The following is a 68,507-nucleotide window of genomic DNA, read 5'->3' as shown; positions in this document are numbered from 1 at the left end:
AAATTCTTCCAAAAAAAAGAAGAAACGGGAATACTTATTCTATAATACCAGTATTCCTCTGATGCCACAAGAAAAATATAGACCAATATCCCTTATTAATAAAGATTCGAAAATCCTTAATGAAACACTAGCAAACTAAACCCAACAGCATGGTAAAAGGATTTTACACCATGACCAAGTGAGATCTATCCCATGAATGAAGGATAGTTCAATATAAGAAGATCTATAAATGTACTATTCCACATTAATAGAAAAAAAGGGGGGAAACCACAATCATCTCAATTGAGGCAGAAAAAGTATTTGACAAAATGGAATACCCATTCAAGACAAAAGCACTCAGAAAACTCGGAATAGAAGGACACTTCCCCCAAAATGATAAAGATCCTTTATAGAAAACTCAAAACTAACATCATACCATACCCAGTGGAGAGCAACTGAAAATTTTCTAAGATCAATGACATGACAAGGATGCCCACTTTCACCACTGCTATTCAACATGGTACTGAAAGTTCTAGTTAGAGCAGTTAGGCAAATAGAGAAATAAAAGATCTAAATTGGAAAGGAACACTTAAAACTATTTCTACTTAGGTGACATGGTCCTATATACAGAGAATCCTTAAGAATCCATAAAAACCTACCATAGCTAATAAACTAATTCAACAAAGTTTCAGAGTATAAGATCAACATGCCAAAATCAGCTATATTTCTATACTTGAGCAATGAGCAATTTGAAGAGGAATTAAGAAAACAATTTCATTTACAATAGTATTCAAAGGAATAGAGTACCTAAAATAAATTTGACCAAAGAGGTGAAAGATATGTCCAATGAAGACTACAAAACATTGCTGAAAAAAATTAAAGAAGATCCAAATAAATGGAAAGACATTCCTTCCTTGTTTGTGGTTAGAATACATAATATTGTTAAGATAGCAATATTGGTCAAAGCAGTCTTCAGATTTGACACAATCCCAAAAGATATAAAAACATTAAGTCCACACAAAAACTTGTACACAAATGTTCATAGCAGCATTATTTATAATACAAGAAAGTGGGGAAAAGGGAAATGAATAAACAAAATGTAGTATATTCATGCAATAGGGTATTATTTGGCAATCAAAAAATGAAGTACTAAAAAAAAAAAAAAATGAAGTACTGTTTTAAGCTACAACATGGTGAATTTCAAAATAATTATGCTTAGTAAAAAAGCCAGACCCCTGCCCAAAAAATAATATTTACTATTTGATCCTTTTGTATGACATTCTGGAAAATATTAAACTATGGGCACAAAAATCAGATCAGAGATTGTCAGACACTGGTGGAAGGGGAGAGGATATTGAACTTTACCAGATGATAGAAAATGTTTATAATCTCTCTCCATTGTGGTGGAGAACGCCAACCAACTGCATGCTTTGTCAAGCTTATAGAACTGAACATCTAAAAAGAGTCAGAGTGACTATATGTAAAGTAAACCTCAGTAACTTGAATTGAAAAAAATAGACCATATTTAGGACCAGTTCTGAGTTGAAGAGGCTGGTAGAACACTTAGAGAAGAATACTTGTCAGAAACCACAGGAAACATTTAAAAACAATTAAGACAGCAATTGTTAATATTGAGTTATTTTCTTTCCCATCTATGAAAATTTTCTGATTTTAACGTGAGCAAATTACTTAAAAAATTTAATGATAATGGCTAAAGTAATAGTTAATATATAATTTCCAGAGGAGTAAAATTAAACCAAGGATTTTAAAGGGCAAAAAGCCTAAAAGAATCCATAAGACTCCAAGAAAGTAGAAAAAAGAGGATCATAGAAAAAGCAGGAAAATAGGACAAATTAAATGGCATATATAACTGCAAATACATAACAAATCATACTAAATATAAATAACCAAGCCACTTGTTAAAAGACAATATTTGATTGATTTGCAAGAGATAACTAAAATATAATGGCACAGAAAGTAAAAAATAATTCCAGATATATGGAGTTAATAAGATTTACTATTGAAAAATAACAGCATCAAAATGTGGAAAGTAAAAGGACAGAAAAAGATATGTCAGGCAAATGCTGAACAAAGTAATTTGATGTAGCTATATTATTGCTAGAAAAAATATAGCCTTTAAGGCAAAAAGCATTATTAAGGATAATGAGGATCACTACAGAAAGATGAAAGGTATAATTGTCTCAGAAGGTATCAAAGTTATATGATTTTATGCTTCCTAACAACACAGCCTCAAAACCAACAAAGCAAAAATCGGCAAATTACAAAGAGAAATGGACAAATCTACCATTATAGTAAGAGTTCTTAACATTCCTCTCCCAGTAATTGATAGTAAGAGTTCTTAACATTCCTCTACCTAATTGATAGATCAAGCAGGTAAAAAAAAATCAGTAAGAGTTCTTAGCATTCCTCTCCCAGTAACTGATAGATCAAGCAGGTAAAAAAAATCAGTAAAGATATAGAAGACTTGAAAAATGACATTAACATTTTGATCTAACATAGGATTCTGTGCCAATATTTAGAGAAATCAAATTCTTCTCCAGCATTTTCTAAATGAAACATTTATAAAAATCAATATTATACTAGCCCATAAAATAAATCTCAAAAAATTTAGTGGCACCTGGGTGGCTCAGTCAGTTGGGCTTCTGCCTTCAACTCGAGTCATGGTCCTGGGGTCCTGGGATCAAGCCCCCGCATCTGACTCACTGCTCAGCCTCCCTGGAGTCGGCTTCTCCTTCTGCCCCTCCCCCTTCTTGTACCCTCTCTCTCTCATTCTCTCTCTTGAATAAATAAAATCTTTTAAAAAAATTTACAAGTTGATTCTAAAGTGTATTGAAAAGAGCAAAAGTGCCAGGAATAGCCAAGATAATTCTGAAGCCAGAAACAATGTAGGGAAACTTGCCCTACTAGACACCATGATCCATTAGAAATCTGTAGTAATTAAGACAGCGTGATATAGGTACAGGGACAAACAAATAGGTTTGCCAGATAAAATACAGGAAGCCCAGTTAAATTGGAATTTCAGATAAACAATGGATATGTATTTTATATGCTAAATCTGGCAAAACTTTATAAGCCATAGGAACCCCAGAGAGAGTTTAGAAGCAGAACCATACACATATGGGAACTCAACCTATTACAGAGGTAGCAGATCAGGTCAGCGGGAAGAGAGAAGTTATTCAATATGTGGTATTGGGACAATTGTTTATTTATATGTAAAAAATACAATAAAATTGCTTCTATATCTCACACCAATAAAAATTCAGTCCCAGGTGGATTAAAGACCAAATGTAAAAAAAAATCTTGAAACACATAAAAGTAAAAATATAAGAGTTAACTTTCTGAAACTTTCTAAAACAAGACACAAAAAGAACAAACCATAAATCAAATGACTGATAATTAAATTACAATGGAATATAAAACTTGTGTATCAAAACATGCATTTTATTTTTTTCAAAACATGCATTTTAAAATGCATGAAAAGGCAAGCCTCAAACTAGAAAAATATATTTGCAACAAATATGATGAACAAATGATTAGTATCCAGAATTCATGAAGAATATGTAATCTATTATAGGAATCAATAAGAAAAAGACACCACACAGTCTATGAAAGGTTCTAGAAGATTCAAATATCTTGACAATTTTCAGTTTTAAGTGGTCTCTGCTCTCCATCCTGTAGGTCTGGTCAGGAATGGACTTCTAGAAGCCCCTTAGACTGAAAAGGGATGGAATGTGAAGTAGTGAGAAGCTTCTTTTTCTGAGTAGCTGCAATGAGTAATAGAAATGCCTTCATATGGGTCAGAGGCAACATGATGCCCCACTTTTCTTTTGTAATCAAGAAACGGTTTTTCAGAGTCCTTGTGAAAACAGAATCAGCCAAATGCTTTTGATCTAAAGGCCCACAGAAGCAGATACATAACATTACACAACAAGGTCTTGGTATTTTCAGATTTTACTTTATATGCTCATTTATCTTTTGAATTGTTTAAGGTACATGTGGTGAACAATACACTTTTATAATGCACACAATGTAAACATTAAAATGGTCTTATTTTATATTTTGAAGCTCTCCTACTTGTCTTTGTCCTGGAATATTCTGCTCCCTACTCCTTTCTGAAAGTGTTTTGTGACGTGTCTGACTTTAGCACATTTATCCGTTTGGTCCCTACATTTTTAAAAGGAGGAAAATGGTGTTCCATGTCCATGCACATTGGGAAATTTAACTTTTTATTTACAAACACACAATAACAAATAATCTTATATAAGGGTCATTTCTGTATGGTAGTACTTCGCAATCTAGAGAGATCAGGAAATAAAGACAGGGAAACAATAATCTGTAATTTTACTTTACACATGTCTGTATTGTCAACATTAACAATATAATATTTTATTATTAAAATAATGGCGTTAAAAGGAAATGAAAGTAAAAATTCTTAACTTTTCAATGGCTTTGCTTGCATCCTCCCTCAGCTTTCTCTTTTTTCAACTAGAATTTTAAAGCTCAACCAAAACCACTTATTTTCTACCTTTTAGCAATCTTTCCATGTCTTTTATAGGCAAGCCCTTACCAGGTTTTGCTTGACTTACTTCCAACACCCTGGCACTTTCCACTTGTTTCTGTATGTACGTGTTCTGCATTAAGAAAGCTCCATATATGGTAATGTGGATTCCATTAAGTAGAAGAATGAAGGAGTAAATCCCATTACTTAGCCATGTGACTGCAGGCATTTTTCAAAGAGAACACCCTCCACCCTCCACCTCAAGCAATCCCGGCCCCTAATCAGAAGGTATTAAGTGATTCTTTTTAAATTGTTCTGTAAGGAACAGATTGGAGGGAGGCAGAGTAACGTAAGGCTGAGTGTCAGGAAAGTCAGAATTTTAGATAATAAAATGTGAATGGGTTAAAGTGATCCTGATGACAGAATCCATCTTTTTAATACCTATGGCTGAGGAAAATATGGCACACAGATATACAGTGACTTGTCCAAGATCATAGAACCACTCTGCAGGAGGGAAAGGGCTAGCATCTAGCTATCAGATAGGAATACAAATATTTCTACTGTACCACACAATAAGGCAATAAGAGGAGAAAATAATATTTAATTTGCCTTATTCTTATTATGTCAAGAACACAGAATCTGACTGACATCAGAAACAGATAGCCTCTAATGACAATTTTTCCACAGAATGGATGAACAACCCTACACAGGCTGTTGCATTTCATCATTCTAAAATACACATTTGTTTCACTTTTTAATCACTGGTGACTTAGCATTACTACCGCAAGCATTTTCTCTTTTTTGGTAATATCTAAACTAGCATGTGTCTTAAAAGTGATGGCATCTTATATTCAATGAAATACAGTTCTTCACCTGTTGGAGCCTCAGTTTCTTCATCTGGAACATAGAGCTGAAAAAAGCAAACTGTCATGAGGATTAAGGGAGGTAAAACTGCATAGAGCAACAATCCTAGCTCCAAGCACAGAGCAGGTACCCAGAGTTCCTTGGGTTCCCCAGGGTGCGGGGAGGGGGGTGGTAGGGGTATGGACCATGGAACCCATCATCTCATCCTTCTACTTTCTCCCAGTGATTTAGCTCCTTAAATCTGCACCTTCCTTCCCAATCCAGCTGAGAATGCATGGCCCATCACTTCAACTGTTTCACTTCAGTGTTCTTCCACTCTTTTGTCCCTTGGTCCTTGCACCTCAACCATGGGGTAAACCCCTGCAATATATAACTCTGAAGACTGTCCTACAGGAAAATTTCCTGCAGAATGAATTGCTGGGTCAACATGCATAAACCCCTTCTTAACTTACTGGATGACTGCGGAGAAAGAGAAGCCCTCACCCATTGTTGGTGGGAGTGGAAATAAGTACTGAACATTTTAAATCTGCATTTGACAATGCCATATGCTTTGGTTGAAAATTTTTACTCTGGAATTTATCCTATGGAAAAATCTTACACAAGTTCTAAAAATATACACACAATCACCATGATTGTACCATTGTTTCAAATAGGAAATTCTTGAAACAAGTTTTGCTGTAAGATAAATTCCTCAGGTCAGAATGGCTGGATCAAGGCTTCTCAGATACAAAGTATTTAATTTGGAGCACCTGGGTGGCTCAGTCAATCAAACATCAGACTCTTGATTTCAGCTCAGGTCATGATCTCAGGGTTATGAGATGGAACTCCCAGTTGAGATCCGCTTTCAGTGGAGAGTCCCCTCAGGATTCTCTCTCTCTCTCTCTCTGCCCCTCTCTCCCACATGCACTCTCTCTCATTCTCTCTCAAATAAATAAATCTTTAAAAAATATTTAATTAAAAAGAAGAAAGTAAGAATTACTTGAAAAAATAATAATTACCATTAATTCTTCTGTCACTAGTCAGAAATAACCATCTCTTTATTTTCTATTACTAGTATGTATAATATTCATGGAAATAGTTACTGAGGGAGAGTGCCTACTATGACACTGTTTGACAGCTAACATATAATTTTCAAGATCAATATCATCACTACATTTAAAGATATGCAAACTGAGATTCAGAGGCATGAAAAAACTTGCAGATGTGAGTAACAGAATGGGATGGGATCCCAGGTGTACTTCAGAATAAAACACAGCACATTAACCTATGTTTTGATATTCCATCGAACTACTTCAATAACCCTGTGAAGAAAGGATTACTTTCCTCCTTTTCAGCATGAGGAAACTGAAGCACAGAGGAGTTAAGTATCTTACCTGGGGGTCACTCCTTAGTGAAGTGCAGAACTCAGATAAGAACACAAAGTATGTATAACCACAATGCCTTTTCTCTTTTCAACTCATCACACTGCTTTGTGTTCTTTAAGTATAAAAGCATTCATGAGCTCTTTTTTGACTATGAAAATAATTTATGTTCATTTAGGATATTAATAAAAGCACAGGCAACTATATAAAGATACAAATAACCTCCAATCTCACTCTTATTGAAAAACAGTGTTCATGGTTTGCTGCATCCCCTTGCAGTCAAAAACACCCACATATATGTACATACATGTCAGCTATACATACATTTTATTTGACTGGAGTCACATGGATGAATATATGCCATTGGGTACTAATTTTTTTGCCTTCATATTATATCATATGATGTGAGGATAAGATCTCTATTTCCTCTGTAGGAATTTACCAATGATCCAATACCAATTCTTATTGATTATGAATTCTCAAGCAATTGGCAACACATTTATCAAATACTCAATGTTTCTATGCACTTGGTTCTACTGATTATTTTTCTATTCTGTATCAATATATACGTCAATTCTTGCACCAAGATTTTACTGTTTTAATATTGCATCTTTGTAAAATCTTGTCATCCAAGATAATATTCTACATCCCTTCCTAGGCATAAGCCCTTTATCCTTCCTCAGAAAGGAACATAAAGAAAACATTTATTGAGCACTTAGTACCAGATATTTCACTAAATGTTTTACGTGTGCTTTTTCATTTAATTTTCATCACAATTTAATTGTAGGTTATTGCTGTTATAACAGCCATTTGGAAGATTTTTTTAACAGGGCTCAGACAAGTTACATAATTTGCCAAAGGTCATGCAACCAGCAAATGGTAACACCCAAGACTCAAACCCCTAACCATAGTCATACTGCATGTGACTCCATATTAGTGGTGAGGTCAGCACAGGGGAAATGATTCATCCAAGGTCCTGAGGTTCATTATCTTGCTTGGTTTGCCTGTACTCTCCTCTTTCTAGGGCTTAGGGAAAACTGCTTCTTTGGATGTTCAAATAGAAAGTGAAGTAACAGGGACAGGAAGTCACATGGAATAAAAGGAAATAGTGCAATAGCTGTCTTCCATTTCCCCAAATTCCTCAGCTCATTTCACAGCACAGAAATGGCACTCAACTTCATACATTATGTAAATATCTAAACATTTCATTTATTTTTGCTACATTTCCAAATCATCTCTCTGACAGTTCCGCTCTTTGCTTTATGTCAGTCTCTTCTATGAAACGTCAAGGTGGTCAGGACAAACATTTTTTTTAAGTTGCATACTATATGCCAAGCACTTCTTTAAGTTTTCTCGTTTTCTCCACGCAACTCTATGGGAAAAGTATCAATTTTTTTCCATTTTATAGTAGAGGAATTCAGGTTCACAGACAGTAAAGAAATTTTCCAGAGTCATACATAAATCTTCTAAGAGGCAGGAATGGAGGTTCCAGCTCTTGCCATCTCTCCACAATAGACACAGAGCAGCATCCCTTCTGGAAGATGGGCTTCTAAGGCTGGAGAAAAGGCCGGATCACACTCTCCTGCCATTGTTGCCCCTTTGGGTACCCATTCAACAATCCCTCAGGGTGATTAAGATGACGAAGGAGATGAAATCTCGCCCCTTGTGCCAAGGGACCTGGATATGGGACCGAATCAGGTGGCTGATCCCTGAAACAGTGAGTGGAGCTTGTACAGAAGCTCCAGCTTTTGGGATCCCTGCATGGCTCAGCGGTTTAGTGCCTTCCTTTGGCCCAGGGTGTGATCCTGGGTCCCACGTCAGGCTCCCTGCATGGAATGAAGCCTGCTTCTCCCTCTACTTGTGTCTCTGCCTCTCTATCTCTGTGTCTCTCATGAATAAATAAATAAAAATTTTTAAAAAAAGAAGAAGCAGCTCTGGCTTTTAAACAACTAGGAAAGTGACCTGGGTGATGAAAATAAACATTCATCAAATTCAATATATATCATAGTAATTTCATATCTCATTTCATTTAATCCTGAAAACAAACTTTCAAGAGAGAGATTACTATCCTTTTCATAACCTAGAGCTCAAACTAATAGATTCAGGTTAGTAATATTGTGAATAACAGACCAGGGACTCTAAACCTGGATTTGTTCTAAAACCTGACCTTTAATCTCTGCTTCCTGTGGCCTCATGGGCTTTGAATGCTTTCTGTGTCTAACTTCCCAGTAGATTGGCAATTACTCCACCTCAGTGTATTCTTCAACCATTTATAATTAATCTATTATTTTTAATAATAAAAATCAATAAGATTTTAAAATACTTGCAAGAAAATAAAACAAAATACAAAATGAGAAGGAAAATTATTCACATATATATAGATATTGAGTTAATAATCATGATACATCCGAAGGTGACCATATGGTTTGACATGCTCCCAATTTATGTCTGTTGTTTAACAGTGCAACCTTAATTCTCAAGACTGCCCAATTCAAACCATCAATTATATGGTCATCCTCAACATAAATAATTCTTTTTGACTAGTAAGAAATGGGTAAAGGGTAACTTGTAATTTTCATAAAGTGCATAAAGTGCAACAAATCAGTGAAAAGATAACCCAATCACAATAATGAAAGAAATACAAATAAAAATCCTAAGATTTCATAAGAAAAAAGAAAAGGTGCAGATTAGCATGTTGTTCCTTTTCTTTTTGCTGAATAATAGATATGTATAGCTGCATATTTATTTATGCATCTATAGATTTTGTGCATGTATGTGCACAAAAGTACTTATAAATGCTAGTACCATTATACTAGAATAAAAACATTTGTACAATATATTAACACTATTAAGAACACTTATCTTAGGCGGGCAAACAGCAGTTTCATCTCTATACATTTCTCTATGATTTGATGTCCTTAAGGTACACTTATATCAATTTTGTAATTCAAAAAAGTAACTGAAATACAATTCTCAAAGCATGAGAAACGTTTTGTTATGATCTAGCTCATACAAATGTTATAGAACTACTCACTTAGAACAGCATTCACTATTAAGCATAAAAAGTAGATTATACACTATGTATAATATGATCCTATTTATTCACACTTATGTGTAGGAGTAAGTACATATTATAAAGCAAATGTGTCTAAAATATATGACCCAAAATACGAAATATGCACAAACATGCACATCACACACAAACACACAGATACTCCCTCAGGGACACTCACACTGGCAGCTTACTCTTCATCTGAGACAGGGGTGGAACTTCCTGTCCAGAGCTCAGAGATCTAAACAGTATCTGATACTGCAGGAGGGCCCGCCTGTGCGATTCAAGCCTCCAGCAAGCTCTGTTTGGTGGGTCAGACCAGAGGCCCCTCCCTCCCCAAATCCTTGTATAGCCTCCTTCCAGATATCGAGAGATGTAGTTCTAACTCTGACCAGCAGGTGGCGATTATATCAATATACTACCTTTGCTGCAATAGAAAAGGCTTGATTTCTATAAGAAACACTAGTAAACGTTGTACCTTTTAATAACATTATGAAACAGGATATACACTATTAAACAAAATGTTTGAAAATTTTTATAAAGATATTAAATATTGAAATAGTATATTCTTTTTATCTCCTGATGACGATTCCCAAATCTGTACCTCTTTTGTTCATTCATTCATTCAGAAACTATTTATTCAGAGAAACATTTTTACCTGAGCTGTGTTACGTTTCTATACAAAATTTCCTCATAGATATAGTGGTCTAGTGGACTATCTTAAATTTCATGTTTAGCTACTCCCTCTGCTTTTTGTCTATCTACTTGTCCCATCTTGCCAAGCTGATTTTTCGATTCATGGGTTTGTAGAACTTTGTGCTTACCTTTATTAAAAGTGTTTCAATTGAATATAGCTGACCAAGACCAACAAAACCTTACTGAAGAGTCAGTTAATTGCAACTAAGTTGGACAAATATTTGTTGAGATCTAATCGTGATCTGAGCATAGTGAATTCTCATAAAAGAAAGAAAGAAAGAAGAAAGAAAGAAGAAAGAAAGAAAGAAAGAAAGAAAGAAAGAAAGAAAGAAAGAAAGAAAGAAAGAAAGAAAGGGTTTCTATGTAGCCCTTTTTGACATAACACAGTGGTAGATTCTGGGAGAGATTTGGGCTTACCTCACCCCTGGAAGGGTGACCTATGTAATTTAGAATTCCTGTTATTCTTCTTGCCCAATGTCCTCTCCTAGAAGATAACTGTTTTTTTCTGCTTCAAGTTAGAGTTCCCTTCCCAAGGGCACAGGAAATTCTAGAGGGGAGTGGAGGGAGGTAAAAATAAATAGCATTATACATGCATTTCTTATGTTCATGTGCTTTCCTGTCTTCTTATTTTACTTTCTAAATATTAACATCAGAGAATCATTCTTCCTTTGTTCCTTAAAAGGCAAGACACTCATGGGGGGAAAAAAGCCTTCCTTGGAGTGGCTTCTGGAGAGTCCAACTAAGTTGGGAGATCTTTCAGGATCTGTACAAACCAAATTCAGTATCTCTGTGACAAGTTTGGGTAAATTCCTTTACCTCTTTTGATCTTACTTATCTGATTCCACTTGCCCTGCTTACCAATCATCCAGGATTGTGAAGGTTAAAAATGAGCTCTATATTATAATCAAGTGTTCCCAAATGTTCCCAAATATATGATATCTTGAAGCTAATTGCTGCAAAAGGTACAAGTTTTAGACTCATTACTATGAATGCCATTCCAGCTTTGGGAGAAGAATGTGGAAAAACTTTAAATCCCCATGAATTAAAGTTTTTGATTACCATTTTACTGCAAAATAGAACAGTTAAGCATTCAGAGTTCACTCAAGTCCTCGTCAAACTGAAGTAGTCCTTTGCTTTAAGAGATATAATCTAGCTGTCGTCTCATCGTATCTATGGTATCCTCCTCTTCGATACTCGAGGCTCACTTTTTCTGTATTCAAGTGATAATGGAATAATGAGGTACACCTCTGTCTCTTCTCACCAATGCCAGAATTTGAACTGCAGACCAGTTTTGTTCTTCAAAATAGACCTCCATTCACATAAAGCCATATGCCTGTGCAATGAAATTATCACTGATCAAGACGTTGGCAACTGAATTCGAAATCAGTTTATAATCCTCAAAAAAAAATACCAATGTAATTCTTTTATTTTATTTTTTTTTAAATATTTTATTTATTTATTCATGAGAGACAGAGAGAGAGAGAGAGGCAGAGGCACAGGCAGAGGGAGAAGCAGGCTCCATGCAGGGAACCTGATGTGGGACTTGATTCCAGGACTCCAGGATCACCCCCTGGGCCGAAGGCAGGCGCCAAACCGCTGAGCCACCCAGGGATCCCCCCCAATGTTATTATTTTATAGTCACAGCCAATACACTCAGGTTTTGCTTTTTTTCTTAACAACTCAAAGCCAAAAAAATATTTTCTATATCCTGAACATTTCCAAATAAATATACCCTGCATTACTCTATATCCTTATGTGTTATTCTGTATATATAAAACATAAGATTTATAGTCTCATTTTTTATATTTTTCTAATAGGGAGTTCTTGACAATGACATCTAACTTACTTTCTTTTACAAGTGACAATATGGAGCCCAGAGAAGTTCAATGACTTGCCCAAAATAAGATAGTTGGTGAATGAAAGAGAAAGGAGTAGGACCTACATATCAGAAAAAGCATATGCATTTCAATATTGTTACACATTAACACAATAAGAAAACACCCTGGTTTACAAATGTGGGATTTACAGCCGAGGCTCTGTTGTATATTGGAAGAAACATGGAGCTGGCAATGAAAAGGACACTTGTTCTCATCTTTACCCATTTAGTGAATGTATGGCCCAAAACAAGGTACTTCATTTTTCTGTGCCTTAGTCTCCTAATCTGTGAAATGGAGGTGACAGTTATTCACATCAGAGTTATGAGTGATGAATAAATTAGGTAAAATACATATGGGAAAAATCACAGTGCCAAACACCCTGCAGTTGCTCAGAGTTCTCTGGATTCCTTACTAGGCAAAAATAGAGCATCCACCTGAAATCCTGCTATGGACTAGGGTAGGGCCTGTCTAAAAGAAGCCCTCCCACTTAAAGAGAAACTCCATATTCTCCATGTGTGGAATCAGCATTTGTACCATCCTGTGAGGGCTCCTTAAATTGTGTGCTCTAGGTGCCTCACTTACCTCACATCCTGGCCTTGGATGAGAAGAACATTAATAGCAATAATGGCTAAAATTACAGCTCTTATGTGCTAGTTATTATGCTAAGACTGTTCCATGTGATATCTACTTAATTCTTCCCTACCACTATGTAGAATAGGTAATACTATTATGCTCCGTTTAGAGATAAAACAAAGGCTTAGATTAAATAACTTGTGCAAGATCACATGATTATTGGGAAACTTATGGTGATGCATTGTGTGTATTCAAAATCCACGTTAACAATTTACAGACAGCATTATTTTGTTATGAAAATGAAGTTGAAAAAAAAAAAAGAAAATGAAGTTGAAAGGAGATAAGTGACTTGAATATAACTGCAACTCAATGACCTGAATCTCAATGCAAATATCTCTCAAACAGACTGGCTGTTATGCTTTGTTCTCCTGTAGCATCTAGTCTTTCCAGGACTCAATGGGAAACTTCTAAAATTAACGTGGAAAGTGAAACAACAGGAAATGGTTTGATTGTTTTCTTATGTGTCATCTATATCACACGTTATGATAACTAATGCAACAATATTTTGTATTGATGATTGTAGGGCTGAAATGTGCACCTTATGCTAAGCAAGGAGTCACATGAATTAGCTGGTTCCTGAGATGGTGTTGGGTTCAGGCAGAAGTATTGGTGTTGCAATTTGGGAAGGTGAAATAAGAAGAATGAATGTAACATTTATATAATTTCTACTATATGGGATAAACATTATATTTCATCTCCTGTATTCTTAATATCACCATTCAATGTAACTAGAATTATTGCCGTTAAACATATGAAGTCGGGATCCCTGGGTGGCGCAGCGGTTTGGCGCCTGCCTTTGGCCCAGGGCGCGATCCTGGAGACCCGGGATCGAATCCCACGTCAGGCTCCCGGTGCATGGAGCCTGCTTCTCCCTCTGCCTGTGTCTCTGCCTCTCTCTCTCTCTCTCTCTCTCTCTCTCTCTCTCTCTGTGACTATCATAAATAAAATTAAAAAAATTTTTTAAAAAAATAGTAAACATATGAAGTCTATAAGATTCATAGATTAAGTGATTTGCCCCAAGTCTCTAGGCTTATAAGTAACAGAGGCACTAAAAACCTATTTGTCCCTTAGGGCCAAGATCTTTCCAAATTAACCTGCAGCCTCCTAGGCTTTGAATCTAATTATTCAGGGCACTGGAATTTACCTACAGATGATCAGGACAGTGAAGCATGCCCACCAGTGCATTTTCAAACACTTGTTGTATTGCCTTATAAATCAAAAATGTATAAATAATAATGGAGATAAATGGAGATTTATAAATACTTATTAAGAGGCAGAAATCTCACAGAGGAACACTAGCAATAAAATGTGAAAGAATTCAGGATCCCTGGGTGGCTCAGCAGTTTAGGGCCTACCTTTGGCCCAGGGTGTGATCCTGGAGTTCCAGGATTGAGCCCCGCATGGGGCTCCCTGCATGGAGCCTGCTTCTCCCTCTGCCTCTGTCTCTGCCTCTGTGTGTGTGTCTCTCTCTCATGAATAAATAAATAAAATCTTTTTTTAAAAAGTGAAAGAATTCAACTACAATTAATTATAGAAATGAAAATAAAACAGAATATTTCAGAATATTATGGATATAATTTCAGAACATTATGAATAACCCCTTTTCAGCAAAGGAATATAAAATTACATGTATATATAATCTGTTGATATATTTAAGTTAATAAGTAATTAGCAAGGAAAAACATCTGGAAGGACACATAGCCTACTGACAGTAGTGGCTTTATGGATTAAAGCATTGTGAAATAAATATAGAAGTTAAATTTTGCCTTCAAATAATGTATTGCTATACTATTTCATTTTATTTCAATAAGCACATATTGATCTCATAATGTGAAAAATAATTGTATTGATACTTTCAACACATAGGAAACAGCTAGTTTTAAACTGAATTTAAAAAACTGATCATGAAAAATATATGGGTATTTTTTTAAGATTTTATTTATTTATTCATGAGAGACACAGAGAGAGAGGCAGAGACATAGGCAGAGGGAGAAGCAAGGCTCCCTGCAGGGAGCCTGATGTGGGACTCCATCCCAGGATCCCAGAATCACGTCTGAGCCAAAGGCAGACGCTCAACCACTGAGCCACCCAGGTGCCCCAAAATATATGTATTGGTATCGAAAGGTGCTCACAATATACTTTACAATGGGAAAAATCTAGTTATAAACTATAGAGTAATATCTTTTATTTCAAAATAAACCAATATGTGTAAAAGATGTTAAAATATATAACTCCAAATATTTACACACACACACATCTCCTTTTTTGTTTTAATTACAGTTAGTTAACATACAGTGCTATATTAGTTTCAGGTATACAATATAGTGATTCAACAATTCCATACAACACCTGGTACTCATGTCAAGCACACTCCTTAATCTCCATCACCCATTTCACTCACTTCCCCAACCACATCCCCTCTGGTAAGCCTCAGTTTGTTCTCTGTAATTAAGAGTCAGTTTCTTGATTTGCCTTTCTCTTTTTTTCTTTGCTCAGTTGTTCTGTTTCTTAAATGCCAAATATGAATGAAACCATATGGCATTTGTCTCTGACAGATATATTTCACTTAGTATTATACTGTCTAGCTCCATCCATACCCTTACAAATGGCAAGATTTTATTCTTTTTATGGCTGAGTAATAGTCCATCATATTTATATACCATTTTTCTTTATCCCTTCATCTATTGATGGATACTTGGGTTGCTTCAATAATTTGGCTATTGTAAATAATGCTTCAATAAACATCGATGTGCATATATCCTTTTGAATAGTGTTTTTGTATTGGAGGAGGAGGAATACCCAGTAGTGTTATTACTGTATCTTGGTGTAGTTCTATTTTTAACATTTTGAGGAAACTCCATACCATTTACTACAGTAGCTGCACCAGTTTGCATTCCCAAAAAGAATGCAAAAGGGTTTCTTTTTCTTTTCATCCTTGCCAACATCTGTTGTTTCTTGTGTTTTTGTTTGTAGCCATTCTGACAAGTGTGAGGTGAATCTCATTGTATTTTGATTTGCATCTCCGTAATGTTGAGTATCTTTTCATGTGTGTTAGCCATCTGGATGTCTTCCTTAAAGAAATATTTCTTTGTGTCTTCTGGCCATTTTTAAATTGGATTATTTGCTTTTTGGATGTGGAGTTGTAAATATTCTCTATGTATTTTAGATACTAGCCCTTTATCAAATATGTCATTTGCAAATACCTTCTCCCATTCTGTACATTGTCTTTCAGTTTTGTTGATTGTTTCCTTCACTATGCAGAAGGTTTTTATTTGATGTAGTCCAAACAGTTTATTTTTGCTTTTATTTCTCTTGCCTCAAGAGACATAGTTAGAAAAAATGATGCTACAGCTGATATCAAAGACATTACTGCCTATGCTCTTTTCTAAGATGTATATAGTCTCTGTAGGGGGAAAGCCCAGTGAGTCAACTTTTCCCCATTGACTATGAGGTTGTGGGTTTTTCATATATGGCCTTTATTATGTTGAGGTATGTTCCCTTTAGACCTACTTTGTTAAGAGTTCTTATAATGAATGGATGTTATACTTTGTCAGATGCTTTTTCTGCATCTATTGAAATGATCATATGGTTTGACCCTTTCACTTATTGATGTGATGTATCATGCTGATTGATTTGCAAATATTTAACCACTCTTGCATCCCATGAATAAATCCCACTCGATCATGGTGAATGACTTTTTTCATGTATTGTTAGATTTGGTTTGCTAATATTATATTGAGATTATTTTGCATCCATGCTCATCAGAGATATTGTCCTGTAGTTCTCTCTCTCTGTGTTTGTGTGTGTGTGTGTGTGTGTGTGTGTGTGTGTGTGTGGTATCCTTATCTGGTTGTGGTATCAGGGTGATACTGGCCTCATAGAATGAATTTGGGGGTTTTCTTCCTCTTCTATTTTTTTGGAATAGTTTGAGAAGATTAGGTATTAATTCTTCTTCAAATGCTTGGTAGAACTCACCTGTGAAGTTGTCTGGTCCTGTACTTTGTTTGTTGGGGTTTTTTTGATTATTAAATTGCTAGTAGGCTACCGTGTCTGAGCTGGGTCACATGTGTATAAGTGAGCACTAACACTGGGCAGATCTAGTGGAGTGTAGACTATTATACTTCTGGAACACAGGAAAAATGAGGTCAGGAAGCCAAGATTTAGGCTGGCAGTGGGAGGCACACAGGAGACATTCAAACACTACATGATGAATGGAAGGATGAATGAATAAATGAGAGACTTTGGAGATAGTAGAAAATGAGACTATGTGTTTATCTCTTCAGGAAGTTTCCATCCATATTTATCTTTTGACATGGATTGGGATTATGTTATATATCTGCTTTCTAATCTAATTTTTCAAGTATTGTTGATTTTTATTACTAGAAACTATTTTTTTCAATAAAATTTACAAAAATAACCATTGTCATTAATGTGGGCTGCAGCTTGAATATCACAGAGCAGGAATCTGGGGAATGAGAAAGCTGTTCGTGCTCCATCAACCAGACAGAGCTTTCTGGAAGTATACTAGAGCAAGATATTGCTAATGAACTTAGGAACTGCCTATGACTTGAGAGAGGATAAATAGGCAACCCCAACCCATCTTAGGAGATGTGTGTGTGTGGAACATTCTCCAGAATAGATCACATATTACCATAAAACAAGCTTCAGCAAATTAAAAAAAAAGATAGAAGTCATACCATGCATCTTTCCTGAGTACAATGCTATGAAACTAGAAGTCAATCATAAGAAAAAATCTGGAAAGACCACAAATACATGGAGGTTAAATAACATACTACTAAACAATGAATGTGTCAACCAAGAAATTAAAGAAGAAATAAAAAACTACAAGGACACAAGTGAAAATGAAAACACAATGGTTCAAAACCTTTGGGATGAAGCAAAAGTGGTTTTAAGAGGGAAGTATAGAGCAGTACAAGCCTACCTCAAGAAGCAAGAAAAAATATCAAGTAAAGAAACTAACCGCACACCTAAAGGAGCTGGAAGAAGAACAAACAAAAGCCAAAACCAGAAGAAGGAAGGAAATAATAAAGATTAAGGCAGAAATAAATGATATAGAAACTTAAAAAAAAAACAATTGTGAGAGAATATTATGAAAAGCTATATGCCAGCAAATTATACCCTTTAAAAGGGATGGATAAACTATTAGAAATGTATAACCTTCCAAAACTGAAGCAGGAAGAAATAAAAAATTTGAACAGGCCAATTTCCAGCAAGGAGATTAAATCAGTAATCAAAAAAAAAAAAAAAACAATAGAACAAAGAAACCAGGATCTGGCTCTTTGAAAAGATCAACTAAATTGATAACATCTAGCAAGATTCATCAAAACAAACAAAAAAAAAAAAAGAAAGAAAGAAAGGACTCAAACAAAATCGCAATTGCAAAAGAAGTAAAAAAAATATATGCCCAGTGTTAGTGTTCACCTATACACATGTGACCCAGCTCAGACACTGTAGCCTACTAGCATAAACCAGAGTCCAGAAATCCTGGAAGACATTCCTAAAGAGAAGGGGGCAGTAGTAGAATAGAATCATCCTGATGTTTTGAGCATTTCAGCTACCTTCTCACTTATACATTCACTTTTTTTTGAGTATAGCTGACACACAATGTTACATTAGTTTCATGTGTACAACATAATATTCAGCAACTCTATTGTTCTGTTTGTTGTGTTGAGCAACTCTCAACAACAATTGTGGCTACTATCTGTGATTTATGTCCTTCTAACTAGAGCTCACTGCCAAGATGGTGTAGAAAGAGACAGATCTTGGGAAGTCTCATTCATGGTTTCTCTCCTGGGCATGAGCTGCAGAGTTCAGGCACTTTCTACAATTGTACTGTTAAGTTTCACGCACCTTTCCGGACATGCCCAACTCCTGGGAGTGGATTTCCACACAGGATTTCCCTGGGGATAAAGCAGGTCATAGAGTATTTCCTGACTTTTATATTTGGCTAGGGTCTCAGATTAGCCCTGCCCTCTCTTTACTAAGCTAAAGTCTTGCTATCCCTCAGGTCCTAGATTAAACATCACTTCCTGTGGGAAGCCTCCCCAACACACCCAAGCCCAGTCGGGTAATTGTGCTATCTACTCTGCTCCCACAGTAAATTGACATCCCCTATCATAGTAGTTACAATCTTCATAATTACTGCTGGATTCACTATTCACCCTTTAGGTTACAAGCTGAAGGAGAGTGAGGGTGATATCTGTGGGGTTTTGTTTACTGCTGTAATGTGTTCCACCTCTAAGTCTTCATGTCTGTATTTTTATTTATGTTCAAAAGTGATATGGATTCTTAGTGCTGATTTTTGCTATACCAAAGAATATCCTCACCCCTTTATAATTTCACTATAATTTAATTTGATTTAGGGCATACCAAATGAGTTTCCACATGCTATTACAATTATAAAAGTGGGATGCCTAGGTGGCTCAGAGGTTGAGCGTCTGCCTTTGGCTCAGGTTGTGATCCTGGGAGTCCTGGGATCAAGTCCCACATCGGGCTTCCTGCATGGAGCCTGCTTCTTCCTCTGCCTGTGTCTCTGCCATTCTCTCTCTCTCTCTCTCTCTCTCTCTGTGTGTGTGTGTGTGTGTCTCATGAATAAATAAATAAAATCTTTTTTAAAAAATTAAAAATAAAATAAAATTACAGGAACTTGTGTACTTATATTAATGTGAAACTCACAATTTTTGACTGATAGATCTTCATTCTGTAATTTATGTTTATCTCATAACACTTCCCCATAAAGGAAAAATTAATACAAAAGATCAAAAGAATATAAATCTTTCATAATCTTACCACACATCTAATGCATTTTTCTTATAGTAAATAATGGTGAGATGAATGACACTGTCAGTTTCTATTGCTAAAGAAGACATTTCACAACTGGGTTTAGAACAGATCTAGCTCATTTATGAGTTTGTCCTCCTTGTGCCCCTGAAACCCATATGGGTACTTTTTACGTTTTTATGAATAGAACTTGATGACTAATTTCATGTGTATATTCATGAGTGCTCATGTGTATTTGTATGTTTCTAGAACAATTATCTATATTTCCATATACCCCTTCATTGGTAGATATCCTTTTTTCTTTTTATCTTTCCATAAATTTACATATGTAGTAAACACCAAAATTAGGTATTTAGGTTGATGAATTTTATTGTTTCCATGCTCCTGTGCACATTCTTAACTATTTCCTTAGGGTACATTTCAAGACATGGAATTGCTGCCTCAAATGGTATACACATGCTTAATTTAATTCCCTACCTGCTACCCAGAAAAGTTGTACCAATTTAAAGTCCATAAACTGGAATTAAATGAAAAAAAGCCTCAGGGAAGTGAGAAGCATGGCTGTACTGATGTCTTGTTAGAAAGTGCAGGCCTTAGATTCCACTAAGCAGCAGCTTTAAGGTCACAATAATAGTAAATATACCTCAGAGTGGTCAGTAGTGAATGGCAATATTAAACATTAGCACATTGTAAAACAGCATGGGGCACAGGATTTGAAGTCAGTCACCTTGGATTACAGTGACGATTTGATGAAGAATATATAAAACTGTTTTTAAAATCCTTGTATTATAGTTAAGAGACAAATTGTACCAGCAGCCCAGCACCACATTTAGCCAGAGTTAATCCAAGTTCTCATTGAACCAATTTGTGGGTCAAATGCTCTCCTACTTTACCTCCTCAGCACAAGGAGACTGTTCTGTCCATTGATCACAAGGATCTTCTGAAAGAAAGATATGTCTCTATTTTATTATCTGAACACTCATTGCCAAAAATTCCTTGATAAAGAGAAAGTGCTTGGAATTTTCAAGACAGTGCAGATGCCTGCTCTGGATGCTTAGCACCTCTTTTGAAACCTAAAAATTGGTACTTTCATTTTTGGTGTCTAAGAGACAGAAGGTTTCAAACAAATGACTGGAGCAGAGATTGTTGATTTTGGTGCTGGATTGAACTGGATTGGTCCCCACGCGAAACTTCTAAATAGTAAAAGGTTTATATAAGGACCAGATGACTGAGGCAGAAAGCAGTTAAGCAATTCCAGACATTCTGCTTCAGACTCTGGAAACAGAGCCATTACTTTTCCTACTTGAACGTAAGCTCTTCTTTCTTTTTCAGCAAATAGTTTGGCACAGAAAAGTCCCTCTGAAAACAGTACTACTCACCCAGATTCTATACAAAGAGGCATGAAAAGTTAGGTTTGTTTCATTATATTATATGAGAATTTTCAAGAAGTAGACACAGACATTACATAATACTGTTTGGTTATGAGAGCTAGACTTTCACATTTTACTTCAGACACTCCTAGAATAATTGAAATTTTTAAAATTACCATCAACATTTTTTTCATGCTTTACCATATATTATTTTTTGTGATTTGGAATTTAAAATAAAGCTTTTAAGTGGCCAAGATACAAAATAAGAAGGAAAATAAGGGAAAAAAGGGATTGCCATGATAAACTCAGTTTTACACTAGTTCCCTCTGACCATTTTTCAAGTCAAATTTCAGTACCCAACAAAATACTATTTTCTAATGAAGGCAAGGAAAACAAAAGCAAAGATGAACTATTGGAACTTCATCAAGAGAAAAAGCTGCTGCATAGCAAAAAAAAAAAAAAAAACAGTCAACAAAACTAAGAGACAACCTACAGAATGGGAGAAGATATTTGCAAATAACATATCAGATAAAGAGCTAGTATCCGAGAACTATAAAGAACTTATCAAACTCAACACCCAAAAAACAAACAATACAATCATGAAATGGGCAGAAAACATGAACAGACATTTCTCCAAATACCTACACATGGCCAGCAGGCTTATGAAAAAATGCTCCACATCACTTGCCATCAGGGAAACACAAATCAAAACCACAATGATATACTGCTTTACACCATTGAGAATGGCTTAAGTATTTTTTAAAGATTTTATTTATTTATTCATGAGAGACACAGAGAGAGAGGCAGAGACACAGGCAGAGGAAGAAGCAAGCTCCCCACAGGGAGCCTGATGCGAGACTCAATCCCACAACCCGGTGATCATGCCCTGAACCAAAGGCAGATGCTCAACCATTGAGCCACCCAGGCATCCCAAGAATAGCTAAAATTAACAAGACAGGAAACAACAAGTGTTGGCAAGGATGTGGAGAAAGGGGAACCCTCTCGCATTGTTGGTAGGAATGCAAAGTGGTACAGCCACTCTGGGAAAGCAGTGTGGAGGTTCCTCAAAAAGTTAAAAATAAAGCTACCCTACAACCCAGAAATTGCACTACTGGATATTTACCCCAAAGATACAGATGTAGTGAAATGAAAGGAACACCTGGACCTCAATTTTCATAGGAGCAATGTCCACAATTGCCAAGCTGTGGAAAGAGCCATGATGTACTTCGACAGATGAATGGATAAAGAAGATATGATTTATATATAAATAAAACGGATATATATATATAAATATATATAAATGGATAAAGAAGATGTGAGATATATATATATATATATATATATATATATATATATCTCATGGAATATTACTCAGACATCAGAAAAGATGAATACCTACCATTTACATTGACATGGATGGAACTGGAAGGTATTATGCTGAGTTAAATAGGTCAATCAGAGAAAAACAATTATCATATGGTTTCACTCATATGTGAAATATAATAGTGAAAGGGACCATAAGGGAAGGGGGGAAACTGAGTGGTGAAAACTTAGAAAGGAAGACAAACCATGAGAGAATCCTGACTCTGGAAAATAAATAAAGGATTATAGAAGGGAGGGGTTGGTGGGGGGATAGGGTAACTAGGTGATGAGCATTAAGGAGGGCCCATGATCAGATGAACACTGGGTGTTATACTATATGTTGGCAAATTGACAATAAATAAATAAATAAATAAATAAATAAATAAATAAATAAACAAACCATTTTCTACTCTCTCATGTTCTATATTTTTCTGTAGTTATACTTTCTATTAAGCTATCTCCATTTACAGCATTCTGAATAAGTGAATTATGAACTGGTCATTCTTATTACATAAAGATCTTACAGTAAAGATTTCTTTGGGGCAGCCAGGTGGCTCAGCGGTTTAGCGCCGCCTTCAGCCAAGGGTGTGATTCTGGAGACCCGGGATCGAGTCTCACTTCGGGCTCCCTTCAGGAGCCTGCTTCTCCCTCTGCCTGTGTCTCTGCCTCTCTCTCTCATTCTCTCTGTCTCTCATGAATAAATATATAAAATCTTTTTTAAAAAGATTTCTTTGAAAGAGAGGCAAACTCCTAATATTTAAACTGCTATTCAAAGTTATTGTCCAATATTCTAATATTAAAAGGGCAAAGGCATGAAAACATAAAGGTATATAGACTATCCATTGAAATAATACATCAGAGGATGTAAAAAGGATAAGACACCTTGATCAATCCGGTTTCCTTATTTTTGGTTGAGAAAACAAGCTAGAAGGGGTTCAGTGACTTGATGATAGAGCTGATTTATGGATGGCAAAGAGGTAGGTATCAGAAACAGAAATCAGCAATGATTCTAAAAGACAGACATGTATTTCCCACTTTACCTGTGATAGACCTCCAACTTGCCTTCAATTTCCCACCACCACAAATATATCCTTATACATATTCCCTTATTTAGCTATATAAAAAATGATTCAGAGATATACATCCAGGAGCGGAATTACTGAGTCATTGAGCATGTGTATCCTTGCTATGATGAAGCACTTCTATATTGAGCTCCAGAATGAATGCACTAATATATACTTCTCCCAGCAGTGTGACAAGTCCCCATAGCTCCCAGTAACACTTGACATTATCCAGCACTCTAATTTTTGCTTGTCTATGAGATGTGAGATATTTCATTTTTGCTTCATTAGAAACCACTAATGAATTTGAGTGCCAAACACATAAAATACATACTGTATACTTTGATTACACTTCTGCGTTTTTAAAAATTCCTTACCATTAAGCTGTATATTAGTTTTTGTATGAGTACTATGGTGGTGTTTTAACTTCATATTTTATGGTGTGAGAAGAGGATCAAATGTTACATTTTTTAATGAGAAAACATTTTTTAATGAAAAATTTACCAACAAACCCAACAGCACTTTGTGAATAGTACATGTTACCTACTGGTTAGAAATATCAAGTTTAGAGATACCTGGCTGGATCAGTTGGTCAAGTGTCTGCCTTCGGCTCAGGTCATGATCCTAGGGCCTTGTGATCAAGCCCCACATAAGGCTCCCTGCTCAGTGGAGAGCCTGCTTCTCCTTCTCCTCCCCAATTGTGCTCCCTCTCATTATCTTTGTCTCTGCCTCTCTGTCTCTGTCTCTCTCTCTCAAATAAATAAATAAAATCTTTAAAAAAAGAAATACCAAGTTTATCACATTTAAGACCTTTTTGGGACTGAGCTTTTATTCTGTTCTACTAAATGGTATCTCAGATTTTTCCATCAGTCTTATCCTGTTTTAATATTGTTGCTTCATAGAATATTTTAATAGCTCAAAAGTAACATTTCCTCCATTATTACTCTCTGGAAAGTCAAGAATAACAACAACAACTACAACAATAAATGTAGCTAATACTTATTGAGCATTTGCAATGTATCTAACATTTAACTTACATTAACATGCTTAATTCTCAACTACACATAGTGGTGTAGATACTGTTCTTATCCCCCATTTGAAAGGTAAGAAACTTGAGGTACAGAAGATTCAATTGGTTTGATGTGGAACCCAGTGTCAAACCCAGGTCTTTTTTTTTTTTTTTTTCAGGGATTGTTTTTATTTTTTTTTATTTTTATTTTTTATTGGTGTTCAATTTACTAACATACAGAATAACACCCAGTGCCCGTCACCCATTCACTCCCACCCCCCGCCCTCCTCCCCTTCTACCACCCCTAGTTCGTTTCCCAGAGTTAGCAGTCTTTACGTTCTGTCTCCCTTTCTGATATTTCCCACACATTTCTTCTCCCTTCCCTTATATTCCCTTTCACTATTATTTATATTCCCCAAATGAATGAGAACATATAATGTTTGTCCTTCTCCGACTGACTTACTTCACTCAGCATAATACCCTCCAGTTCCATCCACGTTGAAGCAAATGGTGGGTATTTGTCATTTCTAATAGCTGAGTAATATTCCATTGTATCACAGCAAGCCTATACTCCTACCCACTGTTACATTAAAATGAATTGTTTGAAATTATCAATATTGGAGCATTTCTGACCAAAATAATATCAATATCTTATTGCCAATCTAATATGTAGCATTTTGTATTTTAGAAATGAGGCCATCCCAGAGGAAGAAACATGCCCATGATATAAAACTTGGTAATGGATCTGCTGTTTGGACCCCTGATCTATCTCCAGTCTTCTAAGCAGTGGAGTCATGACTGCCATTTATTTCTTGGACTCAGTAGGAAATTATTTTTCTAGTGATCCACTAGAAGGTAATATAAGAGAAAGGATAGCACATGAAATTAAAGGAAACAGCATAATGGTTATTTTTCCCTTCGCCCATATTTATCAGGTAATCCATTCTACATCTCAGAAATAATGCTGAAACTCACAGATTATTAAAAATGTATTTACATTTTCATGTGTTGCTGTCAACGTCTTCAAATATTCTCTATAATAAATTTGTTATTTAATTTATATTAAAATCATATATTTAATGGGAAAGACAAAGCAGGGAGTCAGGAGTAATATTTGTTCACAGTTTATTATGTTCTAGACAATACTAAAAGTGTTACAATTTTTACCTTGCATTAGCTGAGTGTACAATGTATTATATCTACTAAAAATATCATTTTCACAACATAAACAAAAGAAACAAGTTTTCCTATTTTAAAAGGTTTTATTTATTTTAGAGAGAAGGAGAGAGAGAGAGAGCATGAGTGGCGGGAGGGGCAGAGGGAGAGGGAGAGAGCAGACCTCACGCTGAGCAGGATCGCAACACAGAGCTTGATCCTATAATCCTGAGATCATGACCTAAACTGAGACCAAAAGTCAGACGCTCAACCAACTGAACCACTCAGGCGCTCCCATTTCCTTTTATTTATAAAAAGCATTTAATTATATAGCTTGTACAAAATTATCTCAACTCTGTTTTCAATCACATAATTAAAAAATATTCTTTAAGCTTTATTTTCTAACCAATGACTAACAAATATAAACTTCTTTCTTTCTTTCTCTTTTATTTCCTCAACAAATACTTACTGTACACATAGTAAATGTAAGGCACTGACAAACCAAATCATTTCTCTCACAGGCCTTTTCTTCAGAGTTCCAAGCCCTATTATCCAACTACAGCATAATACGTGTTTACATGTATGATCGAGGCATGAATACTTTATCAAGCTAATTCTAATTATACAATCCTCAAACTCTGAAAGCTTACCATCTAAATACAAATCAACGTGGTATTAGCATGGGGAGAGCATAGGGTTTGGAAATAAGCAAACATGAGTTAAAATTCCTGTTCTGCCACTCATTTAAGGCATGTAAACTTGGAAAGTTTACTTAGTATCTCTAAGATCTAACTTCCTGATCTGTACAAAGGAATTGTTGTCCAGGTTTCAAAGGAAAGCATATGGAATGTAATGCATCCAACCATTCTGTCTGAAAATTTAACACATTAATTTTTCCCACTCCATCTCTTCTCTTTTTTAGCAGAAATAACTCTGCCATGAACTCAATAACACGACATATCATAGGGAACTTTTAGAAATGTGACAACAAAAAGAAAATTAAACAATGTTTATGTCATGAATACGATATAATATAATTTCCATATAATGGAACAAGTTGGCTGATAAAGTTCAATCACTGTGCTTTTCCTAACTCATTTGGACCTTTTAGATTGACATGATGAATACATATGGCTTGGGAGGTTCTAGTATTCCTTGAGTCTCAAAATGCTCATATATTGTAGAAATATCACGCATAATGATGAATCTGCAGGAAGGAGACAAGAGTCAAGAATGCTGTCTGGGCCTCAGTTCCTAAGTGATATCCAATGAAAGGACAAAGCACTTCCAAGCATTCGGAAATAGGGAAATCAATGAGATCCCCATTTTTGGCAAGCACTCTGAGTTCTCAGAAGAGAGGGAAGAAACTATTTTATGTGCAAGGGATTAATTTGACAAGAATTCTATATAAGTAAATTAAGCCTTTAGAGAGTAGTCACCTGATATATGTCTTCTATTAGTTATTTTTCTTCTTTAATTATCTTTTAGGGATGCCTAGGTGGCTCAGCAGTTGAGTGTCTGCCTTCAGCTCAGGGCATGATCCCGGAGTCCCAAGATCAAGTCCCACATTGGGCTCTTTGCAGAAAGCCTGCCTCTCCCTCGGTCTGTGTCTCTGCCTCTCTGTGTGTGTCTCTCATGAATAAATAAATAAAATCTTTTTTAAAAAATAATAATTATCTTTTAAAGGTCTTATTTATTTAAGTGATCTCTACACCCTAAGTGGGGCTCAAACTCAAAACTCCAAGATCAAGAGTCACATGATCTACAGACAGGGCCAGCCAGGTGCCCCTAATTTTATCTTTTAAATGCCCAAGATACCTGATAGAATTCAGAGGCCACCAAAAACACCATGAAGACTGCCCATTAGGGAAGATAACTTCTTTATATGGCCAATTCATTTAATTATGCCAGCAAGCCTCTGATACAGATAATATTTTGAAAGAGGAATTGTTCTGAGACAGCAGTGTTCTGTAAATACACACACACAAACATATATGTGCTGTTTGTATCTCTGCTCCTGCCTACAATTTTCTGCATGCATTTCTGCAGGTTCATTGCTGCCCTCTTGTTGGGAATTCTCTTTTATCTCTAAATGTGGGCCTTCATCAAATAATTTAACTCACTTTTATGTGAATATAATAAAATCATATCTGAACTGGGTTCCCTGACATTTCTGGATATGCTGACATCAACATCTTTGCTAACAGGGAAATGAATATACTGAATGTTAATGAATGTTATTTTGACTGTCTGGAACAACTGTATATCCCATTCTAGAGATGTAATCATGACAATAAGGTACCCAATATCCAATAGTCAGAATCTTTTCTCTCTAATAAAATATAGTATGTTATTTTCTTATTCTAAGATTTCTTTCCTTCTCTTCTCCATTACTTCTGCTGTGTAACAAATTGAATTGTAGCAGTAGTGTATACAGTCTTTTTCATTGGATTTGATAGTAAGGATCTATTGGTGATTATAGAATACTGTAGCACTCCCTGGATGTTGATCAAATTCTTCCTTCCAAAATGAAAGAAGTCAGTCCAGGATATGAAATAATCAGAGGGAAAGAGGCCATTTCATTCCTTTCTTTATGTTTCAAAACCATGGGACCATTCTTACCACTCTTAAAAAAAATAGAGTATCCTATGCAGACATTTGGCTCTAAAACTCATTAACTATGTAGTAGCATCTGTAAGCAACTCCATGTCTTTTAGAATTTTGAAATATAATGTGTGTCTTTTTTCTGAAAGGTCCCCATATAAAAGATATCCTTTCATGAGGTAGGCCAGGGTGTCACAGTTCATCAGCTCTTGAGAGCTTTCACAAATATATACATAGTCTTTTCCATATTCTACCAAACCAAATGTAGGCAGTGTTTGGTTACCTACTGCTCCATAACAAATCACCCCAAACATAAAGGCTCAAAACATCAACAGTTTATTATTATTGTTTGTCATGATTCTATGGTTTGGCTAGGTGTTTTTTGTTTCAAATGGTCTCAGCTGGAGTGCTGGGATGGTCAAAAGTGTAAAAATAGCCTCAGTTGTACATACTAAAGGTTGATGCATGCTACTGACTGGGAGCTCAGTTGGAGCTGGCAGCAAGGAGACTCAATTCTCCATGTGGGCCTTTCCATATCACTGCCTGTGCTGCTCACAGCATGTCAACTGAGCTCCAAAAGAGGAGAATTCCAAGAGGTCAAGGTGAAAACTGAAGACTTCCTAGCACACAGCCTTAGAAACTCTGCAACATTACTTCTGCTGCATTTTATTGGCCAAAAATAAATACAAGGACTCTGGATAGATTCAATGAAAGGGAAAATAGACATCTTTTTGATGGGTTAGAGGCAAGGTCACATTCCTGAGGAGCATGTGGAATGACAGACATTCTTGCCACCATCTTAGGAAACATGGCACAGACACCAGTTTGAAGAACCATCTCTCCCACACCTCTACAATGTCCCTTGCTCCATAATCTACTTCAAGCTGCTGCCAAAGATCCCTCTTCTTCTCACCCTCAGCCAGAGAAAGTCGTACTTTCTTCTTTCCTAGACATCTGTATTCTGTTGAGTCCTCAGGCCTCAGCCATCCCTGCCTGTGAATCAAGTACTGCTTAACACAATGATAGAATGTTCAAATTCAATTGTCCTTCACTCAAGTTTTTACTCCTAATTTAAGTGAGGGGGATGTTGTTTGATCACTATTCTATTTAGTTTATATCACAGTCATCTCTGTAATTGAAGGAAGCCATATGAGGTTAGATAGTAACATTCCAGAAGCCTTAACACATGCCAGACACTTTCTTTAGATTGACTCCTTTTCTCTTTGAAAAAATTTCTTTAAGAAAGGCAGTGATAGGGAATCCCCGGGTGGTTCAGTGGTTTAGCCCCTGCCTTTGGCCCAGGGCGTGATCCGGGAGTCCCAGGATCGAGTCCCATGTCGGGCTCCCTGCGTGGAGCTTGCTTCTTCCTCTGTCTGTGTCTCTGCCTCTCTCTCTCTCTCTCTTTCATGAATAAATAAATAAAATCTTTAAAAAAAAGAAAGGCAGTGATAATTTACACTTTTTAAGATTTTATTTATTTATTCATGAGAGAGGCAGAGACTTAGGCAGAGGGAGAAGCAGGCTCCCTCTGGGGAGCCGGATGTAGGACTTGATCCCAGGACCCCAGGATCACGACCTGAGCCAAAGGCAGACACTCGATCACGGAGCCACCCAGGTGCCCCGATAATTTACATTTTTAAGATGATTAACCTTAGGCTTATAGAAGGTAAATAACTTTTCTAAGGATGAGCACATAATAAATGGCAATTGGATGACTCTCATTCTCTCTATATGCTTTTCTGTTAGATGTGTTTCCAGGGTTCAGGGAAGTGTTGTTTTAAATGTGTTAGCTATGTTTCCCAAGATTAAAGAAGAGGGGGAAAAGGAGAAGGAAACAGAGGGGAAGCGGAAAAAGGAGGAAAAATATGACATCAAAAAAAAATATGACATCAACAGAGGATGTGTAATTATGCCCTTTAGCTTAAAAAGCTAGAATAGAGGAACATCATACTGGTAACTTTTTGTCTTGTTTTGTTTTTAGTTTTTACTTTTTTTCATTTAAATTCAATTTGCCAACATATAGTATAACACCCAGTGCTCATCCCATCAAGTGCCCTCCTCATTACCCGTCACCCAGTTACCCCATCCCCCCACCAACCTCCCCTTCTGCAACCCTTTATTCATTTCCCAAAGCTAGGAGTCTCTCATGGTTTGTCTCCTCTCTTAATTTTTCCCATTCCATTCCCCTCCTTTCCCTTATAAACTCTTTCACTATTTCTTATATTCCACTGTGGTAACTTTTTAAATATCCTTTAATAATAGTGAAAATTCTGGAGGCTCAGAAAAGCTACTTATCCCAGATCACCAAATATGTAAGTATGAAACAAGAGATACAAAACTAAGGCTGACGCTGAAAACCCTGTTCCTAAGACTAAGTCCTACATTTCCTTTTGTAAACTTTCAATTTTGTAGACTTCTAATCTGCTTAGCTGACTTTCAGTCTTATATAATTAAGAGAGTGGTTTATACAATTAGCATTCAAGCACTGTTTTGGGTCCAAATTTATTTATCTTGAACTTTGTACATAAGCAAAATATTGACACATTCTATATGGCAAAAATCATCGTGAATACATTTAAAATATAGACAGATTCACCTCATGTATGTCTGTATTATTTAAATTTTGTTATTTCTGTTACATGTCTGAAAATGACTAGGATTCTAGGAACGTTTCATTTATTGAATAAACTTCCAGACGGTCTTCATATAGGGTTAGAGCAATGATCCTGCCCTCACCCCTTATTACCTTCTTTTGTCTGAGATCATTAAATTTCATTTCTGGCTCTGATTAAGAACTGAAATTTTGCTATGTTTTATAAAATGCCTCCAATAAGTAAATGTAATTTTTACAAAGGGGGGAAAATATGACAGATATGAGTTTTCAAGACATAGTAAAGCACACAGGTACACAAGAAGTGTTATTTTGTGTACTTTTCTACATTGTAACTGAATCTAATACCTATTTGAGTCCCAAGTCTGTTATAAATAGGAAGCATACTGTCTCCAATTCAGCAAAAATTCAGTTCTTGTTTTTCTTTGTTAATGTATGATAAACCCAAATAATTGATGTCTCCATTTCTCATCATATTACATCTAAATTCTCAGAGCTCATGTAGTGTCTTGATCTTTACTGTCCTTGGTAACATCCCCTAAGATATTTGAATTCCCATGTATACCTATATGCTTAATGTTGCCATGCTGCAACCTTTCATCTTGACCATGAGGCCATAAGTACTCTTGCTCAGCTAAGTTCCATGCCCTGCTGGGAACACAGAAACACTGGACTGTGTGATACATCTCTGAGAGATATGGTAAACTCAGTGATCTACTTTGGGCCTTCTCTGACTCGCATATGAAAGGAAGCCATTTCTATTATACAATACCCACATTATGGTGACACCTAGAATTCCTGTGAGGTTATAGTTTCTCAGGTATCCAAACAGGGCAAGGGAAATATCACAAGTTAAAAGATGTATGTGAGGGGGCAGGAAATATATCAGCTAATACTTCATCTTGCCACATTTACTTTTTCCCTTACAAAGAAAATATATTTCTTTAGTTATCATCCCTCAAAAAGGGTAAGAATAAGGTTGCTATACAATATTTGTCTACAATAGTAATTCCCATACGCAAACCAACAAGTGGATGTTATCTTCCTCAGGTGGATAAGGATGGATACTGGATATATTTTCCCCCTCCACCTCCGTTTAAGGGTGTTTATTTGTTCTTCCATGCCTAACTGCTGCCAAACAAATTATTCTTACTTACCAATACTCATTCATGATTCAGGGAAGTAATGGAAGTCCCCCAACTCTGGGACTTAAATTCCAACCTTAATTGATTTATGTCACACTGAATTGATTTAAAAAAAAAAAAAACCCTGAGATGACTGAGCTTACCTTCAACTGACAAGACTAGGTTTTTTGCAATAGGTAGAGTGGGGCTCAAAATGCATACTAAAATTATTTATATAAAAACAGAGATTTCTTGAGGCACCTGGGTGGCTCAGTCTGTTAAGTGTCTGCCTTCAGCTCAGGTCAGGACCAGGTCCTGGGATGAAGCCCCACATCTGGCTTCCTGCTCAGTGAGGAGTCCACTTCCCCTCCCCCTGCTCATGCTCTCTCTTCCTCACTGTCACTTTCTCTGTTTCTCAAATAAATAAATAAAATCTTTTAAAAAACAAAATAAAATAAAAACAGATTTCTTTACCAGCTGAGTTTTATATCCTGGAAATTTGTACTCATTAAAAATCAATAAAAGTTAATTAAGTCAATCAGAGAAGGACAAACATATGGTCTCATTCATTTGGGAAATATAAAAAATAATGAAAGGGAGTAAAGGGGAAAGGAGAAAAAATGAGTGGGAAATATCAGAAAGGGCGACAGAACATGAAAGACTCCTAACTCTGGGAAATGAACTAGGGGCGGTGGAAGGGGAGGTGGGCGGGGGGTGGGGGTGACTGGGTGACGGGCACTGAGATGGGCACTTGACAGGATGAGCACTGGGTGTTATTCTATATGTTGGCAAATTGAACACCAATAAAAAATAAATTTATAAAAAAATAAAATAAAATAAAATTGGCTTACAATAGTAAAAAAATAAAAGTTATACTGAAAAAAATCAATAAAAGTTATTTCTAAAGAGATGATGAAATAGTTTGTATAGTATGACCTCAAATACTTTGAAAAATGGATATGCATAGAAAAAAGTTAGACAAACACACATTCAGTTTTACTTGCTGGTGACTCTCAAAAATCTATACTTCATACAATAATTCATTAACACAAGAAATTTTTATTGGGTATTATTATGTGTCAGGCATAGGAAGTCCAATTCCATCACTTCAGCCCATGACTTATTTCTCCTAAATTCCAAACTCATACAGAAAACTCCCTAACACACATTCCCATTTGAAGAAAATAAACATTGCTAACCAACTTAATGTCTATGATGCCACATGGACTGTACTAAACAAGTTTAGATCAACTTTGGCCCTGTATCCTAAATGCTCACCATAAAGGAAAAGCTATATTGCAGTGTGGAGAGAGTTTAGGCCTTTAGGTCAGACACAAATGTGTTAAAACACCTCCTCTGCTTTTTACTGACTGTGTAAACTTGGAAAATGTAATTAACTTATCTGAGCTTCACAAGCACATACTTAGTGAAAAGGTGGATAAATTAAAGAGATTCTGGTGTCTACTGTACTACCTTTTTGAGCATAGAGCAAAAGTGGCTAAAATGCCTAACAGCATTTCTGGCCCATACTAGGCACTCAGCAGAAGTTTACTTCCTATCCCATCCCCTCCATTCTATGGCAGAGATGACATTGCCATAAGTGCAATTGAATAATTATGTGTTAAAAAGCATTTGGAATGGCTACTATAGAAAGAAAAACCACAAACATTTACATTAGGTAGGAAACATAGCACATTATTTGTTATATTTGACTGAACCACATGAAATTGCTGATGTTCAGTCATTTTTGACCTACAAAAATGATTTAATATCTTTCAATCTAACAGAATGATTTTTGTGTTGAGTTCGAAGAGAGGAACAATATTCGCTCTTTTTCCTTTAACTTTTCCACCTCTTCTCTTTCTGTATTTAAAGGTAGACATTGGGAAAGTCCATAGTATGGGTGTCTCTACTATCCTTTTAGCCCCAAAAAGAGCACATGGGAGCATAAAGCTACAGTGATAAATCTGCTGTGCAGAATGCTAGAGGGTCAAAAGAGCTGTCTGGATTCCAGGACTGGAAGTATCCTGATGATAGGACCTTCAGTGAGTCACTTCTCTTTTAGCCTGGACTGATTACCAAAATGAAATTGGGAAGCCTACCCAAACATCCTGGAGTGCTGTGGAAATCCATAAGACCCAAGCCAGGCAAACACTCTGGGTTTTTAGCTGGGAAGACCTGTTAAGGCCAAGGAATTATTTTAACAGAAATTAATTTGCAAGAATAACAGAACATTACATATTAGGCACTCAAATGGCAATTATTTATGAAATGTCAACAAACATTTATAGAACACAAATGAGACTCAGATGGAAAAGGACCCTGCTCTCTACAGAACTAAGAAAACTCTTGTGAACTGTACCTGCTAGTGTGCTATAAGCTTTCCATTGCCATCTTCTTTAATACTTAAAGTAAGCCTATGAGACAACATTTATTATTTCAATTCTTCGGAATAGCATTCTTAGATTTCATTAATTGAATCTTACAGCATGTAAGTGGCAGAGCCTAGAATTCACATCTGATCTTTCTATTTCCCCAATCTGTGCTCTTTCCTCTCCAAGGTATTGGCATGGAGTTAATTCAAGTTCCTAGAGTGTCCAACCCTAGCCTCTTAGCCCAATGACAAGCGTGGCATGTCTATTATCAACACCACCAAGAAATTAAAAACATTGAGTACTTGTAGGTGTATGACACAGCAGGTGGAGGGAACAATGTAAGCAAAGACATGGAATTCAAGAGAAGATTTGGCCTGTTTGAGACCTGGAACTTGGCTGCTGGGGCTAGATACTGCAGAAAGGTCTTTGGACTAAGAAGTTCCTCTCAGTCAAAAGCACAGTTATATATCTCAGACAACAGTTAAGCACAACTGCAAAGCTAAATAGGTTGTAAAAATTATTGGAGGCTTAATGTTCTTCACTATCTGTTCCACAATCATAAATTAGTTCAAATTTTAAAAGCAAATTTTAACAGAAATAGAGCTAAGTATGGGTCAGATATCTCATTGGGTCTTCATAAATCTGCCTAGAAGAACAGATGGGCAAAATTTGGAGGAAATAGATTTCTCTTCATTGCTATCCTCTAGCTCAAATTGCAGATTGAATGTTCTCATTAGAATTGTGGAGCATTTCCTCCTTGTTCCTCTTCAAGCACCCCTTGATTAATAATGGGCTGAGTGATGAAAGTCCCACCAGTGGTAGGGCATGGGGAGTGGCTATCCAGAACAAGTTTTGCTGTTTATTTCTTTTTTTTTTATTTTTTTATTTATTTATGATAGTCACACAGAGAGAGAGAGAGAGAGAGAGGCAGAGACATAGGCAGAGGGAGAAGCAGGCTCCATGCACCGGGAGCCCGACGTGGGATTCGATCCCAGGTCTCCAGGATCGCGCCCTGGGCCAAAGGCAGGCGCCAAACCGCTGCGCCACCCAGGGATCCCTTGCTGTTTATTTCTATGTGTGTACATGTGTGTGTATACTTTTACATGGAGCAGTGCTGTATTTTCCTCTTTTTTTGTTGTTGCCATTCTTGCTAAGTTTCTCTTTTGTTCTTGAATTGAGATCTTTGTCAAAGCAGTTAATCAAATAATACAGCAAATTGTATTTGGCCTGACTTCCTTGGGAGTTCTGTATAATATGTCCTTGATGTCAATCTTGCTAACTGAGGAGTGGACCCCCAAAATATTGATAGATATTATGATGATAAGCTAGGACATCTGTCATATGGCACATAACATTCTAGAGATATAAATCCAGGAATAAAAGGGAAAACTTTTTTTTTTTTTTAAAGGGAAAGCTTTAAGGTCAAGATAATGGAGTTTCCAGGCAGCCAATGTTTGAATTCTGACTCTCTATTTAAGAAGAATTGAGTGTTTATTTTTTTTTTTTGTTTTTCCTTATCCAGAGTATCCCCCATCATTCATTCATTTATGTATCCAGTCTTACATTATTCCCAACGCTGGTACTACCTGGCATTCAGTCCTTTTCACTGGAGGGTCTGCCTACATTTTGTTGATGAAAATAAGCTGCTACAACATCCCTTGTATACTGGTATCATTTTTCCTTAACAAATTTGAGGAAAGAGTCCTATATTTAAAATGGTCACTGGGAGAAAGAAGCCTTTTCATTTCCTCGTTTCTTTTCCAAACTCACTCTTACAAACAAACAACTCCTCTGAACTATCCTGGCAATCAGAGACATCATTTGCAAACATTAAGCTCCAGACCCACCACCTGTCCCTGCTGTGACTCATAACATAAACACAGACCCTCTGTGTAGCCGGTTTCCTAGAACTTTAAAATATATCTCACAGCTGGTGTCTCCCCTTCTGAGAGGCCCCCGTGTATGAGAGGCCCTTTCATGGAGTGAGCCAGAAAGCTCAAGGTCCATCAAAGCCTTGCATAAATTTTCAATCTCAAGAGCCTTCACAAGCTTATGTTTTTCTCTAAATGTATTACTATAATCTGAAGCACTATCTCTCCCAGACCCCCTACAAAATACTAAGGGACATCCTCCCCATCATTCACTTCAAGCTTCTGCCACAAAGATCCTGCCCCTTCTCACCCTCATCAAGAGGAGTTTTGCTTCTCTGTCTCCTAGATATTTGTATTCCGTTAGAGTCATCAGGCCTCAGTCATCCATATTTGTGAATTAGATGCTGCTTGCTGCCATGACAGAATGACCACATCCAATGCTTCTCATCCAGATTTTATGAGCTCCAGATTTTATACTATGTATTTTTGTTTGCTTACTTTTAAAATATTCTTTAGAGCTCCTTTGCTCAGGCCTGTGGCTCTGACAGAGTGGGCAAATGTCCCAGTATTCCTACTGCCAGGAAGCTCCATAGCTACTGATGAGATCAGAAGTGGCATGATAAATAATACTAGAAAGCTCATTTGAACACAATCTTGAAGGCCAACCCTTTTGAAGGCGCTGTCCGGGCAAAGGGAATTGTCTTGGAAAAAGTAAGGGTTGAAGCCAAAGAGCCAAATTCTGCCATCAGGAAGTGTTTCAGGGTCCACATGACCAAGAATGGCAAAAAAAAATCACAGCCTTTGTACCCAGCGATGGTTGTTCGAATTTTATTGAGGAAAAGGATGAGGTTCTGGTTGCTAGATTTGGTAACAAAGGTCTTGCTATTGGTGGCATTCCTCGAGTACATTTAAGGTTATCAAAGCATCAGAGAAGGACAATCAGTATATGGTTTCATTCATACGGGGAATATAAAAAATAATGAAAGGGATTATAGGAGAAAGGAAAGAAAATGAGTGGGAAAAATCAGAGAGGATGACAAAACATGAGAGACTCCTAACTGTCGAAACCAACAAGGAGTAGTAGAAGGGGAGGTGGGTAGGGGGATGCGGTGACTGGGTGACAAGCACTGAGGAGGGCACTTGATGGGATGAGCACTGGGTGTTATACTATATGTTGGCAAATCAAACTCCAATAAAAAAGTACATTAAAAACGTAGACAATGTCTATCACTTGGCCTTATACAAAGGCAAGAAGGAAAGACCAAGATCATAAGTTTTGGTGGTGAAAACATGACAAAAAATTAATTTTCATATGCCAAAAAATAATAAATAAATAAATAAATAAATAAATAAATAAATAAATAAATATTCTTTTGAAATAAATAAGGGTTATATGAATCTCTCAAACCTATTGCCCTAGGAAGACTGTAATTCATTGACAATGAAGATACTAGTCTCCAACTTTGTGTAAACAATTCAAGAAAAATAGAGGATGGACAAAAAGAACAGAAGATCTAATATAGAATTTGGCAGGCTGACCAAGGAGTGGACCTGCTGGAAGAATTATATTAGTTGGTCGATATCTACTTTAACCATCCAGCCCAGGGAGTGGCAAACTTTTTTTAAGTAAAAGGCCAGATAGTAAACATTTTGGTCTTTGGGGGCTATGTAATTTCGTCTCAACTATGCTGTTGTAGTGGGTGTGTTCTAATAAAATGTTATTTATAAAAGCAGTGGGTGGACTGAATTGGTCCACAGGCCATACTTTACAAAAACCTGATCTAGCAGATGGTATAGTCCATAAGTACATGTACCTGCATATGCAAGCAATCAATATTCAAATCCTAAATGTTAGTTGAGAGACAGGGCTCTTATTCCTCAATTCAGTGCCTATTATCTCACTGATTCGTGTTACAAATGGATCTTTAGTATTCATTAGTGAGTTTATGCTGAGGCTTATAGGTACTTGTAAATCACTACAATATCTCTTAGAAGCAGAAATCATTATCTTTTCACAAGTGAAGGAAAAGATTCAAGATGCTAAAAGCTAACAGGGAAAAACAGAAATTTTCATTTCCTAATGCTTGGCACCACTCCTATAAATAACTCTTCAGTGTAGTAACAACCCTCAGAAGTAATATTCCAGATCAGCCACCTGTTTCTGTTGCTACTGCAAAATTCAAACATAAATAACCTTTAGATTTATTTTCTAGTTGACAGACACTTTTGTCTACTTTTAAACTATAAATGTAGCTAACATTAATGTTAGAAAGAACCTCAAATTTTCAATGTCAAAAGAAGAATGAAATAAAATTAAGAGATAATAATGATGTAATTTTTTTCCTTCATTATTCCAAGATTTATCTAATCACACTACTATAATTTTTGCTCTTGAGTTACGGAATCCTACCTTTAACTTTTAAACTGACTGGCCACTAGTTACATATATATTGCATAGTTTTTAATGGTTTGCCTTTCAGAAGTTGATTTTAATTCAAAGTTGGGGGGGGGTTGCTTTCACAGGCTCCCAAAGAGATGTTACTCCTCCTTTATTTTATTCTTAAGCAGACCTTATTTTCATCTTGAGTATCCATTGTCAGTCTGATCACATTGCCCATGTTGGGCCAGATGGATACACAGTTCTCTTAGATCACTTTGCTCTAATTTCCTGGAGCTGTGCCTAAGTTCTGGAATGTGAAGTCCTATATAGTATGAGAACATTGTTAGAGAGAATCTTTTGGTCTCTGAATCTCCTGCCAAGTAGGTATCTGCTGATACATCTCTATCCCATCTGTTGCTTGGTCATCTGTTTGTTATCAGTGACCCCATGAGTATTGGGATTAATCTACTTGAATGTACAGCCCTTTGCAACAAAGTTCTGTCTACTGTCTCTGTGCCAGGCCTCCTCTGAACACCTAGTAGGCTTTCTCACTACAGTCCTGCACTTATCCACAAGGATATTGTATAGTCTGGTGCCTCACTATGGTCATCTTCCCTGTAGACACCCTCTCCGTAAAGGTCAGAAATCCAGCACATCTTAGATATGTTTGGATCATTTTGCCTCTCCTTTCCCTCTTGAATATTTCCAAAGTTCTGCCACCCCATGAGTCATGCCATCCATTCCTTACTTTTCTTCCAAAAATATCTTCCTACATTTTCTGTAGGACTATTGATGTCTGCTTTTATTACTGCTCCTATTTTGTCTCCTGGACACAGTTTGGATTTGGATTTCTCTCAGTAAATGCAAGTGCATTTCAGACCTGCCACCATAGGATTACTGCTGGTTTCTTTTGGTAGTAAGACTGAAACACAGATCCTTCAGTAATACATGTAGTGATTATCTCCACCTTTAGTCCCAGAGTCAGATAATAATCTACATTACTAGTAGATTCTGAGAGAGAGAGAGAGAGAGAGAGAGAGAGAGAGAGAGAGAGAGCTCATGCAAGCAAGACAGGGAGGGGCAGAGGGAGAGGAAAAGAGAGAAAAGAGAATCTGCAGCAGTCTCTACACTCAGCGTGTTGCACAACACGGGGCTCAGTTTCATGACCCTGAAATCATGACCTGAGCCAAAATCTAAGAGATACTTAACTGACTGAGCACCACAGGTGCCCCAGTAGATTATTATTCTTTTTTTAATTTTTAAAATTTATTTATGATAGTCACACACAGAGAGAGAGAGAGAGGCAGAGACACAAGCAGAAGGAGAAGCAGGCTCCATGCACCAGGAGCCCAACGTGGGATTCGATCCAGGGTCTCCAGGATCACGCCCTGGGCCAAAGGCAGGCGCTAAACCGCTGCGCCACCCAGGGATCCCTAGATTATTATTCTTAAAGTCTCAGGTTGTATGCTTATTTCCAAATTATTTGGGGGGTTGGGAAAGCATTCTCTGTAGCTCCCATGTATTTATATTATTATTCTTATTTTTCATCTTCTTTTAAAAAATAACAGATGACATGCATGTAACCAAGTTCCATCAAACTCGTTAAGGAAATGGTTGTGCATTCCTAGTCACTAGGGGGAGAATTTGGCCATATATTACTCTGACTACCTGGTAGGTTTTCTTATTACAGATCTCTGTTCAATACCAAGTCTCTCAAAGCATGCTAATTGTCATCCTTAATGAGAATTTCCCATACAAAGGCCCTTTCTCTCAGAGGAAAGCAGGACATTATGACAAGGCTGATTTAATGCAGCTGTTATGCCAAGGCTGCTTCAAAATGTCAATGTTGAATGTCAAAAGAATGCTTTTGATTACCAAGCTATGTATGCAAGAGCCATCCCCGACCCTCACCCTATCCTTGACCCCTTCTTCCAGAGAACAGACCAGCTTTTCTCTTAATATTTTCCACTTTCAATGTCTGTGGTCAGTAAGTCTCTGTGGGATCTGGGGCTATTCTCCAAACCCTCTTTATTCAGTCAGCTTCTCACTGGAAAGTCTTACATGATATTTTCCCATCATTCACATCTTAATGAGACTGCTGGAATTTCTTCTGCATCTTATTTACATAGTCTAAGGGATTTATACTTTCCCCCTTTTTACATATTATTATCTAAAATTCATAATTTATTCAGATTTTACCTAATTTTACCTAATGCTTTTCTGTTTCAGGATCCAAGAATCCACATTACATTCAATTGATATATTTCTTTCTAGGCTTCTCTAGACTGTGACAGTTTCTCAGACTTTCCCTGTTTCTGATTATTTTAAAGGTTTTGAGGTGTACTAGAGAGATATTTTGTAGGACATCTCTGAACTGGGATTTCATTTTTTCTTACAATTAAATTGGAGTTATGGTTTTTGGGGAAAGGAACCATGAAGGTAAGATGATATTCTCATCACATCATAGCGAGAGTTCATACTACCAACATGATATCACTATATAAACTGTGATCACCTGGCGGAGTCAGAGTTTTTCAAATTTGTTCACTAAAAACTTACTGCATTCTATAATGTACTGTTGGAGGGAAGTCACTGTACACAGGTCCCACTTAAGGAGAGGAGAATTATGCCCATTCCCCACACCTTGAGGAAGAGTAGCTATATGAATTATTTGGTATTAGTTCTGCAAAGGAAACTTGGCTTTCTTATTTATTTATTTATTCATTCATTCATTTGTTCATTCATTCATTCAGTCATTCACTTATTCCTATTAATATGGGCTTATGGATATTTATTTTATACTTTGTTATAATCCAATACTATATTACTTATTTGGCCCCTCAAATTGTTCCAGGTTTGGCTATAGAAAGCTCTTTCAGTTAGCTTCTGTGCCTTTTGGCATATTCTAATAGTTGTGTATAGCATTTTGTTTTGTTTTGTTTTCAGTTCCTCCTACTTTCTGGCACTACAATATGCTCCAGGCTTATCTTGTATATACCTACTACAGTCCTAGAATTAGGCTTTTTTTCAAAGAGCCTTAGTACCTTTTATTTGGAGAATAGTAGAAAACAAGAGCTTCTATAAGTTCATCTGTGTCATCCACATAATGAAAGATTTTAACTTTAACGAAGTCTAATTTTTTCATCTTTTTTCTTTCATAGGTTGTCCTTTTGATGTTATATCTAAAAGATCATCACCAAACCCAAGATTACATGGATTTTCTCCTATGTTTTCTTGTAGTATTATAGTTTTATATTTTACATTTAGGTATATAACACCCTTTAAATTTTGTAAGGTATAATATCTGTGATTAAGTTCATATTTTTATATGGACTTCTAATTTTTCTATCACCATTGGTTGAAGAAACAAAAAATTGTATTCAATTTATTTAAAAATGAAAGAAACTAAACACAAACAGTTCACCCATTTCTCCTACCCTCTAACCCCTGCCTCTGGCAACCACTGATCTGTTTACTGTATGTATGAGCTCTTTTTTTTTGTATGAGCTTTTAAAAAATAGATATAGATAGATAGATAGATGATAGATAGATAGATAGATAGATAGATAGATAGATAGATAGATGATAGATATAGATGATTATATAGATTCCACATATAAAAGAGATCATAGGGTATTTTTCTATGTCTGATTTATTCCACTTAACATAATGCCCTGAGTTCAAATTATGTAATCATGAATGGCAAGAATTCTTTCTTGTTTATTGCTGAATAGTATTCCATTATATATATTACACAATTTTTTAAAGATTTTATTTATTTATTCATGAGAGACAGAGGGAGAGAGACAGAGACATAGGCAGAGGGAGAATCAGGCTCTATACAGGGAGCCTGATGTGGGACTTGATCCTGGAGTCTCGATCCCAGGACTCCATGATCACGCCCTGAGCCAAAGGCAGACGCTTAACCACTGGGCCACCCAGGAGTCCCATATTACACAATTTCTTTACCTGTTCATTCATTGATGAACACTTAGGTTGTTTCCATGTTTTGGCTATTGTAAATAATGCTACAGTGAACATGAAGGTTCATGTATCCTTTCAAGTTAGTGTGTTTGTTTTCTTCAGATAAATACCCAGAAGTGGAATTGCTGGATCACATGGTAGTTCCATTTTGAATTTTTTTCAAGAATCTCCATACTGTTTTCTGTAGTGGCTACACCAATTTACATTCTCACCAACAGTATACATTTTGGTTGTGTGCAATTAGTTCCCTTTTGACACATCCTTGCCAACATTTTTTATTTCTAATCTTTCTGGTAATAGCCATTCTAATGGATATAAGGTGATAGCTCATTGTGGTTTTGATTTTCATTTTCCAGATGATGAGTAATGTAAAGCATTTTTTCAAATACTGCTGTTCATTTATATGTCTTCCTTAGAAAAGTGTTTATTCAGAGCTTCTATCCATTTTTTGATCAGATTTTTTTTTGCTATTGAGTTGTAGGAGTTTTTTTATGTATGTATGTTGGATATTAGCCCTTTATCAGATATATATGATTAGCAAATATTATTTCCAATTTAGTAGGTTGCTTTTTTGTTTTGTTGATGGTTTCCTTCGCTATGGAGAAGATTTTTAGTTTTATGTAGTCCCACTTGTTTACTTTTGCTTTTGGTGTCAAATAAAAGAAACCATTGCCAAGACCTATGCCAAGCTGCTTATCACCTATTTTCCTTTAGGAGTTTTATGGTTTCAGATGTTATGTTCAAGTCTTTAATCCAATTTGAGCTAATTTTTGTGTATGGTGTAAGACAGTGGTCCAGTTTTATTCTTTCATATATGACTGTGCAGCTTTCCCAACATAATTTATTGAAGAAATGGTTCTTACCCAATTGTATATCCTTAGCTCTTTGTCATAAATTAATTGACCATGTATAAGTGGATTTATTGCTGGGCTCTCTATTCTGTTCCACTGATCAATGTATCTGTGTTCATGACCATACCATACTCTTTTAATTACTATAGCTTTGTAATGTAGTTTGAAATCAGTAAAAGTGATGCATCCAGCTTTGTTCTTTCTCAAGATTGCTTTGGTTATTTGACATCTTTTATGTACTTACATTTTCCTATCTATTTTTTCTTTTATTATCTGAAGTAATATCAATTCCTGAAAATGGCTTTGGCCACCAATGTGTGGCCTCATCCCTTTAAAGTGTCACATATAAATTCTCTGAAACTATACTCTCATCTATAATGCATGAAGCCAAAAAAGAATTTACAACATACTGAATGTATTGGATATTATATAACCTAGACTTCTAATAATAGACCCTAATAGTTTCTGATGAAAATATATTCTCATTCCTTAACTTTTTACACAAATAGTACATATTAATTATAGAAAATTTAGAAATGCATGAAAGGAAAAAGGGGAAAGTCGCTCTCTTCTACTTCCCAGTTAAAATATTATGAATATTTCACTGGGGCAAGATGGCAGAAGAGTAGGGTCCTCAACTCACCTGGTCCCAACAACTAACCTAAATTACTTTCAAATCATCCTGAACACCTACGAATTCGACCTGAGATTTAAAGAGAGAATAGCCGGAACACTACAGAGAGAAGGGTTTTTGCTTCTAGCAATGTAGGAAGGTGGAAAAATAAAAATAAAAAAGAATCAACTGGGGGAAGGGGCACCGCAAGGAGCCAGGCTATGGCCAGGTGGGGAAAGCCTCTGGGACAGGAGAGCCCCATTCTGGAGAAGCAGGAACTTTAAAAATCTACACCGGATTCTTTCCCAACAAAAAAGTGCTTAGCAGGGAAATTGGGCAGAATCGCAGGAGAGGCAGTGAACTTCCAGATTCCCAGAGTCACTAATAGAGGAAGTGAAGTGCGCCCTGGGGAAAGATCACCACAGACTGTGGACCGATCTGGTAAAGTACTGAAGAGCGCAGCCCATGGAGCATTTGGGAGAAGCCAGTCAGTTAGGCGGGTGGCTCCAGACAGAGGTGTCTGCGCCCTGCTGCCTTTGAAAGCCGCATGCCCAGGGAGCACGATTCCTGCAGCACAGGGCCACAGATCCCAGGGCGCCAAGCAGACAAAGCCCATGATCCTGCACTCGCCCTGGGACAGGCGGAAGCCGGGAGGGCACAGGACAGCGAAGACTCTGCTGCTGCTGGGTGCTCCCAAGCTGTACAGATCAGTGTACCCCTGCCGGCCCTGGGAGCATCTAGGCCAGTGCCGACTGGAGACTGCATTAGTTACTATCGGGGAGCTGACTCCAGAGCTGGAAATCTGGCCGCTGCCATTGTTTTTCCTCCTGTTTCACCTTGTGCCTGGGAGGGGCCGGGCTGCCAGGGAACAAAGGCCTCACAGGATAAACAGCTCCCACTGAGCCCTGCACCAGGCAGTGGGCGGAGCAGCTCCGCCAGGCACACACCTGAGAATCAGCACAGCAGACCACTCCCCCAGAAGACTAGCTAGAAGAACAGGGGAGGAGTGAGTTCTTGACCAAGCAGCGCGGGAAAGCTCCAGGGGAAATTGAGAGATTTATAGTTTATAGAACTAGAGGATACTCCTCCTTTTTAACCCCCTTTTTCCAGTAAAACTCCTTTATATATCAGACTAAAAATTTCCAATATTTTTTCTTTTCCCACCTTAACTACAATATTTTACCAGCTCTTCATTTTTAAGTTTCTTCCTTTTTGACTATCATATTTCTACGATACATGTCTTCGATATATTTTCCATCTCTAGATTCCCTTCAACATACTCAATTTAATTTGGGGAGATATACGAGACATGGGTTTTTCTTTTGTGTTTTTTGTTTTCTCTGACTCATTTTGTTCTGCAAAGGTGGAAGTTAATATCTTCTAAAACATGACCAGCTTGCACCCAGAACCAAGTGGTATACTGTGCAGATTCATCCAATGACATTATATTCTCTCTTCATTCCCATTCTCCCCCACTCTTTTATCTCGTTTAGGTTTTGATGGTCAATGTTGGGGCTTTCTACAAGTATTGCTGGTTTATATAAATTTGGGAATGAGCATCTTCTGAAATACAGAACTTAATACACTCAGAACCAAGAGGAACACCCTCTAGAACCCGTCAGGTAACTACATTCTCCCTCCACTACAACTTTTTCACCACAACCATCTCCCAGTCCCCCCTTTTTTCTTCTCTTTTCTTTTTTTCCCTCTTTTGCTTTTTTCTCTTCTTTTTCTCTTTTTTCTTTTTTTCTTTTTCTTTGGGATGCTTGGCCTTTTACTTTTTACTACTTTGTTTTAAAATTTGTTTTTCACTTCAGTGGTCCTTTTGTTTTATTTTGTTCTGATCTTTGTTTTTTGTTTTTGTTGTTGTTGTTGTTGTTTGTTTGTTTTGTTTTTCTGGTCCCTGGTCTCATAAGAATCATCTAGGCTGAAATTTACTTAGGTCGTGGTTGATAAACTTTTTTTTAAAAAAGATTTTATTTATTTATTCACAAGAGACACAAAGGCAGAGACATATGCAGAGAGAGAGAGAAGCAGGCTCCATGCAGGGAGCCTGAATATCAGACTCGATCCTGGGACTCCAGGATCACTCCCTGGGCCAAAGGCAGGTGCTCAACCACTGAGCCACCCAGGCACCCCGATATTCTGGACTCAGCCCACTCATACAGCCACTCTGCACTGAGCAAAATGACTAGAAAGAACTCACCACAAAAGAAAGAATCAGAAACAGTACTCTCTGCCACAGAGTTACAGATTTGGATTACAATTCAAAGTCAGAAAGCCAATTCAGAAGCACAATTATAAAGCTGCTGGTGGCACTGGAAAAAAAGCATAAAGGATCCAAGAGACTTCACGAGTGCAGAATTTAGATCTAATCTGGCCGAAATTAAAAATCAATTAAATGAGATGCAATCCAAACTGGAGGTCCTAACGATGAGGGTTAATGAGGTGGACAAAAGAGTGGGCGACACAGAAGACAAGTTGATGGCAAAGAAGGAAGCTGAGGAAAAAAGAGAAAAACAAAAGACCATAAGCAAAGGTTAAGGGAAATAGATGAAGGCCTCAGAAAAAAGAATCCATGTATAATTGAGGTTCCAGAAAGTCCTGAGAGAGACAGAGGGCCAGAAAGCATATTTGAACAAATCACAGCTGAGAACTTCCCTAATTTGGGGAGGGAAAAAGGCATTCAGATCCAGGAGATAGATTCCCTCCAAAAAAATCAATAAAAACCGTTCAACACCTCGACGTTTAATAGTGAAACTTGCAAATTCCAAAGATAAAGAGAAAATCCTTAAAGCAGTGAGAGACAAGAGATCTTATATGGAGATAAATGTTAGATTAACTGAGGGGGGCACTTGATAGGATGAGCACTGGGTGTTATTCTATATGTTGGCAAATTGAACACCAATAAAAAATTTAAAAACAACAAGAACAAGAACAACAAAAAACCAGCAGACCTCTCCACAGAGACCTGGGAGGCCAGAAAGGGCTGGAAGGATATATTCAGGGTCCTAAATGAGAAGAACATTCAGCCAAGAATACTTTTTCCAGCAAGGCTCTCATTCAAAACAGAAGGAGAGAGAAAGAGCTTCCACGATAGGCAGAAACTGAAAGAATATGTGACCACCAAACCAACTCTGCACGAAATATTAAGGGGGACCATGTAAAAGAAAGAGGAAGCCCAAAGGAATAATCCAAAAAAACAGGGAGTGAATAGGTATTATGATGAAACTAAATTCATACCTTTCAATAGTTATTCTGAATGTGAATGGGCTAAATGATCCCATCAAAAGACACAGGGTTTCAGACTGGATAAAAAAGCAAGACCCATCTATTTGCTATCTACAAGAGACTGATTTTAGACCTAAGGACACCTCCAGCCTGAAAATGAAAGATTGGAGAACCATTTTCTGTTGAAATGGTCTTCAAAAGAAAGCTGGGGTAGCCATCCTCATATCAGATAAATTAAAGTTTATCCCAAAGACTGTAGTGAGAGACGAAGAAGGACACTATATCATATTTAAAGGGTCTATCCAAAAGGAAGACCTAACAATCATGAATATTTATGCCCCTCATGTGGGAGCTGCCAAGTATAGCAATCAATTAATAAACAAAGTAAAGGGATACTTAGATAATAATACACTAATAGTAGGAGACTTCCATACCGCACTTTCTGCAAATGACATATCTTCTAAGCACAACATCACCAAAGAAACAAGAGCTTTAAATGATACACTGGGCCAGATGGATTTCACAGATATATACAGAACTTTACATCTGAACGCAACTGAATATACATTCTTCTCAAGTGCACATGGAACTTTTTCGAGAATAGGCCACATACTGGGTCACAGATCAGGTCTCAACCGATATCAAAATATTGGGATTGTCCCCTGAATATTTTAAGACAACGGTGCTTTGAAACTAGAACTCAATCACAAGAAGAAACTTGGAAGAAACTCAAACACGTGGAGGTAAAAGAGCATCCGACTAAAAGAAGAATGGGTCAATGAAGAAATTAGAGAAGAATAAAAAGATTGATGGAAACTAATGGAAATGATACAACCGTTCAAAATGTTTGGGATACAGCAAAAGCAGTCCTAAGAGGGAAGTACATCACAATAAGAGCATCCCTCAAAAAATTGGAAAAAACACAAATACACAAGCTAACCTCACACCTAAAGGAACTGGAGAAAAAACAGCAAATAAAACCTACACCAAGCAGAAGAAGAGAGTTAATAAAGATTAGAGCAGAACTCTATGAAATAGAGAACAGAAGAACTGTAAAACAGATAAAACCAGGAGTTGGTTCTTTGAATGAATTAATCAGATAGATAAAACATTAGCCACCCTTATTAAAAAGAAAAGAGAAGACTCAAAATAATAAAAACATGAATGAAAGAGGAGAGATCATAACCAATACCAAGGAAATAAAACGATTTTAAAAACATATTACGAGCAGCTATATGCCAAAAAATTAGGCAATTTAGAAGAAATGGATGCATTCCTGAAAAACCACAAACTACCAAAACTGGAACAGGAAGATGTAGAAAACATTAACAGGCCCATAATCAGGGAAGAAACTGAAGCAGTCACCAAAAACCTCCCAAGAAACAAAAGTCCAGGGCCAGATGGCTTCCCAGGGGAATTCTATCAACCGTTTAAAGAAGAAATAATACCTATTCAACTAAAGCTGTTCCAAGGGATAGAAAGGGAAGGAATACTTCCAAACTCTTTTTATGAGGCCAGCATCACCTTAATTCCAAAACCAAAGACCCCACCAAAAAGGAGATTTATAGACTAATACCCCTGATGAACACAAATGCAAATATTCTCAACAAGATACTAGCCAATAGGATCCAACAGTACTTTAAGAAGATTATTCACCATGACCAAGTGGGATCTATCCCCGGGATGGAAAGCTGGTTCAACACTCATAAAGCAATCAACGTGATAGATCATATCAACAAGAGAAAAAACAAGAACCATAGGATCCTCTCAATAGATGCAGAGAAAACAATTGACAAAAGACAGCATCCATTCCTTTTTTAAAAAAAATAAATTAATTTTTTATTGGTGTTCAATTTACCAAGATACAGAATAACACCCAGTGCTCATCCTGTCAAGTGCCCCCTCAGTGCCCGTCACCCATTCACCCCCACCCCCCGCCCTCCTCCCCTTCCACCACCCCTAGTTCGTTTCCCCGACTTAGGAGTCTTTTTCTTCTCCCTTCCCTTATATTCCCTTTCACTGTTACTTATATTCCCCAAATGAATGAGAACACACACCTTTTGTCCTTCTCCGATTGACTTACTTCACTCAGCAGAATACCCTCCAGTTTCATCCACGTTGAAGCAAATGGTGGGTATTTGTCGTTTCTAATGGCTGAGTAATATTCCATTGTATACATAGACCACATCTTCTTTATCCATTCATCTTTCGATGGACACCGAGGCTCCTTCCACAGTTTGGCTATTGTGGACATTGCTGCTAGAAACATCGGGGTGCAGGTGTCCCGGCGTTTCATTGCATCTGAATCTTTGGGGTAAATCCCCAACAGTGCAATTGCTGGGTCCTAGGGCAGGTCTATTTTTAACTGTTTGAGGAACCTCCACACAGTTTTCCAGAGTGGCTGCACCAGTTCACATTCCCATCAACAGTGTAAGAGGGTTCCCTTTTCTCCGCATCCTCTCCAACATTTGTGGTTTCCTGCCTTGTTAATTTTCCCCATTCTCACTGGTGTGAGGTGGTATCTCATTGTGGTTTTGATTTGTATTCCCCTGATAGCAAGTGATGCAGAGCATGTTCTCATGTGCATGTTGGCCATGTCTATCTCTTCCTCTGTGAGATTTCTCTTCATGTCTTTTGCCCATTTCATGATTGGATTGTCTGTTTCTTTGGTGTTGAGTTTAAGATGTTCTTTATAGATCTTGGAAACTAGCCCTTTATCAGATAAGTCATTTGCAAATATCTTCTCCCATTCTGTAGGTTGTCTTTTAGTTTTGTTGACTGTATCCTTTGCTGTGCAAAAGCTTCTTATCTTGATGAAGTCCCAATAGTTCATTTTTGCTTTTGTTTCTTTTGCCTTCGTGGATGTATCTTGCAAGAAGTTACTGTGGCCAAGTTCAAAAAGAGTGTTGCCTGTGTTCTCCTCTAGGATTTTGATGGAATCTTGTCTCACATTTAGATCTTTCATCCATTTTGAGTTTATCTTTCGGTACGGTGAAAGAGAGTGGCCTAGTTTCATTCTTCTGCATGTGGATGTCCAATTTTCCCAGCACCATTTATTGAAGAGACTGTCTTTCTTCCAATGGATAGTCTTTCGTCCTTTATCGAATATTAGTTGACCATAAAGTTCAGGGGCTACTTCTGGATTCTCTATTCTGTTCCATTGATCTATGTGTCTGTTTTTGTGCCAGTACCACACTGTTTTGATGAACACAGCTTTGTAGTACAACCTGAAATCTGGCATTGTCATGCCCCCAGATATGGTTTTCTTTTTTAAAATTCCCCTGGCTATTCGGCGTCTTCTCTGATTCCACACAAATCTTAAAATAATTTGTTCTAACTCTCTGAAGAAAGTCCATGGTATTTTGATAGGGATTGCATTAAACGTGTAAATTGCCCTAGGTAGCATTGACATTTTCACAATATTAATTCTTCCAATCCATGAGCATGGAATATTTTTCCATCTCTTTGTGTCTTCCTCAATTTCTTTCAGAAGTGTTCTGTAGTTTTTAGGGTATAGATCCTTTACCTCTTTGGTTAGGTTTATTCCTAGGTATCTTCTGCTTTTGGGTGCAATTGTAAATGGGATTGGCTCCTTAATTTCTCTTTCTTCAGTCTCATTGTTAGTGTATAGAAATGCCACTGATTTCTGGGCATTGATTTTGTATCCTGCCATGCTACCAAATTGCTGTATGAGTTCTAGCAATCTTGGGGTGGAGGCTTTTGGGTTTTCTATGTAAAGTATCATGTCATCTGCCAACAGGGAGAGTTTGACTTCTTCTTTGCCAATTTGAATGCCTTTAATGTCTTTTTGTTGTCTGATTGCTGAGGCTGGGACTTCCAGTACTATGTTGAATAGCAGTGGTGAGAGTGGACATCCCTGTCTTGTTCCTTATCTTAAGGGAAAGGCTCCCAGTGCTTCCCCATTGAGAATGATATTTGCTGTGGGCTTTTCGTAGATGGCTTTTAAGATGTCGAGGAATGTTCCCTCTATCCCTACACTCTGAAGAGTTTTGATCAGGAATGGATGCTGTCTTTTGTCAAATGATTTCTCTGCATCTAATGAGAGGATCTTATGGTTCTTGGTTTTTCTCTTTCTGATATGATGAATCACATTGATTGTTTTACGAGTGTTGAACCAGCCTTGTGTCCTGGGATAAATCCCACTTGGTCATGGAGAATAATCTTCTTAATGTGCCTTGGATCCTATTGGCTAGTATCTTGTTGAGAATTTTTGCATCCATGTTCATCAGGGATATTGGTCTGTAATACTCCTTTTTGGTGGGTCTTTGTCTGGTTTTGGAATTAAGGTGATGCTGGCCTCATAGAACGAATTTGGAAGTACTCTATCTCTTTCTCTCTTTCCAAAGAGCTTTAGTAGAATAGGTATTATTTCTTCTTTAAAGGTTTGATAGAATTCCCCTGGGAAGCCATCTGGCCCTGGACTCTTGCGTCTTGGGAGGTTTTTGATGACTGCTTCAATTTCCTCCCTAGTTATCGGCCTGTTCAGTTTTCTATTTCTTCCTGTTCCAGTTTTGGTAGTTTGTGGCTTTCCAGGAATGCGTCCATTTCTTCTAGATTGCCTAATTTATTGGCGTATAGCTGCTCATAATATGTTTTTAGAATCATTTGTATTTCCTTGGAGTTGGTAGTGATCTCTCCTTTCTCATTCATGATTTTATTAATTTGAGTCTTCTCTCTCTTCTTTTTAATTAGGTTAGCTAATGGTTTATCTATCTTATTAATTCTTTCAAAGAACCAACTCCTGGTTCTGTTGATCTGTTCCACAGTTCTTCTGGTCTCGATTTCATTGAGTTCTGCTCAAATTTTAATTAACTCTTTTTTTTCTGCTGGTTGTAGGATCTATCTGCTGATTTTCTCTACCTCCTTTATGTGTTATGGTTAGCTTTTGTATTTGAGTTCTTTCCAGTTTTTGAATGGATGCTTGTATTGCGATGTATTCCCCTTAGGACTGCTTTTGCTGCGTCCCAAAGATTTTGAATGGTTGTATCTTCATTCTCATTAGTTTCCATGAATCTTTTTAATTCTTCCTTAATTTCCTGGTTGATGCTTTCATCTTTTAGCAGGATGGTCCTAAACCTCCACGTGTTTGAGGTCCTTCCAAACTTCTTGTTGTGATTTAGTTCTAATTTCAAGGCATTATGGTCTGAGAATATGCAGGGGACGATCCCAATCTTTTGGTATCGGTTCAGACCCGATTTGTGACCCAGTATGTGCTCTATTCTGGAGAAAGTTCCATGTGCGCTTGAGAAGAATGTGTATTCAGTTGAGTTTGGATGTAAAGTTCTGTAGATATCTGTGAAATCCATCTGGTCCAGTGTATCATTTAAAGCTCTCATTTCTTTGGAGATGTTGTGCTTAGAAGACCTATCGAGGGTAGAAAGAGCTAGCTTGAAGTCACCAAGTATAAGTGTATTATTATCTAAGTATATCTTCTCTTGGGTTATTAATTGGTTTAAATATTTTGCAGCTCCCACATTCGGGGCATATATATTGATGATTGTTAAGTCCTCTTGTTGGATAAATCCTTTAAGTATGAGATAGTATCCCTCGTCATCTCTTACTACAGTCTTCGGGGTAAATTTTAGTTTATGTGATATAAGGATGGCTACCCGTGCTTTCTTTCGAGGACCATTTGAATGTTAGATGGTTCTCCAACCTTTTATTTTCAGGCTGTAGATGTCTTTCTGTCTAAAATGAGTCTCTTGTAGACAGCAAATAGATGGGTCCTGTTTTTTTATCCAGTCTGAAACCCTGCACCTTTTGATGGGGTCATTAAGCCCGTTCAGGTTCAGTTACTATTGACAGATATGAGTTTAGTGTCATCATGATATCTATTCAGTCCTTGTTTTTGTGGATTGTTCCACTGAACTTCTTCTTAAAGGGGAATTTTAAGAGTCCCCCTTAAAATTTCTTGCAGAGCTGGTTTGTAGGTCACATATTCCTTCAGTTCCTGCCTTTCTTGGAAGCTCTTTATCTCTCCTTCCATTTTGAATGAGAGCCTTGCTGGATAAAGTATTCTTGGTTGCATGTTCTTCTCATTTAGGACCCTGAATATATCCTGATAGCCCTTTCTGGCCTGCCAGGTCTCTGTGGAGAGGTCTGCTGTAATCCTAATATTCCTCCCCATAAAAGTCAGGGATTTCTTGTCTCTTGCTGCTTTAAGGATCTTCTCTTTATCTTTGCAATTTGCAAGCTTCACTATTAAATGTCGAGGAGTTGAACGGTTTTTATTGATTTTAGGGGGGGATCTCTCAATATCCTGGATCTGAATGCCTGTTTGCCTTCCCATATTAGGAACGTTTTCAGCTATGATTTGCTCAAATACATATTCTGGCCCTTTCGGCGCCCTCGGAAACCCCAATTAAACGTAGGTTTTTCTTCCTCAGGCTGTCGTTTATTTCCCTTAATCTGTCTTCATGGTCTTTTAATTGTCTGTCTCTTTTTTCCTGTTTCCCTCGTTGCCATCAACTTGTCTTCTATGTCACTCACTCGTTCTTCCACCTCGTTAACCCTCGTCATTAGGACTTCTAGTTTGGATTGCATCTCATTCGATTGATTTTTAATTTCTGCCTGATTGGATCTAAATTCTGCAGTCATGAAGTCTCTTGAGTCCTTTATGCTTTTTTCTAGAGCCACCAGTAGCTTTATAATAATGCTTCTGAATTGGCTTCCTGACATTGAATTGTAATCTAAATTTTGTAACTCTGTGGGAGAGAGGACTGTTTCTGATTCTTTCTTTTGAGGTGAGGTTTTCCTTCTAGTCATTTTGCTCAGTGCAGAGTGGCCAAAAACAAGTTGTATTGGTAAAAGGAGCAAAAGAGAGGAGAGACAGAAGGAAAGAAAAGAGAAAAAGAAAAAAGAAAAAAGGAAGAAAAAAAGGAAAAAAGAGAAGAAAAAGGGAAAGAAAAAGAAAGAAAGGGAAAAAAGGGGGTGGGGGAAGCAATCAGAAATAAAAAAAAAAAAAACAGAAAACACGGGGAAGTATCTTCAGATTCTGTATACTTTAAGTCCCTTGACTTCCCCTGGAACTTGTCCGTCTAGCTGGTCTTCTGGGGGAGGGCCCCGTTGTGCTGATTTTCAGGTGTTAGCACTTGGGGGAGCTGCTCTGCCCCCTGCCTGGTGCAGGGCTCTGTGGGGGCTGTTTACTCCGTGAGGCCGCAGGACGAACAACCCCAGTGGCTGCGGCAGTTCTGGAGCCCTGGATTCAGCCCCCGCAGTAACTCCAGAGCTCTCCGTCTGCAGGGCCTGGAGGCTCCGGGGCGGGGCCGCTGATCTGCTCACCTCGGGGCAGGAGCGTCCTTGCTGTCCTGGGCCCTCCTGGCCTCTGCCTGTCCCGGGGGGAGGCCGGATCCTGGGCTGTGTCCCGGCGCCCTGTGCTCCGGGGCCTGCGCTGTTGGATTCGCACTCCCGGCTGTGCTGCTGCCTCTCTGCGAAGCCTCTTCCTCTGCCGGAGCTGCCGCCGCCGAGCTGTTCCCGGGGCGCGCAGCCCCCTCCGCGGAGCCACCGCCCGAGCCCCTCCAAGGTGCTCCCGGGTCCAGCTGTGCGCGCTGCAGCCCTTAGGGAGCTCGGCGCACTCTCCTGGGCGCGCAGTTGCTCTGTTGCTGTCCCAGGGAGCCTGAGGGCATCCCCGCCCTCCTGGGGTCCTGCTCTAACTCCCTGGGAGCCCCTTTCTGTCCGGGAAGATTGGTGAAGCTCCTGCTTCTCCGGGACGGGGCTCTTCTGTCCTGGGGACACTCGCCCCCGCCTTAGCCTGGCTCCTCGCGGGGCCCCTCCCCCTTGGATGCCTTTTATTTCTTTATTTCTTTTTCCCCGTCTTCCTACCTTGATAGAAGCGTGAACTCTTCTCACTATAGCGTTTCAGCTGTTCTCTCTTTAAACCTCAGGCCGAATTCATAGATTTTCAGGATGATTTGAAGGTTATCTAGGTAATTTGGTGAAGACAGGTGATTTGGGGACCCTACTCTTCCGCCATCTTGCCCCTCTTCTGACAGCATCCATTCCTGATCAAAACTCTCCAGAGTGTAGGGATAGAAGAAACATTCCTGAGCATCTTAAAAGCCATCTATGAGAAGCCCAGAACAAATATAATTCTCTTTTTTTAAAAAGCTTTTATTTATTTATTTATACATGAAAGACGCACACAGAGAGCGGGAGAGAGAGAGAGAGAGGCAGAGATACAGGCAGAGGGAGAAGCAGGCACCATGCAGGGAGCCCGACATGGGACTCCATCCCGGGTCTCCAGGATCATGCTGGGGGCCAAAGGCAGGCGCTAAACCACTGAACCACCCAGGGATCCTGCAAATATCATTCTCAATGGGAAAACACTGAGAGCCTTTCCCCTAAGATCAGGAACAAGACAGGGATGTCCACTCTCACCACTGCTATTCAACATAGTACTAGAGTCCTAGCCTCAGAAATCAGGCAACAAAAAGGAATAAAAGGCATTCAAATTGGCAAAGAACAAGTCAAACTCTCCATCTTCGCAGATGACATGATACTGTCCCTAGAAAACTCAAAAGACTCCACCCCAAGATTGCTAGAACTCACACAGCAATTTGGCAGTGTGGCAGGATACAAAATCAATGCCCAGAAATCAGTGGCATTTCTATACACTAACAATGAGACTGAAGAAAGAGAAATTAAGGAGTCAATCCCATTTACAATTGCACCCAAAAGCAGAAGATACCTAGGAATAAACCTAACCAAAGAGGTAAAGGACGTATACCCTAAAAACTACAGAACACTTCTGAAAGAAATTGAGGAAGACACAAAGAGATGGAAAAATATTCCATGCTCATGGATTGGAAGAATTAATATTGTGAAAATGTCAATGCTACCCAGGGCAATTTACACATTTAATGCAATCCGTATCAAAATATCATGGACTTTCTTCAGAGAGTTAGAACAAATTATTTTAAGATTTGTGTGGAATCAGAAAAGACCCCCAATAGCCAGGGGAATATTGAAAAAAAAACAGAGCTGGGGGCATCACCATGCTGGATTTCAAGTTGTACTACAGAGGTGTTATCATCAAGACAGTGTTGTATTGGCACAAAAAGAGACACCTAGATCATTGGAACAGAATAGAAAACCCAGAAATGGGCCCTGAACTCTATGGTCAACTAATATTCGACAAAGCAGAGAAGACTATCCACTGGATAAAGGACAGTCTCTTCAATAAATGCTGCTGGTAAAATTGGATAGCCACATGCAGAAGAATGAAACTGGACCATTCTCTTACACCATACACAAATATAAATTCAAAATGGATGAAAGATCTAAATATGAGACAAGAATCCCTCAAAATCCTAGTGGAGAATACAAGCAACACCCTTTTTAAACTTTGCCACAGCAACTTCTTGCAAGATACATCCATGAAGGCAAGGAAAACAAAAGCAAAAATGAACTATTGGACTTCATTAAGATAAGAAGCTTCTGCACAGCAAAAGAAACAGTCAACAAAGCTCAAAGACAACCTACAGAATGGGAGAAGATATTTGCAAATGACCTATCAGATAAAGGGCTAGTATCCAAGATCTATAAAGAACTTATTCAACTCAACAGCAAAGAATCAAACAATCCAATCATGAAATGGGCAAAAGACATGAACAGAAATCTCACAGAGGAAGACATAGAAATGGCCCACAAGCACATGAGAAAATGCTCCGCTTCACTGGCCATCAGGGAAATACAAATCAAAACCACAATGAGATACCACCTCGCACCAGTGAGAATGGGGAAAATTAACAAGACGGGAAACAACAAATGTTGGAGAGGATATGGAGAAAGGGGACCCCCCCCCTGCACTGTTAGTGGGAATGTGAACTGGTGTAGCCGCTCTGAAAACTGTGTGGAGGTTCCTCATAGAGTTAAAAATAGAGCTACCCATGACCCAACAATTGCACTACTGGGGATTTACCCCAAAGATACAGATGCAGTGAAAGGCCGGAACACCTGCATGCCAATTTTATAGCAGCAATGTCTACAATAGTCAAACTGTGGAAGGAGCCTCGGTGTCCATCGAAAAATGAATGGATAAAGAAGATGTGGTATATATATATATATACACACAATGGAATATTACTCAGCCATTAGAAAAGACGAACACCCACTATTTGCTTCAACATGGAGAGAACTGGAGGGTATTATCCTAAGTGAAGTAAGTCAATCGGAGAAGGACAAACATCATATGATTTCATTCATTCTGGGAATATAAAAAATAGTGAAAGGGATTATAGAAGAAAGGAGAGGAAATGAGTTTGAAATATCAGAGAGAGTGACAGAACATGAGGGACTCCTAACTCTGCGAAAAGAACAAGGAGTAGTGGAAGGGAAGGTGGACGGGAGGATGGGGTGACTGGGTGATGGGCACTGAGGAGGACACTTGACGGGTTGAGCACTGGGTGTTATAGTGTATGTTGGCAAATCGAACTCCAATTAAAAAAATACAAACAAAGAGAAAGGAAAAAGATAATCGTTATATGGTTTCACTCATACGATGGAATATAAAAAATAGTGAAAGGGATCCTGGAGAAAGGAGAGAAAAAGAGTGGGAATAATCAGAGAGGGTGATAAAACATGAGAGACTCCTAACTCTGGGAAAAGAACAAGGGGTAGTAGAAAGGGAAGTGGGGGGGGGGGGATATGGGGTGACTTGGTGATGGGCACTGAAGTGAGCACTTGATGGGATGAGCACTGGGTGTTATACTATATGTTGGCAAATCGAACTCCAATAAAAAAATACCAAAAAATATGAATATTTTATGTATATTTTCATTTATTTGAGGGTGCATATATACACTTATATGTATTTTTTACAAAATAATTACAATTTTGTTGCAAGAGATTTTCTCAATGTGTCTTAGACCTATTATTGTCAGTACAAATAAAGCTTATTTACTTTTCTTTAGATCTGTGAAATATTTTACTGTTTCAAAGTACTCTCTATTCAAATATAGCTTTCTTGGGGATGCCTGGGTGGCTCAGCAGTTGAGCGTCTGCCTCAGCTAAGGGCGTGATCCCAGAGTCCTGGGATTGAGTTCCGCTTCGGGCTCCCTGCGTGAGGCCTGCTTCTCCCTCTGCCTATGTCTCTGCCTCTCTCTCTGTCTCTGTCTCTCATGAATAAATAAAATCTTTTATGTGTGTGTGTGTGTGTGTGTGTGTGTGTGTGTGTGTGTGTGTGTCTTTTCTTCCATTGGTAGAGATGTGGTCGTTTTCAGATTTCCAATATTTTTGGTGTTTCACATTTGTAATTTTTCAGTGTTACGAATATTGCCACAATTAATTTTTAAGCATACATGTTTGTATATTTAGAAGAAAATTTTTGTAGGATGAATTACTAAAAGTGGATTTTCTGAACCAAATGATATGAATACATTTTATTATAGCAGAAAGTGCTGCATGATCTCAAAAATCCAGCAATTTACATGCCTTCCACACAGAATAAAAATACATGTTTTGTCACATCCTGAATAGTTCTGTTATTTACATTTTTCATCTTTGTTATACTGATAGGGTCAAAAAGTATTTTTATTTTTCTTTGCAATTTTTAAATGTTTAATACTATAGAGAATCTCTTTAAATTGATTTTTTTCTCTAAATCTCTTGTTAATTTCCTTTGATAATCTCTGGTGTAAAATGTATGAGAATTTACATTTTGAAAATATATTAACCCTCTGGCACCTGGGTGGCTCAGTGGTTGAGCATCTGCCTTTGGCTCAGGTCCTGATCCTGGGGTCCTGGGATCAAGTTCCACATTGGGCTCCTGGCAGGGAGCCTGCTTCTCCTTCTGCCTGTGTCTCTGCCTCTCTCTGTGTGTCTCTCATGAATAAATAAAATCTTCTAAAAATATATTTTAAATAAATAAATAAACAAACCCTCTGTCTATAATATATGATGTAAATGTTTTGTTACTGCTTTTTATATGCCTTTCAATGATGGTTAGGCAATATAGAAAACATTTTTCATTTATTTATTTATTTTCTGACTATAAAACACACTTTTGTAAGATATTTAATAATACATTGATATAAATTCAAAACCTGTCCTATCAATCTATACATTTTGTAGTGCTTTAACAAGCTTTGTATATTGAGACTGGTTCCAAAACTGGTAGTGACCAGAATGAGGGCTGCACTAAACTTCTGACAGTCTGTGGTGAATATCAGCCCACTGAGCTTCAGGATCTATTTGATATTAATTCCTTCCTCAATCACTTCCTAGCTGGGAGACCTAAATTAAGAAACTTAACTTTTAAAAACTTAGTGTTCTCAGCTACATAATGGAGATAATAATACCTACTTCAAAAAGTTGTGAGATAAAACTTTAAGTACCTCATGCATATTAGCTTTTTTCTCACATGCCATCTTTTCTCCTTCTGAAAGTCATTTATATTTATGACTATGCTGACTATACAATCAGCATGGCCCACAGATCCAGGTTTCTCAGTCTAAGTGGCAAGATTGCTAATCCACCACTGGTAGCAAGAGATGCTTCTTCATTCAACAGATATTTATTGAGCACCTATTATGTGCCAAGCACCTTCTATGTACTAGAGGTACAGCAGTTCACAAGAGGGAAGAACATCTCCCAGTTTATATTCTAACTGGAGAAAATATACAATAAACAAACATATATTCAAAATATTTTACAGAGTGCAGCACTTGAATGTAGTAAAGGGAGCAAATTATGGTTCAGGGGTTCAAGCTTTATAAGCATAGCTCCCAAAAAACATGATTCAATAAGCAAACAGAGTTATGTGGTGTCTGGACAGCTGTACCTATCAGAGAATATCTGTATTCTCTCTTACTTTTGCTCTTGCTCTTTGAGTATTCAACAATTCAGGCATTTAAAATATTTATTGATTGCATACCATGTAGCAGACACTGCTTCAGGCACAAAAGATATACAGAAGAGATCAAGATGTATATAGTCCTCACCCAGCTGTATGCTATTGTCTAGCTTCTGGGATCAGACATAAAATAAAACAAAAATTTTTAAATAAATAAGTAAAAAGCAACAAGTACTATGAAGAATATAAAACAGGGTAAAAAAAAAAAAAACAGGGTAAGGGCTAGAAAGTAACTTTGTACTTCTTTAGGTTGGATGGTCAGGAAAGACTCTCCAAGAAGATGACATTTAAACATAGCCTTGAATGACAAGAAACCAGCCAAGTGAAGTTCTGGAAGAAGAGGGGAAAGAAAACAAACAAATGTGCAAAGGCCATAAGGCAGGAAAGGCATGGCTTGTGTATATAGAAAATAATGGAAGGAAATATACCAAAATAGTATTTGTTAGTGGGCAGTGAGGTGATTTTTTAATGCACATTTTCTTCCACAAAAACTTGATCATGGTTTCTAAAATTTCATAAATGAGAGTAAATCATAAAAAATCCATCAAAATATTAATAGTAGGAAGCCATGGAAAATGTAGTCTAGAGGAAAACACATAGACTTTGAAGTCAGACCCAAGTTGGATACTCAACTTTGCCAATTACTCATTGTTCACCCAGGGCAAGACACCTAAAGTTTCTCAAAGCCTCAGTTTTCCAATCTAGAGAATGGAGATAATAGTTCTATGTATTGCACATGTAGGGACACTAGCACAGTGCCTTAGCCAGAATGGAAACTCTTAAACTTACTAGTCATGTGATTGTCGGTAAATTTCAGTAAATTTCCTCATCCTTTCATAAACTTAGTTTCTTAAGCTATAAAATTGTATATAATAATGCTGTCCCTTCAGGATTGTCATAGATGTTAAATGAGTCAATGTATTACAAAATGACAGCATTATACTACCACAGACCCACACTAAGTTATAAATAAAATTAGTTATCTATAGATAGAAGATTGGTGGTGATTTTTATTTTCTTTGAACTTGGTGTATTACACAAACTTTTAAAATAACCATATATATCTACTAAAATAAAAATTATCCTCATATCATTTACATGTTTAATTCTAGCTCTACAAATTTTTCCCACAGAAACATTTACACAAGTTGCAAGAATGTTTACTGCAGCATTGTCTGTAATTGTAAATATTTGTAAACAAATATCTATCAGTATAGGAGTGTTTCATAAATTACAATCTATTTTTTCCACGGAAAAATGATGAGTCAATTATAAAAAGAATGAGGAGAACTATAATATGGTCTAAGATGGGAAATGGTCCAAGATATATTAGGTTAAAAATGAGGTTGCAAAATAGTTATGAATAATATAAGCCCCTTTTCACCAAAGATTACTATTAAATACAGTATATTAGTTTGTCATAGGAAAAAAAAGCAGGCAGAACAAACACTGATCTGTTAACAATCCTGATTATAGAGCTTTTCCATTTCTTTCTTTAAGATTTTATTTATTTATTCTTGAGATACACAGAGAGAGAGGCAGAGACATAGGCAGAAGGAGAAACAGGCTCCCGGCAGAGAGCCTGATGTGGGACTCAATCCCAGGACCCCAGGATCACCACCTGAGCCAAAGGCAGATGCTCAACCACTGAGACACCCAGGTGCCTGAGCTTTTCCATTTCTGTACCATATATTTTTTAAATGTTTAGATTGTTTAAGAATATATTATAGAGTTTTCTTGTACACAGAAAAATAAAGTGTATAAAGGACAAGGTGACTAAATGCTAGCAAGAGATCACTTAGGTGTAAAGATGGAGTTAACCATTTGATTCTGCAACAATGAAGCTATTTATGACCTTAGTGAGAGCAATTTCATAAGAACCCTAATGATACAAACAGGCTGAGAAAGGAGAAGGTGAGAAATTGGAAACATAAAATGTATACCATTCTTTTCTGGTAGTTTGGCTAAGAAGGACAAGAGACAGGATAATAGTTGGAGATGGGCATAGAGGCAAGGAAAGGCTTTGTTTGATTTTTTTTTTGTCTTTTTATCTGAGAACAATCCGAATATATTTAAGATCGATGGGGACAGAAGGTGGAAGAGGCTGAAACTAGAGAAGAAATTGAGAATAATTGATGGAGTAAGGTCACAGATGAAGCAGTATGGGAAAAGATCCAAAACAATGATGAAAGGCTTATCACTAAACAGAAAGCAGAATGAGATGGTGGAGAGAGTTCAAAGGTTCAAGAACACTGGAGAAAGTCTGACATGGTTACTCTGAAAATTCACTGAGAGACAACAGCAATGAAACACTGAAGAAACACTGGGCACACCCAGACTTTGAGACAAAATCTTGAGGTTATGTGAATTTTTTTCTCAGCAGTACTCACAAATAATATTAAGAACAAAAAAAAAAGGAAAGTGGATTGATTCTTCCATGGATTAAGTTTGTCCAAGTGGTTTTAAATTAGGATAAAGAGGTAAGAGAATTGACGAAATTGGCTTGTTAAAAAAAAAAAAGGCAGCATGTGTATAGGGCTTATGGCAGGACAGAACATGGCGCATTTTAGATCTTTTATTATTTTTGCATTTTAGATCTTACAAATGATTCGTGTAGCTTTTGCACAGAGTTTTTAAAAAGTAGTAAGAGATAAGGTTGGAGAAAAAGAGCACAGAGAGCCAAGAAAAAGAATTTGGATTTTATTCTAAGTACAACTGGAATCCACTGGAATGTTTAACAAGGGTAGTGACATGGTATAACTTAACTTTTTACATTATTTCTATGGATGGACAATGAATCAAAAGCAAGATTAGATAAAGACACTAAGATTAAGAACAAGACAAGGCTCCTCGCCTTTGCCATATTTATTCAACATTGTACTACATCTTACCAGGGACTTAGGAAAGAAAAAGAAATAAAAGCCATCCAAATTGGAAAAGAAGTAAATGACCTCTATTTCCAGATGACACGGTCTTGTGTATTGAAAATCCTAAGGAATCCACAAATAAACTATTAGAATTAATAAACAAGTCCAGCAGTGTTCCAGGCTACAAGATCAACATGGAAAAGCCATTTGTATTTTAATATACCAGCTATGAACACTCCACAAATGAAATTTCAAACAATTCTATTTTTTCTTTTTTTTTTACAATAACATAAAAAAGAATACAATATTTATGGATAAATATAACCAGGAAAGTGCAAGAATTGTATACTGAAAAGTACAAAACATTGATTTAAGAAACATTTAAGAATTTAAGAAAATATTTGCAAGTCACATATCTGCAAAGGGTATAGTATTCAGAATATACAAAGAACTCTTACAACTCAACAACAAGAAAAACTCAACAGGAAACAACTCAATGTAAAATGAGGAAAGATTGGGGCGGGGTTGCATATTCCCTGACCATAATAATGCTCTGTTCACATGGTTTATCTCTCCAATTATAATGCATTTTTAAGGGAGAACCAATGAATGGCTGCTGTGAACTTCTTCTGAAAATGAGCTTTCTTCTAAAAGATTTGTGTTAGTGACTTCTATTAGGCATCTGCTATTGCACTTTGAATAGATGCCATTCCCAATATTAATATGTATGGCAGAGCACTTTATATAAGTACATTCAATTGAACAAAGTATCACTTAGTGCTGAAATTCAATGAGTTAAAGATCAAAGAATTTTTGGAATAGATACATCAACAGATTAAAAGCAAAAAATATGGCCATTGGGACACCTGGGTGGCTCAGCGGTTCAGCATCTCCCTTTGGCTCAGGGCGTGATCCTGGAGTCCCAGGATAGAGTCCCATATCGGGCTTCCTGCATGGAGCCTGCTTCTCCTGCCTATGTCTCTGCCTCTCTCTCTTCTATGTCTCTCATGAATAAATAAATAAAATCTTTTAAAAATATATGGCCATCTCAATAGATGCAAAAAAGAAGAAAGACAAAATTTCACAATAATCTTGACTACTAATATTCAATAAACTAAAATCCCCAAATACTAGTAATATAATATTACCGTTTATTATAATAATAAAATCCAACAGAATTTCAGTTTTTTAAAAATGAGAAAAGGACTTGAATAGATATTTCTCCAAAGAAGATATACAAAAGACCAATAAGCACATGAAAAAGATACTCAAAATGATTAGTCATTAGGAAAATGCATATTAAAACCACAATGAGGGATCCCTGGGTGACGCAGCGGTTTGGCGCCTGCCTTTGGCCCAGGGCGCGATCCTGGAGACCCGGGATCGAATCCCACATCGGGCTCCCGGTGCATGGAGCCTGCTTCTCCCTCTGCCTGTGTCCCTGCCTCTCTCTCTCTCTCTCTCTCTCTGACTATCATAAATAAATAAAAAATTAAAAAAAATTAAAAAAAACCCACCATGAATCCCCTCAAGGCTCTATGATATCTTAGAACCAGAAGTAACCTCTGTTTGCTCCATTGTGTGCTATGAATGTTACCATTTGTGTACAAGACTGGGAAGCACTCATTTGACACAATTTAAAGCTGTACTGGGGGGATCCCTGGGTGGCTCAGAGGTTTGGCACCTGCCTTCAGCCCAGGGCGTGATCCTGGAGTCCCGGGACTCCCTGCATGGAGCCTGCTTCTCCCTCAGCCTGTGTCTCTGCCTCTGTCTTTCTCTCTGTCACTCATGAATAAATAAATACAAATCTTAAAAATAAACCACAATGAGATATCACTCAACACCCAGTAGGTTGGTTATAATAAAAAAGATGGGCAGTAATAAGTATTGACAAGGATATGGATAAATTGGATCCCTCTTATTATGGATAAATTGGATCCCTCTTATTTTGTTGATGGGAATGTAAAATGGTACAGCCTCTTTGGAAAACAGTTTGGCTGTTCCTCAAAATTTAATCAGAGAGATACCATATGACTAACCAATTCTATTCCTAGCTGTATATACCCCCAAAATTGAAAATACGTGTCCATACCAAAATTTGTATATGAGTGTTTATAAAACTATTCATGATAGTTCAAAAGCGGAAATAACCCAAATGTCCATCAATCAAAAAAATGGATAAACAAAATATGGTGTATCCATACAATGAAATATTATTCAGCTTTAAAAAGAAATGAAGTACTGATATGTGCTACAATATGGATCAATTTCAAAAACATTATGCTGGGGCACCTGAGTAGCTCAGTGGTTGAGCTTTTGGCTCAGGTCATGATCCTGGGGTCCTGGGATTGAGTCCCGCATCAGGCTCCCCACAGGAAGATTGCTTCTCCTTCTGCCTATGTTTCTGCCTCTTTTTCTGTGCCTTTCATGAATAAATATAGAAGTCTTTAAAAAGAACAAAACAAAAACATTATGCTAAGTGAAAGAAACCATATTCAAAGGGCTTCATATTTTACTATTCCATTTATATGAAATGTTCAGTGTAGACAAATCCAAAGAAACAGAAATAGATTGTTTTCCAGGAGATGAGGAAGGGTCCAATGGGGAGTGACTGCTAATGTGTACCGAATTTTTTTGGGGGGGGAGTGATGAAAATATTCTGATATTAGTGATGATAGTTGCAAAACTTTGTAAGTACACTAAAAACCACTCAATTGTGCAACCATGTTTGCTTTATGGTGTGTGAATTATATCTCAAAAAAAAAAGAAAGAAGGACATAAAGGGAAAGGAAAGAAGAAAGGGCGGGAGGGGAAAAGAAAAGGAATATGATAGAAATTGATTAGAACTAGGGATAAAGAAAAGTGGGCATTTGCTGTCTGCAATTTCTCAGTTAAAATTAAAATTCCATATATGAATATATTTTCCATTCACCTTAGACATATTAGGAGAAATTACTGCCTGTTTGTTTCCAAAACTGAAAAAAAAAAAAACATTAATTTTGCAGTCTGAATTCTAGACCTTCCCTAAGTCTATGGTATTATCAGAATAGCTAAGATTTACATGTGACCACGTCTAATAGTATTTCAAAACCCAAAAAGAATTACAAATTGTTTTATCAGTTATTTTGGAAACACCTAATTTTTTTTCAAGAATGGTGATATGGGGCACCTCAGTGGCTCAGTCAGTTAAATGTCTGACCAGCTAAGGTCATGATCCCAGGGTCCTAAGACCAAGCCCCATGTCAGGCTTGTCAGGAACCCTGCTTAGCTGGGAGCCTGCTTCTCCCTTTCCCTTTCCCCCCTCCCTTGCTGGTGCTATCTCTCCCTCTTTCTCAAATAAATAAATAAAATCTTTTTTTAGAAAAGAATAGTCACATTACAATGTTCAAGTATTTTGTTTGTTCATTCTGACACTTTGCTTATTCATTAGGCATCTGGTATCCAAAAGTGAAAGTTAGTGTCTTTTGCATATTTTAATAAAGCAATGCTAAATATTTTAAAAAGTGTGAAATGAGGGAATGTGGTGTTTCTATGTGGATGATGATATAATTTGCCTGATGTTTTATATCCCTGGAAGTTCATGTAATAAATGCCATTTACTCTGGGGCACCTGGGTGACTCAGTCGGTTAACCATCTGACTCTTGATTTTGGCTCAGGTCATGATCTCAGGGTCTTGAAATGGAGCCCCAAGGTAGGGTCCCCGCTAGCAAGGAGTCTGCTTGAGATTCTCTCTCCCTCTTTCCCTCCCCCAGCTCGCATGCATCCTCTTTCTCAAATAAATCTTTAAAAAATAAAAATAAATGTCATTTACTCTAAAAAAACTTGATAAAGAAAATCAGTTAGGATGACTTTATAGTAGTTTGGCTAAGAAAAGATGTTAATTTGGACTAGTATAGTAGCAATGAAGTTGGAGAGAAACAGATTTAAATATATTTAGGATATAAAATCATTAGGACTTGGGATAAACTGTAAATGAAAGTGACAGAGAGATAAAAGCCAAAGTTTCTGGTTTCTAAATATGAGTGAAGCTACCTGCCATTCATTGAGATTAGGAAAGATAAAAGAGGACAATGCTGGAGAATGGGAGAGAGCAGAAATGATGAGTTTAATTTTGGACATCTTGACTTTAAGATGTTAAGGTGAAAAATAGGTTGCTTATTAACAGGTCTAGAACTCAGAGGAGAGTCTGGACAAGAGATAAACTTGGGAATTACAAGCATATAAATAAAGCCTTTGGCTTTATAATATATTTATCCTTTCATCCAGCAATCCTATGTTGGAGAGTTCATACTAAAAAAATAGTTCAGGGGTGCCTGGGTGGATCAATCGGTTAAGTCACCAACTCTTGATCTCAGCTCAGGTCTTGATTTCAGGGTAGTGAGTTCAAGCCCTGCGTTGGGCTCCACGCCCATGGAGCCTACTTAAAAATGATTGTTCAGAATATGAGTAAGGATAAAGTTACAATAATGCTCATCTCTGTAAATCTCCGGCTTCAGTATTTGGGCATAGACATGAATTTAGAGAAGTGATTAACACACAGGAAGAGCACCAAAGAAAATACAAAAGAAAAAAGAGTTCTAGGGAGGGGGCAAGATGGCAGAAGAGTAGGGTCCCCAAGTCACCTGTCCCCACCAAATTACCTAGATAACTTTCAAATCATCCTGAAAACCTACAAATTCGGCCTGAGATTTAAAGAGAGAACAGTTGGAATGCTACAGTGAGAAGAGTTTGCGCTTCTATCAAGGTAGAAAGACGGAAAAAAATAATAATAAAGAAATAAAAAAGCATCCAAGGGGGAGAGGCCCAGCGAGGAGCCGGGCTAAGGTGGCGGGGCGAGTGCCCCCAGGACAGGAAAGCCCTTTTCCTGAAAAGCTGGAGCTTCACCAATCTTCCCTGATGGAAAGGCGCTCGCAGGGAGTTGGAGCAGGATCCCAGGAGGGGCGGGGATGCCCTCAGGCTCCCAGGGGCACTAACAGAGGAGCTGCGCCCGGGGGAGAGAGCACCACACCCCGCGGCCGAGCTCCCTAAAGGGCTGCAGTGCGCACCTGGGGGGGCCCAGGAGCAGCGCAGGCGACTCAGGAGCAGCTCTGCACAGAGGGGGCTGCGCGGCCGGGAGTGCAATTCCAGCAGCACAGGCCCTGGAGCACAGGGCGCTGGGGGACACAGCCCAAAATCCGGCACTCCCCCCGGGACAGGCAGAGGCCAGGAAGACACAGGACAGCAAGGACGCTCCTGCTGCCCAACGGCCCCAAGCTGTGCAGATCAGCCCCCCGCCCCGGGTGCATCCAGGCACCTGTGGACTGGGAGCTGCGGTAGTTACTGCGGGAGCTGACTCCAGAGCTGGAGAGCTGTCCGCAGCCACTGTTGTCCCTCCTAGGGCCTCAC

The 68,507-nt window shown here is 37.5% G+C and overlaps 1 pseudogene; it reads left to right on the top strand.

Moving 5' to 3' along the window:
* The first annotated feature begins 8,359 nt into the window (after nucleotides 1-8,359).
* LOC112649330 (40S ribosomal protein S23-like) lies at nucleotides 8,360-37,609 on the top strand (annotated as a pseudogene).
* Nucleotides 37,610-68,507: the final 30,898 nt, after the last annotated feature.

Source organism: Canis lupus, chromosome X, assembly GCF_003254725.2.
Source record: "Canis lupus dingo isolate Sandy chromosome X, ASM325472v2, whole genome shotgun sequence".
In the NCBI taxonomy this organism is placed as follows: domain Eukaryota; kingdom Metazoa; phylum Chordata; class Mammalia; order Carnivora; family Canidae; genus Canis; species Canis lupus.
The sequence above is the reverse complement of the archived record's forward strand: the minus strand, read 5'-3'. Positions and strand labels throughout refer to the sequence as shown.